This window comes from Dendrobates tinctorius, unplaced genomic scaffold (assembly GCF_039654945.1).
Source record: "Dendrobates tinctorius isolate UK_male_01 unplaced genomic scaffold, ASM3965494v1 ptg000128l, whole genome shotgun sequence".
In the NCBI taxonomy this organism is placed as follows: Eukaryota; Metazoa; Chordata; class Amphibia; order Anura; family Dendrobatidae; genus Dendrobates; species Dendrobates tinctorius.
In genome coordinates, this window is record NW_027361796.1 from 9916700 (window position 1) to 9988788 (window position 72089).

General features: G+C 43.1%; 1 protein-coding gene across 3 annotated transcripts; it reads left to right on the forward strand.

Moving 5' to 3' along the window:
- The first annotated feature begins 14168 nt into the window (after nucleotides 1-14168).
- Nucleotides 14169-22013, forward strand: KLF4 (KLF transcription factor 4). Of its 3 annotated transcripts, XM_073542653.1 has the most exons (5): nucleotides 14176-14409; nucleotides 14497-14614; nucleotides 15838-16726; nucleotides 16817-16981; nucleotides 20840-22013. In XM_073542653.1, exons 2-5 carry the CDS (start codon nucleotides 14519-14521, stop codon nucleotides 21013-21015), a joined length of 1326 nt encoding a protein of 441 aa, XP_073398754.1. In that variant the 5' UTR covers nucleotides 14176-14409; nucleotides 14497-14518; the 3' UTR covers nucleotides 21016-22013. The 3 variants fall into 3 exon arrangements, with proteins under 3 accessions (XP_073398755.1, XP_073398753.1, XP_073398754.1); XM_073542654.1 differs by having other exon boundaries at nucleotides 14169-14409; nucleotides 14501-14614; nucleotides 15838-16981; XM_073542652.1 differs by having other exon boundaries at nucleotides 14175-14409; nucleotides 15838-16981.
- Nucleotides 22014-72089: the final 50076 nt, after the last annotated feature.

Below are 72089 nucleotides of genomic sequence, written 5' to 3' on the forward strand. Positions count from 1 at the left end.
TGGGTGGCAACTTGTATGTGATATGTGTGCTGGAAAACCACACTTTTACTTATCTGGACTGTAGGTAAAAATGTGTTTTGCCTTAGGCCTGTTTCACACTTCAGTTATTTGACGTCAGTCCAAATCCGCCATTTTTAGAAAAAAACGGATTACCATTTTTTTGGCGGATCCGTTTTTTTTCCACATAGACTTGCATTAGCAGCGAATTTTGACTGATGGTCGTCCGTTGCATCCGTTTTTTGACGGATTCGTTAGAATTTTAGTGTCCGCCGGTAGAGTAGACGGCCAATGTAACGTTTTTTCCCAGCGGCGGACCGCTATTTTAAACTGCGAATGCCCGGAATCATGCAATTTAGGACGGACAATGTAACATTTTTTTCCAGCGGCGGACCGCTATTTTGCAATCATGCAATTTAACCCTAAACGCCGTTCTGGAAGCGGCAAAAAAAGTCTCTCTCTCTCTCTCTCTCTCTCTCTACATCAGATCCTTTAAATTTCAGGCACTTAGCGGTTGCATCCGTTTGTTGGAAAACGGATCCGTTTTTTCACACGTTGGCATTTAGCAACTGACGGCAAACAACTGAAGTGTGAAACAGGCCTTATCAGATTTGTGTCAATAAGTACATTAACAGACTGCAAACAAAATATAATATGTAGGCTTAAAATGGCCACATTTTTGGCACTGATAAATGAGGTCTGTTAGAGAGATACCACACTGACAAATCTGTGGCCTGTATTTTTTGGCTAAATAGTGCTTGTATATAAGAACAGTGACAGACAGCAGAAAAAAATTGAATTTAGGGCTAAAAAGACCAAAATTTTTAGCAGATGGATGGATGAGGTGTGCCACAGATATACCGCACTGTAAAATATGTGGCCTTTTTTTTGGGGGGGGGGTCAGCAAAATAGTGTCAAGAAATTATGTAAGACACTCAAAAAAAATGTACTCAACCGTACCACATAAAAAATAAACATTTCTCTGTGCACTCAAAATGGATTTTTTGGACCCCTTTAACCCCTTCACTACCAAGGGTGGTTTGCACGTTAACTCCCGGGCCAATTTTTACAATTCTGACCACTGTACCTTTATGAGGTCATAACTCTGGAACGCTTCCATGGATCCCAGTGATTCTGACATTGTTTTCTCGTGACATATTGTACTTCATGTTAGTGGTAAAATTGCATTCAAATAACTTGCGTTTATTTGTGAAAAAAATGGAAATTTGGCGAAAATTTTGAAAATTTCGCAATTTTCCAACTTTGAATTTTTATGCCCTTAAATCACAGCGATACGGCACACAAAAAACTTAATACATAACATTTCCCACATGTTTCCTTTACATCAGCACAATTTTGGAACCAAAATTTTTTTTTGTTAGGAAGTTATAAGGGTTAAAAATTGACCAGCGATTTCTCATTTTTGCAACACCATTTTATTTTTAGGGACCACTTCACATTTGAAGCCACTTTGAGGGGTCTATATGATAGAAAATACCCAAAAGTGACACCATTCTAAAAACTGCACCCCTTAAGATGCTTAAAACCACATTCAAGAAGTTTATTAACCCTTTAGGTGCGTCACAGGAATTTTTTGAATATTAAAAAAAAAAATGAACATTTAACTTTTTTTCACAAAAAAAATAATTCAGGTTCAATTTTCTTTATTTTACCAAGGGTAACAGGAGAAATTGGACTGCAAAAGTTATTGTGCAATTTGTCCTGAGTATGCTGATACCTGATATGTGGGGGGGAACCACTGTTTCGGCGCATGGCAGACCTTAGTAGGGAAGGAGCGCCGTTTGACTTTTTCAATGCAAAATTGGCTGGAATTCAGATCGGACGCCATGTCGCGTTTGGAGAGCCCCTGATGTACCTAAACAGTGGAAACCCCCCCAAGTGACCCCATTTTGGAAACTAGACCCCCCAAGGAACTTATCTAGATATGTGGTGAGAACTTTGAACCCCCACGGGTTTCACAGAAGTTTATAACGTACAGCAGTACAATTAAAAAAATCATATTTTTTCCACAAAAATGATCTTTTCACCCTCAATTCTTATTTTTCCAAAAGTAACAGGACCCTAAAAGATATTGTGCAATTTATCCTGAGTACGCTGATACCCCACATGTGGGTGTAAACCACTATTTGGGCGCATGGCAGAGCTCGGAAGGTAAGCAGCGCCATTTGACGTTTTTGGCTGGAATTGAGATCGGACACCATATCGCGTTAGGAAAGCCCCTGATGTACCAAAACAGTAGAAACCCCCCACAAATGACACCATTTTGGAACTAGACCCCCCAAGGAACTTATCTAGATGTGTGGTGAGCACTTTGAACCCCCCAGTGCTTCACTGAAGTTTATAACGTCCGGGCGTGGAAATAAATAAATCGTATTTTTTCCACAAACATCATCTTTTAGTCCCCATTTTTTTATTTTCCCAAGGGTAACAGGAGAAATTGGACCCCAAAAGTTGTTGTCCAATTTGTCCTGAGTACGCTGACACCCCATATGTGGGAGAAAACTACTGTATGGTGACACGTCGGGGCTCGGAAGGGAAGTAGTGACGTTTTGGAATGCAGACTTTGATGGAATGGTCTGTGGGTGTCATGTTGCCTTTGGAGAGCCCCTAATGTACCTAAACAGTGGAAACCCCCCACAAATGATCCCATTTTGGAAACTAGACCCCCTGAGGAACTTATCTAGATGTGTTGTGAGCACTTTGAACCCCCAAGGGCTTCACAGAAGTTTATAATGCCCAGGCATGAAAATAAAAAAATCGTATTTTTTCCACAAACATGATCAATTAGTCCCCAATTTTTTTATTTTCCCAAGGGTAACAGGAGAAATTGGACCCCAAAAGTTGTTGTCCAATTTGTCCTGAGTACGCTGATACCTCATATGTGGGAGAAAACTACTGTATGGGCACACGTCGGGGCTCGGAAGGGAAGTAGTGACGTTTTGGAATGCAGACTTTGATGAATTGGTCTGCGGGTGTCATGTGTGTTTGGAGAGCCCCTGATGTACCTAAACAGTGTAAACCCCCCACAAGTGACCCCATTTTGGAAACTAGACCCCCTAATGAACTTATCTAGATGTGTGGTGAGCACTTTGAACCCCCCAGTGCTTCACAGAAGTTTATAACGACCGGGCGTGAAAATAAAAATATCGTATTTTTTCAACAAACATCATCTTTTAGTCCCCATTTTTTTTATTTTCCCAAGGGTAACAGGAGAAATTGGACCCCAAAGGTTGTTGTCCAATTTGTCCTGAGTACGCTGATACCTCATATGTGGGAGAAAACTACTGTATGGGCACACGTCGGGGCTCGGAAGGGAAGTAGTGACGTTTTGGAATGCAGACTTTGATGGATTGGTCTGCGGGTGTCATGTGCGTTTGGAGAGCCCCTGATGTACCTAAACTATTGAAACTCCCCACAAGTGTCCCCATTTTGGAAACTAGACCCCCCACGGAGCTTATCTAGATGTGTGGAGAGCACTTTGAACCCCCAAGTGCTTCACAGAAGTTTATAACGCCTGGGCGTGAAAATAAAAAAAACATTTTTTTCCGCAAAATTATATTTTTGCCCCCAATTTTTTATTTTCCTAAGGGTAACAGGAGAAATTGGACCCCAAAAGTTGTTTTGTAATTTGTCCTGAGTAGGCTGATACCCTACATGTGGGGGTAAAACACTGTTTGGGCGCATGGCAGAGCTTGGAAGGGAAGGAGCACCATTTGACTTTTTCAACGCAGAATTGGCTAGAATTGAGATCAGACGCCATGTTGCCTTTGGAGAGCACCTGATGTGCCCAAACAGTGGAAACCCCCCAATTATAACTCCAACACTAACCTCAACACACCCCTAACCCTAATCTGAGCCCTAACCCTAGCCCTAACCCTAACCCTAGCCCTAACCCTAGCCCTAACCCTAACCCTAGCCCTAGCCCTAACCCTAGCCCTAACCCTAACCCTAACCCTAACCCTAGCGGGAAAATGGAAATAAATACATTTTCTTTTAGTTTTATTATTTTTCCCTAACTAAGGGGGTGATAATGGGGGGTTTGATTTACGATTTATGGCGGTTTTTATGCTTGGCGGCTGTCGCACGCTAAAAGACGCTTTTTATTGTAAAAATAGTTTTTGCATCACCACATATTGTGAGCTATAATTTTTCCGTATTTTGACCCACCGAGTCATGTGAGGTCTTATTTTTTGCGGGACGAGTTGACGTTTTTATTGGTACCATTTTTGGGAACGTGATATTTTTTGATCGCTTTTTATTCCGATTTTTGGGACGCAGAATGAACAAAAACCAGCGTTTCATGAATTTCTTTTGGGGGGTGCGTTTACACCGTTCCGCGTGCGGTAAAATTGATAAAGCGTTTTTATTCTTCGGGTCAGTACGGTTACAGCGATACCTCATTTAGGTCGTTTTTTTATGTTTTCTCGGTTTTTTGCAATGAAAACAATTTTATATAAAAAATAATTATTTTTGCATCGCTTCATTCTGCGAGCTATAACTTTTTTATTTTTTTGCGGATGATGCTGTATGGTGGCTCGTTTTTTGCGGGATAAGATGATGTTTTCAGAGGTACCATGGATATTTATATGTGTCTTTTTGATCGCGCTTTATTGCACTTTTTGTTCGGTGGTATGATAATAAATCATTATTTTTTGCTTCGTTTTTTATTTTTATTTTTTAAGGGGTTCGCTAAAGGGGTTAACTAATGGGACAGTTTTATAGGGCAGGTCATTACGGACGCGGCGATACCAAATATGTGTACTTTTATTGTTTGTTTTTTTTTATTTTGAAAAAATGGATTTATTGGGGAATATTTTTTTTTTTTTACTAATTTATTTAGCGATTTTTTTAAAATTATTTTTAACACTTTTTTTTTTTTTTTTTTTACTTTATTACCTTGTCCCAGGTGGGACATTACTGTCCTGTGACAGATCACTGATCTGTCACATCACAGATCACTGTGACAGATCAGCGATCTGTCACAGGCACTGCTGCAGACTTCCTCATGCCTGCGCTTTGCAGGCAGTGAGGAAGTCAGCTCCCTGCAGGCCCCCGTCGCCATCTTGGATCCGGGGGCCTGTAGGGAAAGAGCCCCCCGCAGCAGCGCTGCACATTGCGCTGCCGTGGGGGGCTCAGGGAAGCACGGAGGGAGCCCCTCCGCGATCGCGTTTGATCGCGGTGTGCAAGGGGTTAACGTGTCGGGGGCGGTCCGTGACCGCCCCTGACACATTGTGCCGGGTGTCAGCTATGATAATTAGCTGACACCCGGCCGCGATCAGCGGCGCTCACCACGTGGGCGCCGCTGATCGCTGGGACGTAATATTCCGTCCATGGTAGTTAGGTCCAGGGTCACATTGACGGAATATTACGTCCTTTGTAGGTAAGGGGTTAACCCCTTTACCCCCAAGGGTGGTTTGCACGTTCATGACCGGGCTAATTTTTTCAATTCTGACCACTGTCCCTTTATGAGGTAATAACTCTGAAAAGCTTCCGTGGATCCTGGTGATTCTGACATTGTTTTCTCGTGACATATTGTACTTCATGTTAGTGGTAAAATTTAATTCAAATAACTTGCGTTTATTTGTGAAAAAAAACGGAAATTTGGTGAAAATTTTGAAAATTTCGCAATTTTCCAACTTTGAATTTTTATGCCCTTAAATCACAGAAATATAGCACACAAAAAACGTAACAAGTAACATTTCCCACATGTTTACTTTACAGCAGCACAATTTTGGAACCAAATTTGTTTTTTGTTAGGACGTTATAAGGGTTAAAAGTTAACCAGCGATTTCTCATTTTTGCAACACCATATTATTTTTACGGACCACATCACATTTGAAGTCACTTTGAGGGGTCTATATGATAAAAAATCCCCAAAAGTAACACCATTCTAAAAACTGCACCCCTCAAGGTGCTCAAAACCACATTCATGAAGTTTATTAACCCTTCAGGTGCGTCACAGGAATTTTTTGAATGTTTTAAAAAAAATGAACATTTAACTTTTTTTCACAAAAAAAATTATTACAGGTCCTATTTTTTTATTTTACCAAGGGTAACAGGAGAAATTAGACTGCAAAAGTTATTGTGCAATTTGTCCTGAGTACGCTGATCCCTGATATGTGGGGGGAACCACTGTTTCGGCGCATGGCAGAGCTAAGAAGGGAAGGAGCGCCGTTTGACTTTTTCAATGCAAAATTGGCTGGAATTCAGATCGGACGCCATGTCACGTTTGGAGAGCCCCTGATGATCCCATTTTGGAAACTAGACCCCCCCAAGGAACTTATCTAGATATGTGGTGAGAACTTTGAACTCACAAGGGCTTCACAGAAATTTATAATGTACAGCCGAACAATTAAAAAATCATATTTTTTCCACAAAAATGATCTTTTCACCCTCAATTTTTATTTTTCCAAGGGTAACAGGACCCCAAAAGTTATTGTGCAATTTGCCCTGAGTACGCTGATACCCCACATGTGGGTGTAAATGACTATTTGGGTGCATGGCAGAGTTCGGAAGGGAAGCAGCGCCATTTGACTTTTTTGGCTGGAATTGGGATTGGACGCCATGCCGCGTTTGGAAAGCCCCTGATGTGCCTAAACCGTGGAAACCCCCCACAAATGACATCATTTTGGAAACTAGACCCCCTATGGAACTTATCTAGATGTGTGGTGAGCACTTTGAAGCCCCCAGTGCTTCATAGAAGCTTATAACGTCCAGGCATGAAAATAAAAAAAATCATATTTTTTCCACAAACATGATCTTTTAGTTCCCAATTTTTTTATTTTCCCAAGGGTAGCAGGAGAAATTGGACCCCAAAAGTTGTTGTCCAATTTGTCCTGAGTACCCTGATACCCCATATGTGGGAGAAAACTACTGTATGGGCACACGTCGGGGCTCGGAAGGGAAGTAGTGACATTTTGGAATGCAGACTTTGATGGAATGGTTTGCGGGTGTCATGTCACGTTTGGAAAGCCTCTGATGTGCCTAAACTGTTGAAACTCCCCACAAGTGACCCCATTTTGAAAACTAGACCCCCCCACGGAACTTATCTAGATGTGTGGTGAGCACTTTGAACCCCCCAGTGCTTCACAGAAGTTTATAACATCCGTGCGTGAAAATAAAAAAATTATTTTTTTCCACAAAAATGATATTTTTGCCCCAAATTTTTTATTTTGCTAAGGGTAACAGGAGAAATTGGACCCCAAAAGTTGTTTTGCAATTTGTCCTGAGTAGGCTGATACCCCATATGTGGGGGTAAACCACTGTTTGGGCGCATGGCAGAGGTTGGAAGGGAAAGAGCACCATTTGACTTTTTCAACGCAAAATTGGCTGGAATTGAGATCACACGCCATGTTGCGTTTGGAGAGCACCTGATGTGCCCAAACAGTGGAAACCCCCTAATTCTAACTCCAGCCCTAACCCCAACACAGCCCTAGCCCTAACGGGAAAATAGAAATAAATATTTTTTTTTTATTTTATTTTTTTCCCTAAGGGGGTGATAACGGGGGGTTTGATTTACTATTTATGGCGGGTTTTTATTTTTGGCAGCTGTCGCACGCTAAAAGACGCTTTTTATTGTAAAAATAGTTTTTGCATCACCACATTTTGAGATCTATATTTTTTCCGTATTTTGACCCACAGAGTCATGTGAGGTCTTATTTTTTGCGGGACGAGTTGACGTTTTTATTGGTACCATTTTCGGGCGCGTGACATTTTTTGATCGCTTTTTATTCCAATTTTTGGGACTCAGAATGAACAAAAACCAGCATTTCAAGAATTTCTTTTGGGGGGTGCGTTTACACCGTTCTGCGTGTGGTAAAATTGATAAGGCGGTTTTATTCTTTGGGTCAGTACGGTTACAGCGATACCTCATTTATGTTGTTTTTTATGTTTTGGCGCTTTTATGCAATAAAATCAGTTTTATATAAAAAATAATTATTTTTGCATCGCTTTATTCTGCGAGCTATAACTTTATTTTTTCGCTGATGATGCTGTATTGCAGCTCGTTTTTTGCGGGACAAGATGACGTTTTCAGTGGTACCATGGATATTTATTTGCGTCTTTTTGATCGCGTGTTATTGCACTTTTTGTTCGGCGGTATGATAATAAATCCATTATTTTTTGCTTCATTTTTATTTCTTAAGGGGTTCGCTAAAGGGGTTGACTAATGGGACAGTTTTATAGAATTGGTCGTTACGGACGCGGCGATACCAAATATGTGCACTTTTATTGTTTTGGGTTTTTTTTATTTCCAAAAAATGAATTTATTAGGGAATATTTTTTTTTTTTTAATTTATTTAGCGACTTTTTTTTTTTTTTTTTTTTTACTTTATTACATTGTCCCAGGGGGGTACATAGCTGTTATGTGACAGATCGCTGATCTGTCACATCACAGATCACTGTGACAGATCAGCGATTTGTCACAGGCATAGAATCAGACTTCCTCATGCCTGCACTTTGCAGGCACTGAGGAGGCCAGCTCCCTGCAGGCCATCGAAGGTCCCCGTCACCATCTTGGATCCGGGGACCTGCAGGGAAGGAGCCCCCCGCAGCAGCGCTGCACATTGCGCTACTGTGGGGGCTCAGGGAAACACGGATCCCCCTCCCTGCCGATGCTTCCCTTTAACCCCCGGTACACCGCGATCGTGTTTGATCGCGGTGTGCAAGGGGTTAACGTGTCGGGAGCGGTCCGTGACTGCCCCTGACACATTGTGCCGGGTGTCAGCTGTGATAATCAGCTGACACCTGGCCACGATCAGCTGCGCTCTCCCCGTGAGCGCAGCTGATCGCGCTAGACGTACTATCCCGTCCATGGGCATAGGGGCCCAGGTACCATGGACGGGATAGTACGTCTGATGTCAGAAAGGGGTTAAAATTGCAGGATTTTCACGCCAAAAGTATTGACACCCCTGCAATTTTGTCAGATACTCAGTTTCTTCCTGAAAATTATTGCAAACACAAATTCTTTGTTATTATTATCTTCATTTAATTTGTCTTAAATGAAAAAACACAAAAAGAATTGTCCTAAAGCCAAATTGGAAATAATTCCACACCAAACATAAAAAATAGGGTGGACAAAAGTATTGGCACTGTTCGAATAATCATGTGATGCTTCTCTAATTTGTGTAAGTAACCACACCTGTAACTTACCTGTGGCACCTAACAGGTGTTGGCAATAACTATATCACACTTGAAGCCAGTTGACATGGATTAAAGCTGACACAACCTCTGTCCTGTGTCCTTGTGTGTACCACATTGAGCATGGAGAAAAGATAGAAGGCCAAAGAACTGTCTGAGGACTTGAGAAACCAAATTGTGAGGAAGCATGAGCAATCTCAAAGCTACGAGTCCATCTCCAAAGACCAGAATGTTCCTGTGTCTACCGTGTGCAGTGTCATCAGGAAGGTTAAAACCCATGGCACTGTGGCTAACCTCCCTAGATGTGGACGGAAAAGAAAAATTGACAAGAGCTTTCAACGCAAGATTGTGCGGATGTTGGATAAAGAACCTCGACTAACATCCAAACAAGGTCAAGCTGCCCTGCAGTCATAGGGTACAACAGTGTCAACCCGTACTATCCGTCGGCGTCTGAATGAAAAGGGACTGTATGGTAGGAGACCCAGGAAGACCCCACTTGTTACCCCGAGACATAAAACAGCCAGGCTGGAGTTTGCCAAAACTTACCTGAAAAAGCCTAAAACATTTTGGAAGAATGTTCTCTGGTCAGATGAGACAAAAGTAGAGCTTTTTGGGCAAAGGCATCAACATAGAGTTTACAGGAGAAAAAAGAGGCATTCAAAGAAAAGATCATGGTCCCTACAGTCAAACATGGTGGAGGTTCCCTGATGTTTTGGGGTTGCTTTGCTGCCTCTGGCACTGGACTGCTTGACCGTGTGCATGGCATTATGAAGTCTGAAGACTACCAACAAATTTTGCAGCATAATGAAGGGCCCAGTGTGAGAATGCTGGGTCTCCCTCAGAGGTCATGGGTCTTCCAGCAGGACAATGACCCAAAACACACTTCAAAAAGCACTAGAAAATGGTTTGAGAGAAAGCACTGGAGACTTCTAAGGTGGCCAGCAGTGAGTCCAGACCTGAATCCCATAAAACACCTGTGGAGAGATCTAAAAATGGCAGTTTGGAGAAGGCACCCTTTAAATATCAGGGACCTGGAGCAGTTTGCCAAAGAAGAATGGTCTAAAATTCCAGCAGAGCATTGTAAGAAACTCATTGATGGTTACCGGAAACGGTTGGTCGCAGTTATTTTGGCTAAAGGTTGTGCAACCAAGTATTAGGCTGAGGGTGCCAATACTTTTGTCTGGCCCATTTTTGATGTTTTGTGCGAAATGATCAATGTTTTGCTTTTTGCTTAATTCTCTTTTGTGTTTTTTCATTTAAGACAAATTAAATGAAGATAATAATACCAAAGATTTTGTGTTTGCAATCATTTTCAGGAAGAAACAGAGTATTATCTGACAGAATTGCAGGGGTGTCAATACTTTTGGCCACAACTGTACAGTGCCTGCAGGCCTTGCACTGATGTGTATAGAGTCACGTACACTACCCTGCCTGCCTAACACTGGAACCGATATACTTCGGAATTAGACCTTAGAAGGACTATTGGTTTAGCTGGATATGAGTAGTTTACGATGGTAGACCCCACACTGACTAATAAATCCCGAATTCTGGCCCTATCTCGGCAGCAACTCTCCCTACACAATCTAAATCCGGAACTGAATGCGCTGAGCATGGCGGTGTCCGGTCTCTTATACCGCTGATGATGCTGTGCTGCCAGCCAATCACTGCACGACCACAACAAAGACGGCTGCGGCGTTTCATTGCCTGGCAGACAATCCATGCAGCGTGATTGTGTCTCTAAAATCCGCCAAAAAAGCTGGGTGGAGACTCGAGTTCCCGCCGAGTAATCCCGGCAATGCTTGGTGCTCGCCGAGTACCGTGATACTCAGGCGAGTAACGAGTAGTGGCGAGCACGTTTACTCATCACTAATAACAACCCATTCTTGTGTAATCAGTGCTTAGACTTTATCACAAATTCTGGATCTTTGTCCTCCTGTTTTTTTGAGGACAGACCAAAAGTTCTAAATGGACTTGAGATCTGAAGCGTTTCCTCGCCATGGACCCAAATTTTCAATGTTTTGTTGACCGAGCCACTTAGTAAGTAAACCCACATGTGAATGGTCTCAGGATGCTTTACTGTTTTCATGTCATGGGACTCGCCATTTCTTCTCTGGGCAACCATTCTTTCAGCTATCCCATCAAGTCTGAAAGGGGCTTTATCAACGAAAATATCTTTACCACAGTCCTCTGCAATCCAATCTTTGAACATCTTGCAAAGTTATTTTCTCTGATGAAGCCCGAAAAAGCAGAAGAGTCAAAGTAAAGAGAGGGTAAAATTTCATTATAAATGCCAGTCCAGGGATATGGTAGACAATGCAGTTGCTACAAATAGCCCCTAAGTACATCCCCATTACTAGCTGTCTTTTTCAAAGGGTAGCTTCCGTAACAAAGAAAAATCATAAAAAAAAGATGACGCTATGACGACTAGTGCTGAATGCGAGTGCTCGCTCTTCAGATTTGTATTGAGGCGCTCGGGTATGCATCGAGTATCGTGGGTGCTGGAGTGATGTGGCTCGAGTTTCCACCCTGCATGTGACATGGAAAAAAGCAGCAGTTTTCCAATTCAGTCAGCGAAAAAAAGCATCTGCATGAGATTTCTTAAATGTTATAGCTTTTGCTGTACTGTAAAAAGCAGCTTTGAATGGGCATAAAAAGGGCTGCAGAAACGCAATGTGTGAACATAGCCTTATACTCGTCTCTGGTGTCGGCACTCTCTCCGGGACCGTGCGCTATTATGTCACACGTTGTTAGGAATGGCGGAATGCACTAAATAAAATAATAATAAAGTGCGTTTGCCGCTCGGGGTCCACCATGCAGTAGGTGGTATAACTGCTAAGTGGTGGCAGACAAGCAATATGGCAGTTATGATGCACACGGGTTAAACTTCACCCGAAGTGCGCAGAGCGGCCTCTGTTCACACACAGAGGTGACGCAACAAAAAACATACAAAACGCTGAACCTGTTAGTGACACAGGCCTCAGGTAGATGCACACACGGTATCTGGTCACAGGAGCAGGACCCAAGCTAGAGGTGCTGCGTCCCTCTAGACCTACCGTGTGTGCGGTGTCGCTTCTGCGGACGCCAAGGAGGGCTGCAACTGCAGCGCGGCATAGGACACTGCCGCTCAATGACAAAGCAGAAAGCAAGCACGATGTCGGACACTAGCGTAGAGGTGAGCACAGTGGCTTAAGGCTTGCCACTGACTGGCGCTGACTACTAAACCAATTCCCTATCACCATGCGTATTATCAGAGGGAAGGGGTTTCAAATGAGTCAGTCACCAGAGTCATACATCCGTCACCATTCACACATAGCAGTATAGTCTATACTAGCACATGGTGGAACGGCCATGCGCGCTTTTTATAGCCGTGCGGGACCTTCCAGATCTCTGCGATGGACCAATGAGATCTGGAACAGGACCTGGACACGTGACTCTCCAATGGGAGATCGTCTCGTGAGCATGCCCAGTAGGAGCACAGAGGGACTTAGTCTCTGGAGCGGTCTGCTGCAAAGTAATCTCCTCTGTAGTAGATAGACAGCAGGAGACCGCAGAATGTGAGGCTCTGGATTCCTGCAGAGCAGACGCAGAAACCTGACGCCTAACACACGTTCCCTGTAGCCAATCAGTAACTGCTTCATTCACCCCATGAATCGTAGACACCTGGAGGAAGTGAGACAACAGCAGCTGTATGTGATTTGCTTGAATGCACAGACAGTGCCACAGATCGTTATGTCACACAATCCCTGCGGCCACAGATTGTCACACGATCCCTGCAGCCACAGATTACGTCACGTGATTCCTTCAGCTAATATCATGTGATCCCTGTGGCCAAAGATGGTTATGTCACACGATCCCTGCGGCCACAGATTGTCACACGATCCCTGCTGCCACAGATTACGTCACGTGATTCCTTCAGCTAATATCATGTGATCCCTGTGGCCACAGATTGTCACGCGATCCGTGCAGCCAGATTGTTATGTCACGCGATCCCTGCTGCCAATGTCATGTAATCCCCGGAGCCACAGTTTGCTGTCACTTGATCCCTGCAGCCGATGTCATGTGACCCCTGAAGCCAATGTCATGCGATCCCCTGGAGAGCCAGTGCCGACACCGCTGGCTTGGCGTAAGAACCGCAGGGGAGTATAGGTGTAATTATTTCATGGGCGAGATGAGGACTGAAGGTGCTGTCCAAGTAGTGGACATCCCCTTTAAGAATAAATGGAGCAGTTTGCACAACAATTACCTACTGCTCCATTTACACTGGGCTTTTCTGTGCCTCGGATGGATATGGGTCCCAGCAGTTGGACCCCCAGTAATAGGGAACTTTGCCCCCATTTTAAGGATAGGTATAGGCTAGCTTCCACAACGTGAAAGCCCCCATTAATGAGAAGGCACAAGCCCCGAGCTGACTCCTGTGTAACTCCAGGACACAGTGAGTGCAGGCAGAGCAGCGCTCGCCCCCGCCAGCACTGACACGCGCTGTGCGCGCCCCCGGCTCAGGGACTCCCACGTCCGGATGCGCGCCGTCTCCCAGCAACCCGCTCTGTTTGGCTCTCCAAACACTGACGTGACGTCACCAGCCGCGCCCACCTTCTCATGCTCCTGCGACTGACGCCGGGGCCGCTACTACTGTCACAGCAGCGCTTGCCAGCCAGCTGCTGCTCAGACGTCACGGCCGCAGGCCGCGCCCTCGTATTGCTCTCCGAGGAGCCTCCCACCTGCGGCCGCGCCGTCTCACTGGTGGAGTCCTGTATCGCCATTAAACTGTCGCCTTCCTTAGCAATTACCCTCAGTCGTTTGCCATCAAACCTGCGGCAGTAACTGGCGCCTCTAGTGGACACACTTGTAAACAGCAGCAGCAGCAGCTCTAGTGACAGTTGCGGAAAAGAGGTGGGAACGCGGGATTGTTATGAGGCGACAGTGGGCGGGGCTTTGGGTGTGGCGTAAAGCGTGGGCACTTGTCACGTGATTCCAGTCCCCGCCCCGCATTTATAAGGCTTGTCAGCCGCGGTCGCCGCTCACAGTCACATAGAACACGAGGGCAGGGAGAGAGCAGTAGCAGCTGCAGGCGGCGCTCATGGCAGTACCTGGAGGGGATCCCCGGACTCGGCTGTGTGTGACAGGCGCCGGACACAGGGACGCCCTGCAGCCTCGGCTCGTCACCCGTGCCTAGTACTGTGCCTATGGACGGCCTGTGCTAGACGCGTGGCGCTAGTGTGTGGCTTCTGTGGACGGAGCCGCTGTCAGCACGAGGTACGTGTGAGCAGGGCGGAGAGGCAGCTGCTTGTGCTGGGGCTTCGCTGGCTGCAGTGTGATGTGACTGTGTATATCTGTGCCCAGGCAGCCGCCCAGTGAGTGTGACATGGCTCTCAGCGGGACCTTGCTGCCATCCATCGCCACCTTCACAGCGGGGACCCCGGGCAAGGACAGAGTGTTGAGACTGGCAAGTGTTGGCGACGTGAGTATCCCTGCGAGGGGAGTAGCCCTCTCCTTCCTCTCCCATGCCCACCATTAGGTTGGCACTCTGCATGTTCTCCTCCATAACTGTGCTTCATGTGGCCCCCTGTGGGCTGCCTTCTGCAGGATCTGTGGATTATGTGGCCCTCTGTGGGCTGTAGCATCTGTGGATTGTGTGGCCCCTTGTGGGCTGAGGTCTGCAGGATCTGTGGATTGTGGCCCCCTGTGAGATGCGTTCTACAGGATCTATGGATTGTGTGGCCCTCTGTGGGCTGTAGCATCTGTGGATTGTGTGGCCCCTTGTGGGATGCGTTCTGCAGGATCTGTGGATTGTGGCCCCCTGTGGGATGCGTTCTACAGGATCTATGGATTGTGTGGCCCCTTGTGGGCTGAGGTCTGCAGGATCTGTGGATTATGTGGCCCCCTGTGGGGTGAGGTCTGCAGGATCTGTGGATTATGTGGCCCCCTGTGGGGTGAGGTCTGCAGGATCTGTGGATTATGTGGCCCCCTGTGGGCTGAGGTCTGCAGGATCTGTGGATTGTGGCCCCCTGTGGGATGCGATATACAGGATCTATGGATTTTGTGGCCCTCTGTGGGCTGAGGTCTGCAGGATCTGTGGATTATGTGGCCCCTTGTGGGATGCGTTCTGCAGGATCTGTGGATTGTGGCCCCTTGTGGGATGCGTTCTGCAGGATCTATGGATCTGTAGCCCTTCGTCCAAGCTTATATCATGCTGGCTAATTCTCCTATTAGCTAAGCAGGGATCCAGTTGCCACTTAGTAGCCAGCTTCTTCATGTTGCGCAGCTTCACCCATCCCGCTGCCTTACTTTAGCCCTAAAGTTGTGCCCCCTTAATTATGGCACAGCCATGGCTTCTTGCATTAGAGCTTTGCTATTCAGTTCCTGTGTCTTACGCTTACTCATCTCCTTGTGATAGTGTTCAGAAGGAAAATAGAAGGGTCTCTGTTTGCTGTTATCTTAGAAACCAGTGTACACAATAATATTCCTAAAGGGGAAATGCCAAATGCAGATATTTAACTGTAGATAAGTTGTTGCGTCTAGATTGGCCCAAATCTGCTCTGGTTGGGGAGTAACAATGTTCTTACCAAAATTCTGCATAAGGGATAATTATTTTTTTATTTTTTTTTTTTTTTTTAACTTGAATGTGCTTTGTACTTTGGCAGCTGTGCTAAGAAAGTTGTCTTGTCTTACTTTTTCCTACAGAGGTGGAGAGAAGAGCTGTCCCACATGAAAAGGCATCCTGCACTTAACCTGTCTCGGCCCTATGACGGTGTAGAGGGACACTCTTTGGGGTCTCGCAGAGATCAAGAGGAATTTCATGAGCTGCTGGACTTTGATTTTATACTATCTAATTCTCTTATTCATCAGGAGTCTATGGTGGCTTCCTCCTCATCATCTTCCTCTGCTGCTGCCTCATCACCTCCACCGGCTGTTTCACTACCAGACAGCATGTCTGCTCTCTCGCCACCTGCCAACTGTAACTTTACCTACCAGCTATCTTGCCCTCAGGAAGCAACTGGAGGCACCCCTCTAATATATAGTTCAAGGGAGTCCACTGTGCCAAACTCCTCTTTTAACCTGGCGGATATAAATGATGTGTCTCCTTCTGGTGGATTTGTGGCTGAGCTTTTGAGACCTGACTTGGACCCTGTTTATATGCAGCAGGCACAGACTAGTCTACAAGGCAAATTTGTATTGAAGGCTGCTGTGGATATGAGTGACTATGGCCAGCCCATCAGTGTTAGAAAGGGTGGTTCTGGTATGGACAGTCACATGGTGTATCAACTGCCAAGGATGCGTCAAGAGATCAAGCAGGAAGCACCTGGTTCTTGCTCGGGCTCTTGCCAAATGGATGGACAAGGTCAACAATCACAAGGGCAGCATGAGTATCAAGTAGTAAGGGTGCTGTCAAGCAGGACTAACCAACCTTTGTCTCCAGATGAGCTCATGGTAAGAGATTGCCATGCTTCGTCTCAGGCATTAAGCCACCCCTCTCTGTCAATACCTCCTGGCTACCACTCTTCTGCAGGTTTCCCTCACTTCCCACCAGACCAGCAGCCCCAACTGCCTCCATCTCAGCTTCAGTATCAAGGTCAGTCTTATCTAAGTATTTTTGAAGAACCTTTAAACTTTCAACTATTGAAACAAGAAGTGATGCTGACCCCACCCTCTTCACCTCTAGAGCTCCTAACTCCGGGCAGCTGCATGTCAGAAGAAGTTAAGCCCAAGAGGGGTCGCAAGTCCTGGCCCAGGAAAAGAACCGCTACTCACACCTGTGAGTACGCTGGCTGTGGAAAGACCTACACCAAAAGCTCACATCTAAAGGCCCATCTGCGCACTCATACAGGTAACAGATTTTCTCAGACTGATGGGGGGAATATTTGGCTATTGTTTTAATAAAGGCTGTAGTATATAGGGCTGCTGTGACAAAATTACCAGTGTACTTTGCATAAACATCTGTGCCCACACTGCTCTGCTTCCTTCTGGAGACTATTTAGAATGTCGGTTTTTGTGGCTTTACTCTTGGCAAAACTTTAGGCATATTACAGAGTGAAGCATACAAAGAGCCTATAAACTGAAAGAATACGTTCTCTACAAATAGGTTACATCAAAGGTAGTTGCCGATCTGAAGCTACCCCTTCCTCCAGGAGTTCATTTTTAGTATTAGATAAATATATATAGGACAAGAACACATATTTTAGTATATGTGCACATCCATCTTCTCTGCGATTTGTTTCACTAGCATAGGTACCGGTATTTATGGGATTTTCACGTATGCCGCATAGACTAACCCTACAGTCTCATACAACATGGAGAACTTTTCGAAGTATTTCTTCAAAGAACTGATCAATTCTTTTACTAGAATATTTCCTCTATACAGATAAGGAATTATTTCAAGAATTTGCAAAAAAATGCTTAGTCATACTATAGATCCATCTAAACAATCCCCCCCACATTTAGTTTCCGATTTAGCGTTTTTGGTGTCATTAACACATTTCCAAATAGTTACTCTAATGTTATATTTTAAAAGTTACCAAGCAGGTGTATGAGCTAGCCAAAGACGTCTGCTTTATAAGGAGAAAGTCCTATTTGTGTCTGTTATACCGCATGAAACTGTGATTTGTGTATTTTCATACTAGTTTCGTGAGCTTTAGTTACAAATAGTTTTAAGAAAATAGAACTAATATAAAAAATTGGCATTTTTACCCTATACAATTCACTGAATTAGATGGTTTGCCAAGTCTTGCTCACATTTGATTAAGGAACGACTCCTCCAATTTGGTGTGTCCCTTTTCCATACTTTGTACCCAGAACGAATTCTAGAGGAAAACTTGAGCACTATGTAAGAATTTTTTTTTTTTTTTTTTCCCCGATGTAAAAAAGCTGAGGGGAAGAAGTTCTCATTTATCAAACTTTAGTGACCTGTTTTTCCAGCCTTGATAGCATAGCAAATGTAACAAGTGTTGGGATTCAGAGTTGTTTTTCACCCAAGAGCTGCTTGTTCTCTTTAGTCTTGATTTTTACCTTGCGCCAAGACTTGTCAATAAGGGCAGTTGACTATTTGTCGCTGACTTTCAAGTGGAAAAATTCATTTCACAAGGTTTTGAGGTGTGGTTAATGTCTATGGACCTCGGCCAAGTTTGAAACGAGTTTACCACAGATCACATTCATTTTTAGAATAGTAGAACATATTTGCAGCTAACAATGAAGACAAAATGACTTTGATCTTTTGAGACGCTGCTGCACAAGCCCTGAGGGTCTAGGGCATGATAATTGCAGAAATCCCCACTTGGTAGCAGCCAACATGTAGACCTTAAGAACATACCTTGGAGGACTAATACCTAATGACATTTTTCTGCAATCCGAAATCTGCTGTCTAGCCACTTCTTAGCATGTTCTTGTCACTTTAAAAGTATGTTTTCAAAATTTTAATTCATTTTTTGTAAGTTGTTGGAATTTAGACAACTGGTAATTTATGATGCGTGAAAGCGTAAACTAGCTGGAACTCTTTTTTTTTTTTTTTTTTTTTTTTTACCTGTGTACCAACGCTGGTTTACCGATTTGTTTGCATAGACGAAACTTTTCTCTCTACATTCCAACACTCCTACATTCTCTCTCATTTCTAATGGAAAAGTAGAGAATCTTAGAATGGATTTCTTCAAGCATGGTGAAGGATGCCATTTTTCTGGACCATAGAGTATCCCTGAATGTGCAGCCATCTAATTGACTATGAATCATTGGAAGTGGTTGTCTACAGGAACTAATTCCAAAATGGACTTTGGCATCACTGTAACTTTTAAGTTTTGCTAGTCTAAAAATCTGTGCAAATGTAAAAGCTGTCGTTTCTGATGCAGAATGGATCAGTAAGGGTTGGGAGCTAGGGATAATAAGATTTTCATTGCTTTTATCCAATTAAACTTTCATTTTACAAGCTCACTTTCATAAATCCTTGTTGGTGTCCTGTCACAGTAACTTCAAGGCAAGGAGGTCAATGCTTGTAAGGTCATAAAACTCTTGGGGCATTGTATATACAAACTTAATGCAAGCTTATATACAGGAGAACCTAACGTGGGTTCACATATTCAGTTTTTGTGGTTTGGGTCCAAAAATTGGACAGATTTCTGTTTTTACTAGCCGTGTAGGAGGCAGAGCTCTCGCCAACCTTTAATAAAACTATTGCCTCGTCTTCTGAGCACCAGGTACTAACATCTGTGTGCTGTCAGTTGTGGGTTTTTTATTTTTGTCTCCCACCTTTCCAAATTTGTTTTAATAGCTTCTTGTTTCTTTTCCATTCTGTGTTTTTTGTTTTTTTTGACAACCATTGGTCAGCAAAAATATTAATAAATGATGTGAATATCTATTGAATATGATTGCTACGAAATGCTCATGTTTGAGACCTTAGATTAGATCTGCAGTGTGGGTGTATATATAATTTATATTCTCTGTATTAAATATAATAGGGTTGTTCCTAGTGTCAGGGATCCTGATGCCCACCAGAGTTGTCGTTCATCCTCCTTCTATGCAGAGCATGTGTCACCAAAGCTTTAATGTACATTGTAAACTTGCACAAACTGGACAGTCGGTATGATAGGGTTTGGGAGTTTTCCTCTTCTTAACCTGCCTATAATGGCCACTTGGTGGCAAGTAATTCACTATAAAGGTTGTCCCTTTGAAGCCCGTTACATTGTCAGAATCTGGGCACAGTGGAGGAACCTCTGGTACTAGGATGGGTCAGTCTAAACCATAGTTTTGTAACTTTGTCTATATTGAGTCTCAAAGATAGTTTACAGCCTTCTAAGGCCATATTCAGATGTTTGTTCTTCACGTCCATGTTCTACCCATGGTTTTCACTGCTAGAACATGTACCCATTAGAATGTATGGAGCAGTTCGCATGTCCATGTTTTTATTGTTTGTGGATTGTCTGCAAAAAAGCTCACAGAAGTTTTTCATCTGAGTCGTGGATCAGGTTTGCTCCTACCAGTCTGGGTCTGTGTGCTGTCTGTGATTGACATTGCAGTGGATAAAAGAAGCTGTGCAATTTTTTTTTCCTGAGTGAAAATCCCTGACTGTAAAAACTGACACACTGATGAAAATGGGATGAAAAATCAGACCGCAGATGGAGGCATATTTTCTTTTATCCTGGTGTTCACATATTTCACAGTCTCTGCTTGTCATGCCAAGATCCATTTAGTTTCTCCTGTCCTGAGTTGTGCAGAAGATCTCTGATGGACCTACCCAGCTCTGCTCCTGTCAATTTTATCCATGATGTAGACTTTTCCACTGGGGGAAAAAAAATTAGCCAACAGTAGCAAGCAGTGATCTTGAAACTTGAAAATTGGAATCTAAAGTATACAAAGAATTTGCTAAACGTTTGATTAATATGTGGCACGGATAATGTGTTGGTCGCTGATCATGTGTGAATATAAGACGTTCCTGTGGAGGTGGACTGTAAATACATCAGCTTGTAGACCAAAGTGGCTTGTGTTGTAAATGTCAAGGTGCAGATAAACTGGTTAGACATGTGTCTACTTTGTGATGTGAAGTGAGCCATACTACTCTTTATTACAGACTGTGTGTTCTGTGACAAAACAATGGATCTTGCGGTAGACCGTCCACATAGTATACATGGTTTTTAGAAATTGATGAAGTATTTGATTCCTGTTTGCTTTTTTTTAAATAATTCCTTGTCTGCTTTTCCCATAGGAGAGAAGCCATACCACTGCGACTGGGAAGGCTGTGGATGGAAATTTGCTCGCTCTGATGAACTAACACGCCACTACCGGAAACACACTGGTCATCGGCCTTTCCAGTGCCAAAGGTGTGACCGAGCTTTCTCTAGGTCAGACCACCTAGCCTTGCACATGAAAAGGCACTTCTGAGTATATGAAGTAGCCCGAGACCCAATACTGCCATAGGCTTTTCAGTATTTATAGCACACACAAACCATGGGGACGGGAGGAAAACAAATGTAAGCACTACAAGCTGCCATGTTTTGTGGGAAGGCAAGAATTGGGAACCTCATGTAACTGCATAACCATTCTCTACTACACGTCGGAGAACATACTGCGGTAATTTAATGAACCATGTCTGAGGAAATGGGTCTTTGACTGGATCTTCAATCATTCCATTGTTGGATAAAACTGGACTTTTTTGTTTCTTTTGTGGACTTGATCTTAAAGGTTAATGACTGGAAAATGGTGGTTGCACTATTTACAGGTGTTCAACATTGGCCCACCTGCTGCTGTCTTCTATTCTCATCCAGCTCCACCAGCCAGGTCAAGGGCTTATGTATTATGAATAAATTCCTCTCGTTATATAATGAAATATGTAACATTTGAGGAAGGCTGAATATATCTGATTATTCCATGCAAAACTCTAACAAGTGTGCGTTTACACACATCTAGTAGAATAAAGCTAACGAAAATCTGGTTGAAGGAATAGTCATATTAGCTAATGGTGCTTACCGGCTCATACTTCTAAAGGTACCAAAGATTGAAGCCAAAGTTCTCAAACTGCTGCATATTTGACAAGGAAACCTATTTTGTCTTCCGATTTTTTATTTTTTTCTTTAAATGACCAAAGTCAGGTGTGTAAACCTGATTTATCGATGTTTGTATATGCAGACAGTACGTGATGCACTGTGGTTTCTGTGTGCAATAATGTGTACAATGGTCTACTTCCACATATGCCTTATCCAGAACAAATGTCTTGTGTTTTCTATATAGGACTTTACATATAAAATATGTAATATAAATTTTATGCTAACTTCTATTTTGTATATTTGTAAACTATGAAGTAAATTGAACCTTTTTGGAGTTTGTATTTTCCTTAAGTTTTAAATAAACCTATATTTTATTTGGCGAATTATTCGCAATAATTGAAATCTTAAGGTCGTTTTTTTTTTTTTCTCCTCTTTGGTCACAGATTTTATAAAAAAAAAAAAACCTTTTCAAAACCAGAAAAAAATGACCTGCTTATCCATTAGGAGGTCAGCTTTCATCTCTTAAACTGCAGTGTCAAATGAAAACTGCACTGTGATTGTGTGTTTTTTTTTTTTTTTTTTTTTTTTTGGTTTCTCCTTGCAGTAGATTTATGGTAAATCTGCAGCATGTCAAATTTTCAGCCTCTTTCTGCAGATTTCACCCATATTAAGTGCAGGAAAAATCCACAACAAAAAGTGAAAGATAAAAAAAATGCATATTTTACAAAGCGTTTTTCCTGCCGAGATATACAGAAATGGTGCCAAAATTTCAGCTGCCAATACTTAACATGTGCACGTAGCATTAATGAATACAAATTAGGAACCTATCAAAGTTAGATTAATGATCTGAGAGGTGGCAGGGACATCATTTACGTGGTAAATCTTCCCCATTGTGTCACCTTCTTTCTTCAGTTTCGTTTTCTTTTGTGGTAATTAATTTACATGTAGTAGTAATAATAATAATAATCTTTATAGCACCAACATATTCCGCAGCGCTTTACAGTTTAACAGTTTCAAAACACAAGTCATAAGTAACAACGTTAATACAATTAAAGCAAAATAAGAGGACCCTGCTCGTAAGAGCTTACAATCTACAATGAGGTGGGGGAGATACAAGGTACAAGTGTGTATTTACAATGATGGTCCAGCCATCTTGAGGGAGTGAGGGATGTATGGAGATAGTGAATGGGCTGCACATGCACATTTACACAGAATGACTGTGGTTAGTGAACGTGATAGGCCGCTCTGAACAAATGTGTTTTGAGGGAGCGCCTGAAGCTATGCTAATTATGGATAGCCCTAATTTCTTGGGGTAGAGCATTCCAGAGGATTGGCGCAGCACGGGAGAAGTCTTGGAGTTGGGAGTGGGAGGTACGGATTAGTGCAGAGGTTAGTCGAAAGTCGTTTGCAGAGCGCAGCGGTCGGTTAGGCCAATAGACAGAAATGAGGGAGGAGATGTAGGGGGGGGTGCAGCACTGTGGAGAGCTTTGTGGGTGAGAACAAGTACTTTGAATTGGATCCTATAATGAATGGGCAGCCAATGTAAGGACTGGAGAAGAGCGGATGTGTCAGAGTACTGATTAGCCAGATGACCCTGGCTGCTGCATTAAGTAAAGGTCCGTTGCACTAAGGCTATGTGCACACGTTGCGGATTCTGCTGCGTTTCCATAGCGTTTTTGGCCCTGTGGAAACGCAGCAGTTCTGCAGACATGGTACAGTACCATGTTAGCCTATGGTACTTCAAATCTGCTGTGCTCACGCTGCGGTTTTTTCCCGCACGATTTTGCTACGGTTTACAAACCGCAGCATATCAGGTGTGCAGATCCCGCAGCTGTTTTGCACCTTTAACATAGAGGTGTGAAACCGCAGGCTAATCCGCAAATCACTTTACCTGCGGATCCGCACGGAAAAACCCACAGGTGAATCCGCAGCGTGTGCACATAGCCTCAGCGATGCACCAGCGATCCTGACAACGATATGACCCGGTCAGGATCGCTGGTGCATCGCTAAGGCTATGTGCACACGCTGCAGATTCACCTGTGGGTTTTTCCGTGCGGATCCGCAGGTAGTGGCCTGCGGTTTCACACCACTACTATGTTAAAGGTGTGAAACTGCTGTGGAATCTGCCCAAACAATTGACATGCTGCGGTTTGTAAACCGCAGCAAAACCCGTGCGGGGAAAAAACCGCAGCATGAGCACAGCAATCTTGAAATGCCATAGGATAACATGGACTGTACCATGTCTGCGAAACTGCTGCGTTTCTGCAGGGCCAAAACCGCTGCAGAAATGCAGCAGAATCTGCAACGTGTGCACATAGCCTAAGTGGTTGCTAGTGAGCTGCCAAACAGGCAGCAGGAAGCGGCCGAGGAGAAACGGCCCAGGACGTTCACATTGGTAGGGCCATTGAGTTGGTCAGACCATGTTCAATTTCAGTTGTTAGCGATTTATATTTACACATTGCTAGGGCATTGGGTATTGTTTACTTCTTTCTCAGGCTTTGAGTCGGTAGGGCTTTGTTTACTTTCACAAATATAACAAATTTAATTAAACTGTACTAATACTATCTTCCATTCTCAGGTGAGAAGACAGACATTTAGGTTTTAAACGTGGGAAAAATCACAAAAATGCTTCACATCCTGCTGTACCTGCTCTCCCCCCTTCTCCCCTCTTCACGAAAAAAAAGTTGCAAAAACTAATGGCAATGTTTTTCACTTAGGCTGGGATCACATATGTGAGAAACACGGCCGAGTCTCGCATATTAATACCCGGCACTCTGATCGGCGTGTGCAGCCGTATAGCAATACATGCAGCTGAACGCTCTGCTACCGAGTACCGGTGGCAGTGCCGGGTATTAACATGGGACACTCGGCCATGTTTCTCACATGTGGGATCCTGGCCTTACGCATTGCTTTCTGTAGGGGAAAAACCACTGCAAAAGTTTACATGCTGCAGTTTTCCAGTTCAGTCAGGTAAAAACAAACATGTGCATGAGATTTTAGAAGTCTTATAGCCTGTACTGCGCTAAAAGAAATCAACGTGTGAACATAGCGGAAGAGGTGAACTTTCTTTGGAGGGTGTCAAGTTGGCGTAAGGAGACTTGTAAGCCATTCAATGTACCTCTAAGGCTGGAGTCCCACACAGCGAATAAAAAATTGGTCCCATTTTAACGGTACGAAATCGCACAAAGATTTCTTGGCCAGATATCCGTCTGTCATCCCATTTTCCGGCGTGGAACCGATTTTATTCGCATCTAAGCATCAAATTGACATCCAATGTCAATGCCTGATGCTCTTTGCTGTTGACCTAGAGAAGTCTTGCGATTTAATCGCAAGTCACACGTGTGGTGCGTTTTCAATGCGATTTTTAATCGCATCCATAGACTTGCATTGTCGAATCCGATCCGAAAATCGGTGACAATCGCAGCATGCTGCAATTCTCGGTCCGACGATCGGATGCGATAAAAAATCGCATGATGGGAGCAGCCCCATAGAATAACATGGGTTCGAATGCAAGGGGTTTTTTTTTTTTTTTTTTATCGCATTGCATTCATCCGTTTTAATCGCCAGTGTGACTCCGGCCTAAGAGTATAAATGGCTGTATGCACTAAAAAAAACCCCCACCAGATTAGTGCATGTGTATACCAGGCGGCTCCTGCGCTTATCTGCCATGTGGACAAGTACATGGAGCCTATCAGTCTACTTACAAACAGAAGCTGTGGCTATTGCTTGATTCTGCCCAATTTATACACTCTTGTGGGATGACTTACAATGTGAATTCATACAGGCCATCAGCACTTGTATCCATGAGAAAGATGGTTGCTCTTCATTTCCTTTGGAACAGGTTCTACAACCTGGAGGTCAATGTGAGGTTTGTGACAACTCTATAGACTGGAAAATCTTTTTTTTTTTTAAATCATCTGTCAAGTCAAACATGGGATGAACCTAACATGAGGTCATTGGTGGGGGGGGGGGGATGTGAACCTGGCTTAATGGTTTTAAATGAATCTTAAATGTAGTAAAGTAGTTATACAGTTGCTTATTGCAAGTCCTGTATAATCTGAGGTCACATGTATAGACCATATTGCCTGGTCTCCTGTCCTGAACTAACAGCCTCAAGTCATGTATGCGTGAGTTCAGCCTTAGGCCGATGTCACACTTGCAACTGCAGTGTGAGAAACTTGCACATAACACCCGGCACTGCTGCTAGTGTCTCTGACCGGAGCGTTCAGTTGCATAGAAATACATGTCCCGAGTGCTTGCGGGATTGTCGGGTATTGAGGCGAGTTTCTCGCATTGCTGTTGCAAGTGTGTATTCAATAGAAAAGTCCAGCTCACCAGAGAAATCATCCTGGTCATTGGAGCACGAGACCGCCGTGTCAAGGCACTTGAATAGCACAGTTGCAAGTGTGACCCTGGCCTTAGGCTGGGCTTGTGCAGAATTTTCTTCTACTGTTGGGGTGTATGTCTAAACCCCCCACAAAACTGTTCCAATCAGGCCATTAACTACACAGATGCAGGTTGAGTTTGTCATGGATCTTTTTTGGCCATATACGCCTATTAATGGAAGACAGCAAGACGTAGCTTCCATATTAGCGATAAGTTATGTTGATACTGGTTTTACCTTCAGCTTTCAATTGCATTCTATTCATAATTTATCTGATTATGTTGCCAATATACTTATTGTAATCTGCATGTAAGAGCTCATCCACATGACTTGTGGGAACTCTGGATGACTCCTACAGTAACCAGCTACACACACATCTTTTCAGTAAAAGCGGTTGTACCCAACTGCATAACGTCTTCTCAAATTGCCACCTTTTGGTCTCGAGTGTAAACAATGTCACGTGAATGCTGCAGCCATTTAGTAGTCACCGATCTGTTGCCTCATTTATTTTTTTGTCTAACCGGCAGAAAAAACTCTTCGGGTCCAACAAAACTGGGAACTCTGCAGCCAATCAGGGACTTATGAGTCACTGCAGTGGTGACATAACATTCTTCATGTCAGCAGACTGGAGGGGGTCACAGGGCTAAGAGGTGGAGGAAAAGTACTGAATCAGGAGGGCTTTTATATTTTTTTTTAGAATTCTTTTTCATTTTTTTAATTTTATCAAACACCCTTGGGCGATTTATAAAGGGGTTGTCCACTACTGCTCGCCCCCTTCAATGAAAACTGGAAACATAATTTCATATTTAAGTTGATAGATGTTTCCCTATGTTAGGACTGCTTATAAAGAAATGGTATTGGCAGTCGTTCATGGCTGTTGAAGATAGAAGGGGTTTATGTTTCCTACATAATTACTTTTGCAATTCTACTGATAACACTGACCCGGTTGGGGCAGGATGATAAATGTAGCTGTCCTGGAAACCCTTATGTAAGAGAGGTTAACACTCCACAATCAATTGAAATATAATAACCCCGGGGCAAATAGGTCTCAGACTCAAGATTTGTATGGACAAATAGTGAATGTAAAAAATATTCTTTATCAACAATCCTTTAAATACACAATAGAAAATATAAAAATTAAGGTGCCACATGCCAAGAGACACAGACCAACCTTTTTTGGCCCCTGAAGAAGCAAGGCAAAATGCGCGTTGGGGTGTAGGTATGCAGCACTACCTTTCTGGAAAACTTCAACAATTTTTATTTTAGGTAACAATCACATTTATACCATTTAGGACCTTACCTGATCCACCTTGGGCACTCTTATTGGGAATTTGTGCAGGACTGTCTTTATTTTCCCGAGTATATTTACCAGAGCTAATAATTTAGCCAGTAACTGTTTATTGCCATGTATATTGCCTAAAAGGTTTGTCTGCATCTCCTCTTGGCATGAGTCACCTTATTTTTTTATCTTTTCTATTGTGTATTTATATGGTTGTTAATAAAGAATAATTTTTATATTCAATATTTTTCCAATTCGAAGAGACCTATTGTCTCAGGGGTCATTCTGTTTTAATGGTTGGGAAGGGGTACATAGACATGAATTTAGGCTGCATCTATACATACAGTGCAATACAGTAACACTTTAAACATAGCAAAACGACACCAATTTGGATCCTTTGAATTGTCAGCACTTTCTTGACTATTGATATTTGCTGAATCTCTGTCCTCATTATGAACAGGAAGTAGGTAGGTGACAATATAAATAAGGAAGCAAGGCGGGGAGGGTGGAGGCTGGCTATAAAAGCCGTGTAAAAGCCTTATCACAACTTTTCTTCTAATGGTTATTCCCGCTTGAGAGATGACTATATGTTGTGCTAAATAAAGCATTACTGAATTATTGCATTTTAAAGTGCCTCTTCTGACACTGAATGCGTTGTTAAGTTTCAGCACAAAACAAGCCTTCACAATTGTCCTGGCTTGTTGAAGGCTGCTTTTTTTCCCCTTCCCTTTTAGAAGGTTTACATTTTAGAAATGGGATGTGTACACACAGGTGAATACAGCTGTATATTTGCCAACCTGCTTGCAGTCATGGAGATATGCTGCCTAACAATAGGGAGCCCACATGTGTGACAGCAGCTCGGGAAACTAATCCATATTCTAAAACGTAATCCACTCAACTTCAAGAGTTAAATTTCAAATGTATAAATATGGATTAATTTACACCCTTACTCAAACATTGAATACATAACCAGACTCTTTCCAGCAAGGATAGAAGGATGTTTAAAACATATACTGTTAACCACTCCAGCTCTGTTGCCTTTGTATATGGCCGACATAGGGTTATCTATATTTTACACATTAACATGGCATTAGAAAAATGTTGTTATGTACCTTTTGATGGTAAGAAGTACATGTCATAACTAGTGTTGAGCATTCCGATACCGCAAGTATCGGGTATCGGCCGATACTTGCTGTATCGGAATTCCGATACCGACATCCGATATTTTTTCAATATCGGGCATCGGAATTGGAAGTTCAAAGTTGATTGACATCCGAAATGATATCATCATCATGGGCCTTCCAGGGGTCTCTGCCGGCCTGCCGGGGGGCTATGTGGACTGCCCGGGGTCTGTACCGGCCTGCCGGGGGGCTGTGCCGGCCTGCCGGTGGTCTGTGCACCCTGTGGGGGTCTGTACCGGCCTGCCGGGGGGCTGTGCTGATGTCCGGGGGTCTGTGCAGGCATCGTCCGATGGGACTACAAGTCCCATCTGGCGATGCCTGCTACCATGACAGTGATTGACACATTAGCCAATGATGGGACGGTAGTAGTCCCATCATCCGGCCTATGTGTTGAATGTAAAAAAAAAAAAAAAAAAATACTACATACATACTACATACATACATACTACATGCATGCTACATACATACTACATGCTACATACATACCTCATATATACTACATGCATGCTACATACATACTACATGCATGCTACATACATACTACATACATACTACATGCATGCTACATACATACTACATGCTACATACATGCTACATACATACTACATACATACTACATGCTACATACATACTACATACATGCTACATACATACTACATGCATGCTACATACATACTACATGATACATACATACCACATATATACTACATACATACTACATGCATGCTACATACTACATGCTACATACATACCACATATATACTACATACATACTACATGCATGCTACATACATACTACATGCTACATACATACTACATACATACTACATGCATGCTACATACATACTACATGCTACATACATACTACATACATACTACATACATACTACATGCATGCTACATACATACTACATGCTACATACATACCACATATATACTACATACATACTACATTCATGCTACATACTACATGCTACATACATACCACATATATACTACATACATACTACATGCATGCTACATGCTACATACATACTACATACCGGGTGAGTCATAAAGGACGGATGTATTTGAAGTGGCTATAACTCACCACCAGGTGGAGGTAGAGATGTGCGGGAGGCGGGGTTATGTTTGTGAGGTGAAAGCATTGTTTTTATTTTAGTTTCAGTTTAAGCTATGGTGCCGTGGACGATAGAACATCGCGTTTTTGCGTACGACAGTTTTGTCAAGAATAATGAGTGTATCACAGCCGTTCAGCGTGAGTTTCGGCGTCATTTCAATATTCACAGAAATCAAGCTGTTCCCGCTCGTAACACTATCCTACGTTGGGTTGAAGCACTCCGTACACGAGGTACACTAATGAACAAACGACCACCGGGGGCTCCACGAACGGCACGTACCGCTGCACAGCCCTAAGGTAACGGTGTGGTGCGCTATGGGCAAATATGGCGTGATCGGTCCGTACTTTTTCGAAGGCGATAATGGCAATACTGTTACCGTGAACTCACAACGTTATATCGCCATGATAAATAACTTCTTTGTTCCTGAGTTACGACGGCAACATATCCCCATCTCTAGTGTGTGGTTTCAACAAGATGGGGCAACGGCCCACACAGCCGGAGCAACAATGAACGTTCTTCGCCCTCTCTTCCCTGGTCGCATCATTTCCAGGTTTGGCGATATTAATTGGCCTCCTAGGTCCCCAGACCTGTCCATGTGCGATTATTACTTATGGGGTCACCTCAAATCACGTGTATACAAGCTTAAGCCTCGATCATTACAAGAACTGAAGGAAGCTATTCGAGTGGAAGTTGCCCAAATCGACAGAGTTGTGTTGGAACGTGTTGATGCCAACTTCCAAGAACGCCTTTGGAAATGCATCACTGATAATGGCCACCACATGGCAGATGTTGTTTTCCACACTTGAATTTGTCAAATGCTATTAGTATACGTAACCAAATCTGTGAATACATTTATATTTAATAAATATTTAACGATTTTATGATTAGTTTAAAAACGTCCGTCCTTTATGACTCACCCGGTATATACTACATGCATGCTACATACAAACTACATGCTACATACATACCACATATATACTACATACATACCACATGCATGCTACATACTACATGCTACACACATACCACATATATACTACATACATACTACATGCATGCTACATACTACATGCTACATACATACCACATATATACTACATACATACTACATGCATGCTACATGCTACATACATACTACATATATACTACATGCATGCTACATACATACTACATGCTACATACATACCACATATATACTACATGCTACATACATACTACATGCATGCTACATGCTACATACATACATACTACATACATACTACATACATACTACATACATACTACATGCATGCTACATGCTACATACATACCACATATATACTACATACATACTACATACATACTACATGCATGCTACATACATACTACATGCTACATACATACCACATATATACTACATACATACTACATACATACCACATATATACTACATGCATGCTACATACATGCTACATGCTACATACATACTACATACATACTACATGCATGCTACATACATACTACATGCTACATACATACCACATATATACTACATACATACTACATGCATGCTACATACAATACATTCATACAATACATACATAGACATTCAGTACATATAACATAGAGTAACATACTTACCAATACTTGTCACATTGTTCCCCGAAGCCATTGTCATCTACGGAATAAATATTAACATAACAAACCACAAAAATACTCACCCATGATCCGAAGCAGTCCACGAGTGTGTCCCACGACGATCTTGGGTAGAGAACTGCAGCATCAGCTGATGCTGCCGCTCTCTACGGGCTGCAGGAATCCAATGACGGAAGGTAGGTATCCTTCCGCACTGTATTCCTCCGCCACTTAAATTAAAAAAAAAAGTCCCTAGTCTCACTTTATGGTAAAAGCTGTGTGGGAAATTCCCACACAGTTTTTACCATAAAGTGAGACTAGGGACTTTTTTTTTTAAGTGGCGGAGGAATACAGTGCGGAAGGATACCTACCTTCCGTCATTGGATTCCTGCAGCCCGTAGAGAGCGGCAGCATCAGCTGATGCTGCAGTTCTCTACACAAGATCGTCGTGGGACACACTCGTGGACTGCTTTGGATCATGGGTGAGTATTTTTGTGGTTTGTTATGTTAATATTTATTCCGTAGACGACAATGGCTTCGGGGAACAATGTGACAAGTATTGGTAAGTATGTTACTCTATGTTATATGTACTGTATGTCTATGTATGTATTGTACGAATGTATTGTATGTAGCATGCATGTAGTATGTATGTAGTATGTATGTAGCATGTAGTATGTATGTAGCATGCATATAGTATGTATGTAGCATGCATGTAGCATGTAGTATGTATGTAGCATGCATGTAGTATATATGTAGTATGTATGTAGCATGCATGTAGTATGTATGTAGTATGTATGTAGCATGTAGTATGTATGTAGCATGCATGTAGTATATATGTAGTATGTATGTAGTATATATGTAGCATGCATGTAGTATGTATGTAGCATGCAGTATGTATGTAGCATGCATGTAGTATATGTAGTATGTATGTAGTATGTATGTAGCATGCATGCAGTATGTATGTAGCATGCATGTAGTATATATGTAGAATGTATGTAGTATGTATGTAGCATGTAGTATGTATGATGCATATATGTAGTATGTAGTATGTATGTAGCATGTAGTATGTATGATGCATATATGTAGTATGTATGTAGTATGTATGTAGCATGTAGTATGTATGTAGTATGTATGTAGCATGTATGTAGCATGCATGTAGTATATATGCAGTATGTATGTAGCATGTATGTAGCATGTAGCATGTATGTAGCATGCATGTAGTATATATGTAGTATGTAGTGTGTATGTAGCATGTAGTATGTATGTAGCATGCATGTAGTATATATGTACTATGTATGTAGCATGTAGTATGTATGTAGCATGCATGTAGTATGTATGTATGTAGTATTTTTTTTTTTTTTTTACATTTAACACATTAGCCGGATGATGGGACTACTACTGTGCCATCATTGGCTAATGTGTCAATCACTGTCATGGTAGCAGGCATCGCCCGATGGGACTTGTAGTCCCATCGGACGATGCCTGCACAGACCCCCGGACATCAGCACAGCCCCCCGGCAGGCCGGTACAGACCCCCACAGGGTGCACAGACCCCGGGCAGTCCGCACAGCCCACCGGCAGGCCGGCACAGACCCCCGGATGGCCCGTACAGACCCCCGAGAGGCTGTACAAGGGCAGGAAAGGGTTTTTCCAATTCCGATACCGGAAGTCTCATAGACTTGAATGGGACTTCCGGTATCGGCATCGGCGATACCGATACTTTTTTTAAAGATCGGCCGATCCATTCCGATCCGATATTTTGAAGTATCGGACGGTATCGCTCAACTCTAGTCATAACCAATACATTAAAAAAATAAGTTGCACATCATTTGGCCAATTCATGCATGCCCATCAACCAACGACAAGGTGGTCTCAAAACTGCTGGGTCCTAATGTGTCTAATGTGAATACACCTCTAAGACTGAAGTCTGAATTCCTGGGTAGATGTGAACACCTCTCTTCCCTCTTCCAAGTCTGAGACCACCTTGTACATATGTACATAACCAATACATGTCATAACTAGTGATGAGCTCGCTCGCTGAATTATTATCTGAGTATCTCAGGCATGCTCAAGCAATATGTTCGAGTCCCTGCAGCTGTTAGATAGCCGCAACACATGCAGGATTGCCTGAATGTTAGACAATCCCCGCCCATGTTGTGGCTGCCTAATAGCCGCGAATCATGCAGCCATGTGGACTTGAACATATTTCTCGAGCACGCCCGAGATACTCTGTGGAGACACGGGGATCAGTGGTGCTCTAGTCCACTAGCCCGAAACTGCAAGGACCAGAGCTCATTCCACTGAACACCTACTTTCCTTTTACCATGGGCATAATACCAGTTAGACAACACAGGGTGAGGGTAAAACAGTGTGGCAATACTTTATTGACCCCAAAACAGGCAAATAGCCCATAGAACAGTCCCAGCAAAACACTCAAGATGGTGCAAAATTACAGTCTCACCCTTCCGCTGACTCACTGGGATTAGAGCAGCTGTGATTTCAGCGCTTACAGGCCTGACTACCCCCACCTGTGGAATGCACAAAGAGGAGGAACCATGGTCCCCTAAGCTAGCATCTTGTAGAATGTAAAATTTGTGTCCCTCGTGATGGAGTCATGATGTTCTGGCAGCTGTTTTGTAGTGTTCCTGGTGTGGTTTTGCAAAGAGTCTCTGGTTCTTTGGATCGCTGGAAGTCTTGGATCTGTTGTTACAGAGATTTTATAGTTCACAACTGTTCAAGCCATCATTCATAGGTCAAAGGGAAAGTGTGACGAGGTTGAGCAGCATTGTTTGATTATATATAGTTTGTCTTTCATTGTTTGCAAGTCAACAAACTGCATGGCCTGGTATAATGTGTAATCAACATATCAGCAAACATCATTGTTCTGTGACCCTGCATCCCTGTTTTGCAAAGATAACAGTACAATAATCTGTAGGAGCTAATATAAGCGGTAAATAAAAACCATTCATCAATTTACAAATTTCAATTCAACCTACAAGAAGAGTCAGCATTAAGAAAATGTCTGTAAAGCGCTGTGGAATTAATGGCACCATATACATGAGTAAAATAAATAAATAACAGTGGATAATTAAGATTAAATGCTGTGTCGTCACAAGCACACAAAACTCTTTATTTCTAGCAGCAATCTTCTTACACATTAGACTAAAGCCATTTGAAGCCACTGATATCAGTGGGATCAACTGGCTCTTCCCCAACAGATAATGTTACAGGAGACAATAGCTGGGCAGTTTGAATTTTAACGCCTGTCCCATTTGTTCTTCAGTATATAAGCTGCTGTCAGAGCCATTTGGCAGTGACTTTCTATACTCTCCCCTTGCAACCACATAAATGCTTGGCCAAGCTGAACAATAATGTGTGTTGGTCAGTTGGTAGAGATAGCTGATGGCTGAATGTCAGCTATTGTATGTTTATGGCTTAGTTTAGTATTTATCATTGTTTCCTTGCTGCACTGGGGTCATAAATTTCAAATCAACGAAAGGTAACAACCAACTGTATATAGTTTCCGATTTGCTTGTTATTCCTTCAAAATTGAAAAACATGCTGACCAATTATCTAGCTACGATCCTAAACATTGAAGTTTCAACACCACAAATGAAAACTCATGGAAGTATGGAAATTGCAGTATCGATAGATATGTTAACATCTTCAGGACCGCCTATTGACTTTAAACGGCCTAGAGGTCTTGCTCCTTCTCTATAGTCATGTTCTAAAATGTCTCTGCATAGAAGCGCAGCTACGCAAAATCATGCAGGAGCTGGGATCCAGCTGTCAGAGACAGCCAGAGTCTCCTTAGAGAAGGCTAGACTGTTTATTATCGCCTGTGCCTTCTCTTTGGCTGATGGCGCTTCCTTCCCCATACACAGCGATAACTAAGTATAGGTAGGGAGCAGGAGTTACTGGGTCATAGGGCACCCAGTTCTGTTATGCAGCCAGGAGACTGTATTGTCCTTGTAATTTGGGCTAATATAATAGCTCCAATCACAAGGGAAATTAGATGAAAATAAAAAAGTCCATATTTAAGTGCCCCTTAAAAGTTTTTTATGACCTTATTGGGGGCACAATGTGTAGATTAAATGAAAAATAATAAAAAAAAATAGATGGTAAACCAAAATAGTGACAATGTCTATTCAAATTACTGATAGTAGCCTTATCCCTGTAAAAAATTGTATCTTATATATAAGAATATTTGTCACATAATGGAGAAGACATTCTTAAATATACAGTATTTTAGTATTTCTTTATTGTCATTAAAAAAGTTAAACAGAAACTTATTTCCTTTAGTTTTTCACCGATATGGTCCAATATAGAAAAAAAAATGTCAGTGGCATTAAAATGAAGCCATAAATATTACTTGAATATCCAAGCTCTTTAAACCACATGTAGGAATAAAGCTGAAAATGTGCTTAGGAATGTGGGTAAATGGCTTTGTCTTGAACTGGTTAGTAATATGCAAATGTTGAAAAATTGGTAACAAAAGTTTCCAAACATTTTTATTTTTTCAGCATCGAGAATGAGCACAATGTTCAGAAATACACTTACTTACACACCAAGGCATGCTATCAGTGAAGTTATTAATGGTCATCTGGGGAATTTTCTGCCCTGCTGAGTGTACTTGGGCATGTAAGTCATCAAGATTATCTGCTGGCAGCTTCTTTTGCAGAAGCCAACCAATGGCATCCCAAATGTGCTACATGAGAGAAAAGTCCAAAGATGCTGCAGGCCATGCTAGCACGTTTAGACCACGAAAGCTGTTCATAGCACAGGGAACATGCACACTGGTGTTTTCTTGTTGAAAAATGGCTCCTGGAACATTTTGGAGACACTTTGACCTTACCACTGGTTCTGTTACTAAATCATTGTAATTCATAGCTGTTAGCATACCTGAAATGAAGGCAAGAGCGGTCCAGCTATTGTACATTATGCCTCTCACATCATAATCTTAGGAGGAGGACTGATGTGATGTTCGCTCTTGAGTGTCTCTTCATTGTATTGCCCATGTAATCTTGTCACTTCAAAGAATTGCATGCACTTATCCATTCTGTACCGCAAGTGAAATTAGACCTCACATTCCACACAAACCATTAGAAGGCTTTCGCACCATATTTGGCTACCAGCTTGAAATCCAGCTACAAGGTGTTCCATTGACCTTATCAACTGCTTTCAAAGGATATCACGGTGCAAAGCAAGGGTTCAATGAAGGCTGGAATGAAAGTCTACCCTCTTCATTGACATACAGTATATCTTGTATGCGGTGATAACTGGAGGTTGGTCTGTAGACCACATGAACAACTCCATGAACAGCCTTGACAAGGGAACTAATAGAGCCTGAACGGTAGTGCTTGGAAGCTGTACAGCTCTGTGTACTACCAATTTTTGTTCATGCACAGGTCTCTGCCATGCGATAAGAGGTTTGTCTGATATAGTTTTGATATTCTGTTTATCAATTGCCTTTGCCTATTTGCTGCAATGAGTCAGACCAAAAAATTGTGCCCTTATCCTTATGATTGAACCTGTCTATTCTACTTTTCATGATACAAAACATAACATTGCATTTTATGCCTTTCGTGTTTATTTCTTTCCATAAATGTATTTCTAAATTGCCTTGATAATATATTGTTCACCACAAAAAGACAACTTTAAGTTCAGTCTCTTTTATCAAGTGTGTTCTGAGTTTTGAGGGCAATAAACCAAAATTCTCCGAATACAGAAATTACTATGTCTCTGAGCTTATGCTGCAGCCATAATCAAAGCCTTTTAGTGGCAAACACAAGCTGAGTCTGTAGCTCTTTTTTCATTTCCATCAAATGGTGTCCATAATTGCAGGTTAGAGGATATAGACTGTACATAGAATCATAGAATCGTAGAGTTGGAAGGGACCTCCTGGGCCATCTGGTCCAACCCCCTGCTCAAAGCAGGATTTGCTAAATCATCCCAGTCAGATGTCTGTCCAGCCCCTGTTTGAAGACTTCTGTTGAAGGAGAACTCACCACTTCTCATTGCAGCCTGTTCCACTCATTGATCACTCTAACTGTCAAAAAGTTTTTTCTAATATCTAATCTGTGTCTCCCCCCATTCAGTTTCATCCCATTGCTTCTAGCCTTTCCTTGTGCAAATGAGAATAAAGATGATCCTTCTACAATGTGACAGCCCTTTAGATATTTGTAGACAGCTATTAAGTCTCCTCTCAGTCTTCTCTTTTGCAAACTAAACATTCCCAAATCCTGCAACCTTTCCTCATAACTCTACTGTCTCATTGAATAACATTGAGCACAGCGCTATCTCTTTTTTTATCGGATTGCACTCATCCAATTTATATAAAAGTGTGAGCGCACCCATAAGATTATCTCAGCACAGGAACATTTATTTTTATATTGAATTGTGGAACTTATTTTTATTCCAAGATCTATTAGCTAAAATGTACTTTGTGGTAAAATTCAATTAATTAATCACCTCACTGTATGTGGCTGCAGGCTGTGGAATCACGACAGTGTGAACAGTGTCATGTTGTGGTAGGAGTGACTCCAGACTTTTCTTCTGTATCTAGACAACCCCTTAAAGCAACTAAATGACAGATGACACAGTCAGTATACTGCATTCAAAACGAGGAGGTGAGAAGTGTATGTTCCCTTTCTAAAGACAATAAAGGGTTAAATAAAATATTGGTTGCAGGCAGAAATAACAATCATATAAAATGAAGAAAAAAAAAAGAGCAAGACTAAACTAGTTGACAAAACAAAGTAAAATGAGGTAAACTCAACTGTCTCTCCCAAGGAGCTCTCTGACAACATAGGATAAAAGCTTAAATACGGCTTTTGAGCCAGTGACAGACAGTTTTCAGTAATTCCTTTAAGAAAAACATTTTTTGATGTAACACGTATCTTTTTATTAGGATTGTAAAACCGTCATCGTAGCTCCAAGTACACCAGATTCATAGAACTGCAAGCGAGACAATGGCTAGAATTTCAAACAGTCGGGATAATAAATGTGACTTACTGACTCATCCCTAACTACACTTCATGTTTCAGGTCCATTGTCTTCAATTTCAAGCAAGAAGGAATTATATGTGTCACATTTACCTGGACTATTTTATGGGAGTTCTTTTTTTTTTGCAGTTTGCTTCTTAAAAAAGCACCCCAAGGAAATATTTTACTAAATCTCTATGGGAGTGTGTTAATATCTTCATATTGTCATGGTTAGGACATGGTTAATGTCCTGTTCTATTAGGGTTAATTTTGCTGGCCTCCCTTTGGATCTAGGAGGGGTATTTATACTCACTCCGGACTAGGATTCCCTGTCAGCTACACTTCCATCTAGTCTGACCCCTGGAGTGTGTGCTCGGTTTGCAATTGCTTTGCGTCCTCTCCGTGCAGTACTCTGTTCTTTTCGATTTCTGACCTCTGGCTTCCCTGACAATAGTGGAAACCCCCCAATAAATAGTGGAAACCCCCACAAGTGACCCCATTTTGGAAACTAGACCCCCTAAGGAATTTATTTAGATGTGTGGTGAGAACTTTGAACCCCCAAATTTTTTGCTAAAATTTATTATACCCGGGCGTGAAAAAAAAACATTTTTTTCCACAAAAATGATTTTTTTAGCCCCGAATTTTCTATTTTCCCAAGGGTAACAGGAGAAATTGGACCCCAAAAGTTGTTTTCCAATTTGTCCTGTGTGCGCTGATACCACAGATGTGGGAGAAAAATACTGTTTGGGCACACGTCGGGGCTCGAAAGGGAAGTAGTGACATTTTGCAATGCAGACTTTGATGGAATCGTCTGTGGGTGTCATGTCATGTTTGAAGAGCCCCTGATGTGCCTAAACAGTGGAATTGCCCCACAAGTGACCCAATTTTGGAAGCTAGACCCCTCAAGGAACTTATCTAGATGTGTGGTGAGAACTTTGAACTCCCAAGTCTTTCACTAAAGTTTATAATGCCCGGCCATGAAAATTAAAAGTCCTATTTTTTTCCCACAATAATGATGTTTTAGTCCCCAATTTTTAATTTTCCCAAGGCTAACAGGAGAAATTGGATCCCAAAAGTTGTTGTCCAATTTGTCCTGAGTATACTGATACCCCATATGTGGGGAAAAAATTCTGTTTAGTCACAAGTCGGGGCTCGGAACGGAAGTAGTGACTTTTTGGAATGCAGACTTTGTTGCGTTTGCAGAGCCCCTGATGTGCCTAAACAGTAAAAAAAAAACACAAGTGCCCCCTTTTTGGAAACTAGACCCCCAAGGAACTTATCTAGATGTGCCTAAGCAGTGGAAATGCCTAACAAGTGCCCCTTTTTGGAAACTAGACCCCCAAGGAACTTATCTAGATGTGCCCCCTTTTTGGAACTAATCTACTGTTTCCTGTTTTGCAAATTTAGGTAAATTAGTAGTGCATGGAGCTGTGGTACAGTTTGAAGCAATCTTTCATACACAGGCCAGGTTTTTGGGGCAGGTGTCGCATTATAAATGGTGTCCTTGCGTATTCTCCTTTTGTAACACACTTGGCACCTTTTTTGCGGCTTACCTTTTTTTCCAGTTGGCGAGACCACCCCCAGGAAATGCTGATAGTTGAAGACAATATAGGACCCCATATATAAAGAAAAAACACAAGATAACTAACCATATGGTTAGGTCTCAGGCATACATATAGGAAGGACACTCCTGAATATAATCTCAAAATACCAAAAAACTTAGAGTACAAAGTCCAAAAATCAATAAAAAGATATATATTTTTTGAACTTTCAGTGTATAACAAATCACAACATATACTAAATTAGATACATAACATGGATATCAAAGACAAGTGTCACAAAGACAGGATCAGGTAAGAAAATTGGTGCGCATGTCCTGAGAGCCACAATAATAAATATGATAAAGTGCTTAGTGCAAAATCATCCTATGGAAAGTAGTGGGGTAATGATCAATGTATTCAGAGATTATTAAATAAGTGCGCACATCAGTCAAATAAACTAAAGATCAATCCAACACTAGAAGTGCTTACCCATAGTATATTCAGATAGGACACGCCCCACGCCGCCATCGACGCACGTTTCGCCTCACTTTCTCAAGGTGCAGTGGTGTAGTGTATGTTGTGCTAGCATTAAATAGCTGGTGTCACAGGTGCTCGTAATAACGGCACATGTATTCAGAAGTACGCGCCGGATCTTGCATCACTTCCGGCAAGGTAAAATGACGATGCGTGTCAAAGTGAACGTCGCACTGATGTCACTGACACGCATACATCATCACCCAGCGCCATTGGCAATGCTCCGGACTGCAGTAAGCCGGGGATATGCACACACGGAGCCTGTGATTATATGGAAGTAAAAGATGAACAACCCCAAATAAAACTAATCATATCATGGATAAAAGAATGTATATGGGCGGTCAACAACACCAATATATAAATATATATAAATAAAACGTGAGTGATATAGAAATGACAATAATTAACAAAGACAACATGTATACAAAAAATAATCCTATTATCATAAAGGTGTAAACGCAACCTATGCCCATGTTGTGAAGCATTTATACCAGATTTTATACCCGACTATATTATATTGACATAACCCTAAATTAATATGTAACCTATAATACAATATCTACATACCCCCGTATAAATGTGAATATGTAGACTAAAACCTATTATGTGCCTCAAAATACAATATTGAAAAATATATGATGATAGAACATATACATCAATGAGTGATGTTATCCACTTGATCATCCATACCAAGATCCATCATTAAGGGAATTGTAAATATCACTTCCAATGGAGATTTTTGCACACAACAGATCTTTGTCAATTCATACATCACGATGTAATACTTGATCACTAAGACAAACTAGAAAAATACACATATTAATACATATTAATAAAAACGACAAAGACACATAACACTAAAAAATAAAAATAGAATATAAGTCCGGACTAGACAATATCATAAAAATGAACTAAAACTCAGTTCCTCATTGAGTCCAGCTGGTGCCATGGTATTAACTATTGCAATCCACCGGCATTCTCTCTGAGCTAGCACACATTTAGTGTCACCCCCTCCTTATTCCTGCACAAATTTTATAAATTCCTCAAGCATGTAGGCTGTCTGGATTGCATTTATGTTTTAGGAGAAAATGTTTAGGAATAGGTTTCAATGTATTCCTCATGTGTCCCTCACGTGTTCACGTATGCGAACTCGAAATTCCTGTGATGTTAGACCGATATATATTAACCTGCAGGAACATATTGCATAATATACTACAAACGTAGTGTTGCAAGTGATGTACTCTCTAATTTTATATTCTTTAAGGCCATCCGATGAAATGAAACATGTGGCTCGCTACAAATTTTTGCATGCCAGACAGTCACCACATGGGTAAAAGCCAGTTCTTGGTGTCCCAGCAATAAAATAATCTGAACTTTTGGTGGCATAGTGGCTTTTAACCAACCTGTCCTTCAGGTTATTACTCCTTCGTGCTGTCATAAAGTGGTGTTGTAGAAGGCATCTTTGCAGGATAGGATCGGTCCTAAGAATGACCAATGTCGATTCAAAATTGTCCTCATTATCTCCCATCTATGATTATAGGTGGAGCTGTATCTCATATCTCCATTTTTTTTAATTTTGTTTCTTTCGACTCTTTCCCTCTGTTCACCAACAGATCATCCCTATAAGCTTTTTTTTGCTCTTATATAACCATTTCTGATATATCTTTTACTATAACCCCTCTGTAAAAATCTCTCCCCAAGGTCCACAGCCTGCTCTTCAAAAGAAGTCTCAGTAGTACATATTCTCCTGGCACAAAGAAATTGTCCAATGGGTATAGACCTAATCGTGGAGCGCGGATGTGAGGAGGATGCATGTAGGAGGGCATTTGCAGAGGTCTCCTTCCTATATAAATCGGTATGTAAGAGACCATTATCCTGAACTTTCAATAGAACATCCATAAATGAAAATTGCCTATTACGATAGATATACGTGAGATGGATGTTGGAGTCATTGCGATTCAATCCCGCCCTGAAGTCATGTAAATCAGCAATCGGGCCCTGACAAATAAAAAGGACATCATCGATGTACTGTACCTATACCATCCTATAATCTGGGGGGCGGCATGTGCGCCATCCGAAAAAATCCCTTGTTCCCAGAACCCGAAAAATAAATTGGCATAGGATGGTGCACATGCCGCTCCAATTAAGTCCCTTGTTTCCGTAAGAAAAATCTATTCTTAACCCCTTCATGACCCAGCCTATTTGGACCTTAAAGGGAATCTGCCACCCCATTTTTGCTCTATCAGCTGCTGGAACTGCCATCAGGGGCTTATCTACAGCATTCTGTAATGCTGTAGATAAGCCCCCGATGTAACCTGAAAGATAAGAAAAAAGCCCCCGATGTAACCTGAGAGATTATACTCACCCTGGCATCTGGTCCGATAGGTGTCACGGTCCGGTCCGGTGCCTCCTATCTTCATACGATGCCATCCTCCTTCTTACTTCTGCCGTGGCTCCGGCTCAGGTGTACTTTATCTGCCCTGTTGAGGGCAGAACAGAGTACTGCAGTGCGCAGGCACCTAGCCTCTCTGACCTTTCCTGACGTTTGTGCACTGCAGTACTCTGTTCTGCCCTGAACAGGGCAGATAAAGTATGCCTGCGCCGGAGCCGAGGGAGAAGTAAGGAGGAGGACGGCATCGTATGAGGATGGGAGGCGCCGGATCGGACCGCGACACCCACCGCCCGACCCCGACTCCCGGTAAGTACTGTATATTCTAACTTTTTTTCTTATCTTTCAAGTTACATCAGGGGCTTACCTACAGCATTACAGAATGCTATAGATAAGCCCCTGATGGCAGTGCCGGCAGCTGATAGGGCTAAAATGATTTCCTTTAATGACCTGGTCATTTTTTGCAATTCTGACCAGTGTCCCTTTATAATAACTCAGCAATGCTTCAAAGGATCCTAGACTGTTTTTTCATGACCTATTGGGCATCATGTTAGTGGTAAATTTAGATCAATAATTTTTGCATTTATTTGTGAAAAAAATGGAAATTTGGGGAAAATTTTGAAAATTTTGCAATTTTCAAATTTTGAATTTTTATTCTGTTAAACCAGAGGGTTATGTGACACAAAATAGTTAATAAATAACAATTTCCACATGTCTACTTTACATCAGTACAATTTTGTAAACACATTTTTTTTGTTAGGAAGTTATAAGGGTTAAAAGTTGGCCTGCAATTTCTCATTTTTACAACAAAATTTACAAAACCATTTAGTTTAGGGACCACTTCACATTTGAAGTCAGTTTGAGGGGGCTATATGGCTGAAAATACCCAAAAGTGACACTATTCTAAAAACTGCACCCCTCAAGCTGATCAAAACCACATTCAAGAAATTTATTAACCCTTAAGCAGCAGAAGCAACATGGAATTAAAAAAATGAAAATTTAACTTTTTAGTCACAAAAATGATCTTTTAACAACAATTTTTTTATTTTCCCAAGGGTAAAAGGAAGAAAGTGGACCCCAAAAGTTGTTGTCCAATTTGTCCTGAGCACGCTGAAACCCCATATGGGAGGGAACCACTGTTTGGGTGCACGGCAGGGCTCGGAAGGGAAGGAGCGCCATTTAACTTTTTGAATGGAAAATTAGCTAAAATTGTTAGCGGACACCATGTCGTGTTTGGAGAGCCCCTGTGTGCCTAAACTTTGGAGCTCCCCCACAAATGACCCCATTTTGGACACTAGACCCCCTAAGGAACTTATCTAGATAATAGTGAGCACTTTGAACCCCCAGATGCTTCACAAATTGATCCATAAAAATGAAAACATACTTTTTTTTCACAAAAAAATTATTTTAGCCTCATTTTTTTCATTTTCACATGGGCAACAGGATAAAATGGATCCTAAAATTTGTTGGGAAATTTATCCTGAGTACACCGATACCTCATATGTAGTCATAAACCACTGTTCGGGCGCACGGCAGGGCTCGGAAGGGAAGGAGCGCCATTTGACTTTTTGAATGGAAAATTAGCGCCAATCCTTAGCGGACACCATGCAGCGTATGGATAGCCCCTGTGTGCCTAAACATTGGCGCTCCCCCACAAGTGACCCAATTTTGGAAACTAGACCCCCATGGAACTTATCTAGATGTGTGGTGAGCACTCTGAACCCCCAAGTGCTTCACAGAAGTTTATAACGCAGAGCCGTGAAAATAAAAAAAAAAAAATCCTCAAAAAATGATTTTTTTAGCCTGCAATTTTTTAATTTCACAAGGGTAGCAGGAGAAATTGGACCCCAAAAGTTGTTGTCCAGTTTGACCTGAGTACGCTGGTACCCCATATGGGGGGGAAACACTGTTTAGGCACACGTCGGGGCTTGGAAGGGGAGTAGTCATGTTTTGAAATGCCGACTTGATGGAATGGTCTGCGGGCGTCATGTTATGTTTGCATAGCCCCTGATGTGCATAAACAGTAGAAACCCCCCACAAGTGACCCCATTTTGGAAACTAGACCCCCACAAGCAACTTATCTAGATGTGTGATGAGCATTTTGAACCCCCAAGTGCTTCACGGAAGTTTATAACGCAGAGCGGTAAAATTTAAAAATCATTTTTTTTCCACAAAAATAATTTTTTAGCCCCCAATTTTTTATTTTCCCAAGGGTAACAAGAGAAATTAGACCCCAAAAATTGCACAATTTTTCCTGAGTAAGCTGATACCCCATATGTTGGGGTAAACCACTGCTTGAGCACACATCGGGGCTCAGGAGGGAGCACTGTTTGACTGCAAAATTGGCTAGAATCAATGGTGATGCCATGTGGCATTTGGAGACCCCCTGATGTGCCTAAATAGTGGAAACCCCTCAATTCTAACTCAACCCTAACTCCAACACACCCCTAATAACCCTAACCACAATCCTAACCCCAACACACCCTTAACCCTAATCCCAACCCTAACCACAAGCCTAACCCTAATCCCAACCCCAACATACCCCTAACCCTAATCTTAACCCTAATTCTAACCCTAACCCTAATTCCAACCCTTACCCTAATTCCAACCCTAACTCTAATTCCAACCTCAACCCTAATTCCAACCCCAACCCTAATTCCAACCTTAACCCTAATTCCAACCCCAACCCTAATCCCAACCCTAATTCCAACCCCAACCCTAATTCCAACCCTAACCCTAATTCCAACCCTAACCCTAATGGAAAAATAAAAATAAATATATTTTCTTTATTTCATTATTTTTTCCTATCTATGGGGGTGATAAAGGGGAAGCATTTACTTGTTTTATTTTTATCACTGTGATAAGGTTTATCACAGTGATCAAAATGTACCTGGAATGAATGAATGATTCTGCCGGCCGGAAGATGGAAGATAGCGGCGCCCATGGAGGATTCAGGAGGGACACTGGGACTCAGGAGGTACCGGGGGGAGGGGGGGTCGGAAGGCGGGGAAGCGGAGGGCAGGGGAGGGGGAGCAAATCCTGACAGTGGTGGCAGATCGCCGCCGTCAGTCGTGGTGGGGTCAGATCGCGGTCTCCAGCCATGGCCAATGATATTGATATACAAAAAGACAAAGTGTGCTTCCAAAAATAGATATGATAAAAAATTCAGTATTTTATTGAGAAAATCATCACATAAGTATACAAATACATGGACAAGGAGTACAAAAAGAGAGAGGGATAAAGACAAGCAATTGAATATGTAAAAACGGGCCTTACATGGCATATATATAGAGGTGGGGAGTGACAGCACTAATCCATCTAGACGAAATAAATCAAGACTGCAACAAGTAAGTGCAAAAGAGGCAATCAGTAAACAAGTCAATTAGACCACTGAAGGTCCTTAATAAAGTGCATATGCAGCCTAAGTTTATCACACCACATTAATTGTGACCGCACAATGTGATCACATGAAGTCCTGGCAGCCGAAATAAGCCACCAAAAGCAGCCAAGAATGATAAAAATTACAAAGTAACAAAAGCGCCACTTATATCCATAGTGCCTCTCCAGAAGAACCCTGTATACGCAGCCCCAATGCTGCCAATATGGCCAATGATATTGCAGCATCGGTCATGGCTGGATTGTAATATTTCACCAAACTTCATTGGTGAAATATTACAATTGACAGACCTCAAAAAGAATTTCAGATGGGATTGTAGAATCAATTGAAACACCAGAAGCAACACAGAAAAACCCCTAAAATATAGCTTTTAATTCAGTCACTAAAAACATTAGTAGAAATGACTAAAAGAGGAAGGGGTAGAGGACAATAAATGAAGGGTAGCAGAAATACTGTTTTAAATCTACATAGTCATAACAAAATATGGGCCAAAGGCTAAATTGCCCTAGTCCGCCCAATTTCAGCCCTTCCTAGCCGCGGAGGTTGGCACCCTAGTTGTTGACGATATGGCGCCCCCGCTCAACATCGGTATCCCTAATAGCCCCTAAGCCTCCCTACGTATACAAAAAAGGACACAAAAAATGTCATTCTGAGAATTACTACGAGATAAGTTCATAGCACAATAGTATTATCTATGAGACCATTTATGTCTCTTCATTTTTTTCAGTATCATAAGTGTGTGTGTGTACATTTTTTGTGTCCTCTTTTGCATACGTAGGGAGGCTTAGGGGAAATTAGACAGTGGACTATGGGGTAATTGAGCTTAAGTCTCCTTGTTCCGCAGCTGTCTTATAGCATCCTTTTCATATTTCTCCACTGGCCAAATAACCACATTTCCCCCTTATCTGCTGGTTTTATGACAACATCATCCCATGACTTAATTTCATTTAACGCTTGTCTTTCGGATGGAATTAAGTTGTCTTTTTTCTTATAAATACCAATGTTCTTAAAGTCCTCCATTACGTATGGTTAGATTAATTAAAAATAAAATTCAATAACTGAGAAATAATAAATTGCTGTGAGCATTATTTTCTTTATATTTAGAGTCTCATTCAGACCAGCTTCACACATTGGTTAATCAAAATAGGTAATAAACAGAGGATGGATCAAAATTCAGCTAATGTATATTTCCCCTAAAACTTTACTTTTATTAGATCAATTAAAAAAGAAGGACCCCACCAGAACAATTTACTATGTGCAAAGTGTAAAACGGCACACTCCAAAGCTCTTGGTGTGTAAACTAATTTAGAAGATAAGTATCAACAGTTAGGGTACCGTTACACTTAGCGATGCACCAGCGATCCTGACAACTATATGAATCGCTGGTGCATCGCTAAGTGGTCGCTAGTGAGCAGCCACACAGGCAGATCTCACCAGAGACATAGCAGGGGGTCGCTACTTACCTGTCAGACGAGGCGATGAAGACGTCCTCCCGCCCGCGTCCACGCATCGCTCGTCGGCGCCACAGGAAGCCCAGCAGGAAGCGCCCGACGAGAAATGGTCCAGGACGTTCTCGTGCGACCAGCAATGAGCAGCGGGGGAGCCGGTCAGAGGTAAGTATCAGACATAGCGATATCACTACCAATATTGCTGCTACGTCACAAAATCGGTTGCTAGCGATATCGCTATGTGTAACGGGGGCTTTAGCTATATGTCCTACATGTCCTTTATCTCAGATTCTGCCTTGGCACCCTAAATAACAAACTCAAATGGAGCTGCCACTCAAGGCCCCGTCACACACAGCGATCTCGCTAGCGAGATCGCTGATTTTGTGACGCATCAGCGATCTCTCCAGCGAGATCGCTGTGTGTGACGGGGATCAGTGACCGGCCCCCCTGCCGGTTATTGCTGATCGTGCAGCATCGACCTGGGCCATTTTTCGATCGCTGATCTCCCGCTGGCCAGCGCACATCGCTGCATGTGGCAGTGAGAGACCAGCGATCAGCGACGCTGGATGCTGGTTTCTAATGTAAACATCGGGTATCCAGCAGCCGTGGCTCCTGGATACCCACTGTTTACCTTGGAAACCGGCGTACACACTGGTTTCCGAGGTAAACAGCGGGTATCCAGGAGTCGCGAGGCTCTTAGATACTCGATGTTTACATTAGAAACCAGTGTCCAGCATCGCTGGTCCTGATCGCTGGAGGGGCTGTCTTGTGACAGCTCACCAGCGATCAGCCTAAAGATGTCCCAGCGATCCCATCATGTCGGATCATTGGTGGGATCACTGGGACATCGTTATGTGTAACGGGGCCTTCAGTGTGGTCTGTCCCTGAAAAGCCCTGACCTAGTTCAGCAGTTGTGCAAATTGATATAAGGAAAGGGCTCTAAAACGCAAGGACTACCAGACCTACAGGATAACACAGTCAAATCACAGACCAAGAAAACAGGGGATGGGGTTGGGAGACTATAATGTTGCTAATAAACCCTATAAAAAAGCTGCCTGACTGCAGGTGTTGGCGTCCTAATAAAACAAGCAATTGGTGCCCCCACTCACACATCGTCTGTCCCTAGAACACCCATAAAGCCCTGCATCTCCCTCAAGATGATTTATTGTGCACAAGGGTTCAGAACAACTGTATATCACCACCAGATGTAGGGACAACAATTGGTCCTAAACCGCAACAAGAGCAATTCATAGTTAGTAGTAGATCCAGCACTTCCATAAAATATAAACTTTTTTTTGTATCTAGCTAAAATCACCTGACAAAAAATGGCATAGTCAACTAGAAGAAAAAAGTTCCAAAAACAAGAATCAAGATTAACGCATTTCGAAGTGATAATTCTTCCTCAGGTTATGAGTACGAGGTATCACTGCGAAATGCGTCAACCTTGATTATTATTTTTGGGACTTTATTCCTCTGATTGCCTATGCCTATTTTTTGTCACATGATTTTAACTGGATACAAATAAAAGCTTTATATTTTATGGACGTGCTGGATCTACTACTAACTTTGGCTAGCCCTTGTCGTGGTCTTGAAATCCTTTGTATCTGCTGGATAGGTGAGCTGATCATTTCTCTTCTAATAGACTGCAATAAGGCATTAATAAAACTGACTGAGTGCTACGCATGTAATCAGCAAACTTGTGAAGAGACATATAGAGAACTAGATGGTGGCCCGATTCTAACGCATCGGGTATTCTAGAATATATATGCAGTTTATTTTTGAAGATTTAATAATAATGCAATAATGTACCCCCCAGTCCTGATATGTATGGTTCTCTCACCCCCAATCCTGATATGCATGCTGCCCCTCAACCCCCTATCCTGGTATGCATGGTCCCCTGACCCCCCAATCCTGGAATGCATGGTCCTCTCACCCCCAATCCTGGTATGCATGGTCCTCTAACCCCTCTTTCCTGGTATGCATGGTCCTCTTACCCCCCTTTCGGGGTATGCATGGTCCCCTCACCCCCCAATCCTGGTATGCATGCTCCCCTCACCCCCCAATCCTGGTATGTATGGTCCCCTCACCCCCAATCCTGGTATGCATGGCCCTCTCACCCCCCAATCCTGGTATGCATGGTCTCCTCACCACCCTATCCTGGTATGCATGGTCCCCTCACCCCCCTATCCTGGTATGCATGGTCCTCTCACCCCCCTATCCTGGTATGCATGGTCCCCTCACCCCCCTTTCTTGGTATGCATGGTCCCCTCACCCCCCTTTCTTGGTATGCATGGTCCCCTCACCCCCCTTTGCTGGTGTGCATGGTCCTCTCACACCCCAATCCTGGTATGTATGCTCACCGTAAGTAAGTAATTCTCACCTTCCGACGGCCTCCTGTCTTCTTTCCACGTGCCCGGCCTCGCGTTCCCAGTAATGCTTTGCGGCTTTTACCGCTGATGACGGTCTCGCGAGAGTGACGTCATCAGCGGTCAAAGCCGCAAAGCATTACTGGGAACGCGAGGCAGGGCGCGTGGAAAGAAGACAGGAGGGCATCAGAAGGTGAGAATAACTTTTTTTATTTTAATTCTCTTTTTTACAGATTAAGGCCTGCGCCTGCCGCTGAGTAGTTGCGGCCAGGCGGGGGCCTGGCGGCCACGATCAATCAGCGGCCAGCGATTTCGGTTACAGACAGACACGATAAGGCGTTTATATATATAGATTAGATAGCATTAAAAATCATTCTAACCAACAAACAACCATTTAGGCTTGGCAGGACAGCTTAGCAAACCATGTGTTCTATTGATGAATGATCCACGTGCTATGCTGCAAAAGAAAAAGCTTCTCCTTCAATATGAATTAAACATGTATCAGGATACTTAGTAGTCTACATGATATATCTCTTTATTTGGTTATTGCAACTTCTCTATATGTCTCTTCATAAGTTTGCGGATTACATGCATGGGAATTTTCTAAATTATTCTAATTTACTGAGATAATGACTTTTGGGTTGTCATTGGCTGTAAGCCATAATCATCAACATTAACAGAAATAAACACTTGAAATACATCACTCTGTCTGTAATGACTTTATATAATATATGAGTTTCACTTTTTGCATTGAAGAACTGAAATAAATAAACTTTTTGATGATATTATAATTTTGTGAGATGCGCCTGTATCTTTTGCAACTCACAGACATGTGATATTGGATCATTTTCCTCATTTAAAAAAATTATAGCGCCTAATACTCATTCTTTTTGTCTGCTTTCAGGACTTGTGTGAAAATCTGATGCAGATTTAGAGCAAATTTATGCAGAAATAATGAAAATTCTGCAGAATCTAGAAACTTTCAAGCACCACTGATATGCTCTTAAAGAAATGGCTAAACAACTTGACTAATACAAGGAAAACAACATGTAGTGTATGAGTTTGGCTTATTGCATTTCGTTTATTTGGTGATGCATCAGCGAAAATGGCAAATAGGAATCTAGGATGTATTAACAGAAGCATACAGTCTAGATCACGTGAAGTCATTATTTCCCTCTACTCCTCTTTGGTCAGACCTCATCTGGAATATTGTGTCCAGTTTTGGGCACCACATTTTAAAAAAGACATCAACAAACTGGAGCAAGTTCAGAAAAGAGCGACCAGAATGGTGACCGGTCTGCAAACCCTGTCTAAGGCTAGTTTCACACTTGCTTTTTTTTGCAGCGCGTTTTTCCCGCAAAAAAACGCATTGAAAAAACGCATACAAAAGCATACAACTGCTGCGTTTTTTTCAAGCATTTTTATGAGCATGCATGAAAAAAACGCAGCGTTTTTATGCGTTTGTATGCGTTTTTAGTGCGTTTTTACCGCGTTTGCGTTTTTTTCCAACATTAGGTGGCCCCTCACACTAACCCAAACCATGACTTTACTAACCCTAACCCTGACCCTAACCCTAACCCTAACCCTGACCCTAACCCTAACCCTAACCCTGACCCTAACCCTTAACCAAATCATACTTAACCCTAACCCAAACCCTAAACCCTAACTAACCCTAACCCTAACCCTAACCCTGACCCTAACCCTAAACCTAACCCTAACCCTGACCCTAACCCTAACCCTAACCCTAACCCTAACCCTGACCCTAACCCTAACCCTGACCCTAACCCTTAACAAAACCATACTTAACCCTAACCCTGACCCTAACCCTAACCCTGACCATAACCCTAACCCTAACCCTAACCCTAACAATGACCCTAACCCTTAACCAAACCATACTTAACCATAATCCTGACCCTAACCCTGACCCTAACCCTTAACAAAACCATACTTAACCCTAACCCTGACCCTAACCCTAACCCTGACCCTAACCCTAACCCTGACCATAACCCTAACCCTAACCCTGACCCTAACCCTAACCCTAACCCTAACCCTGACCCTAACCCTTAACCAAACCATACTTAACCCTAATCCTGACCCTAACCCTGACCCTAACCCTTAACAAAACCATACTTAACCCTAACCCTGACCCTAACCCTAACCCTGACCCTAACCCTAACCCTGACCCTAACCCTAACCCTAACCCTAACCCTGACCCTAACCCTTAACCAAACCATACTTAACCCTAATCCTGACCCTAACCCTGACCCTAACTCTTAACCAAACCATACTTAACCCTAACCCTGACCCAAACCCCAACCCTAACCCTGACCCTGACCCTAACCCTAACCCTAAACCCCCTTAACTAACCCTAACTCTAACCCAAACCCCTAAATTCCATGGTTAAAAAAAAAAAAACGCATATGCAAAAAAACGCATACATGAGCATGCCAGTGCGCACATATGCGCATCCATAGGCTATAATGGCCATTTTTAGCGCAAAACGTGTGCATATGTGCGCATGCGCTTTTTTGCAGGGCCAAAAAATGCAACATGCTGCGTCTGGAAAATACAAACGCACACCCCAAAAAAACGCAGCGCATGAAAATCGCATACATGCGCTTACAAGCGCGCAGGTATGCGCACCCATGTTAAATATAGGGGAAAAAACGCATGCGCACATATGCGTTTTTTTCCAGCGCTAAAAAACGCAAATGTGAAACCAGGCTAAGAAATGGAAGTCATTGATCATCTGAAGCTAGAGCCCGGCCAGCGGGATAGGGCATAGCTATGTCTTAACCATCATCTATCAGTTCACCAAATTTGTAGTGGCAGTCCCAGTGAAGGATTTGACAGCCCAGACTACACAGCGGAGGAGCAGGGAGAGGTAAACATTGCAAATGCTGGGGCCCTGCCCAAGCAAGGGGGGCACACTGGTGGGCGTCGGTACTGGCACTGGGCCCCTCATAGTACAGTGGTGTGTCTGACGGCGGGTGTGCACCCCCACCGTCAGAGACACTTGATTGCACTATGAGGGACCTTGTGCCAGTGCCCGCGCCCAAGAGTTGGCCTACCCACCTGTCCAGGGCTACGGCACTCGCACGGTTGCGTGCGCTAGGTGGTGACCCCGGCCATGGGGGGGGAGGCAGCCCAGTTAGGGAGGTTTACAAAATGGCATATGTTGATGTGGGACATTCAGCTGCTGCTAAAGGCGAAATTGGTCAAGTCCGAGGAAGAGGAGGACAAAAGCAAGCCATTTTTCTGGCAACCTATGTGTCACCAGGGTAAGGTGGGACAAAATCCTTGGAAACCCATGCATGGTTCATTTTAATGAAGGTTAGATCATCCAGATTTTCGGTCGACAGACGGGTCCTTTTTTCTGTCAGGATTGATCCAGCTGCACTGAAGACTCTTTCCGATAGCACACTTGCAGCTGGGCAAACGAGCTCCTGTAAGGCATATTGTGCCAATTCTGGCCAGGTGTCCAGTTTAGCGGCCCAATAGTCAAATGGGAATGACCTGTGACGGAGAACATCGATATGGGACGAGAAGTAGTTTGTAACCATAGTTGACAACTGCTGTCTCCTGTCACTTTCAATCGATGCAATATTACCAGTCGTGTGAGCGGGACTTGAAAGATCAGTCCATAACATGGTCATGAAACCCCTGTCGCCAACGCCACTTCTGCTGTGTGCACCACGAACACCTCTTCCAAGCTGCCCCCGGCCCCTATGGCTCGTGTGAGAACCATCACCGCTGCTGTGTGCTGGGAATGCCTCAAACAACCGGTTTACCAGAGTTGCTTGTTTGTTAGCCAATATTAGGTCAATATCCTCCCACAAATAAATTACAGCCTGCCTCTGTTCGCACAGCCTCTGAACCATGTGCAGGGTGGAGTTCCACCTTGTTGCAATGTCGATTATTAGGCGGTGCTTGGGAAAGTGGAGCAATCGCTGCAGCTTCTGCATACGACTGGAGTGTACGGGCGACTGGCGGATGTGCGAGCACAGTCTTCGCACCTTATGAAGCAGGGCTGTTAACTCTGGATAATTATTGAGGAAGCACTGCATCACCAGGTTCAAGGTGTGAGCCAGGAAGGTATGTGTCTGAGTTTTGAAAGGGCTATGGCTGCCAAAAAATTCCGGCCGTTATCACTAACTACCTTGCCTGCCTCAAGATGTAGACTGCCCAGCCATGACTCAATTAGTCGCTGCAAGTTGTCGGCCAGTACCTCCGCGGTGTGTCTGTTGTCGCCCAAACACATCATCTTCAACACAGCCTGCTGAAGCTTACCACTAGCTGTTCGATAGTGGGACACCTCGTGTGCAACACTGGCAGTTGCAGATGGAGTGCTCGTGCGACTGCGCTCTGTTGACGAGTTTTCGCTTCTGGAGGAAGAGGAGGAGGGCCGAACGCCTACAGCCAACTGTTTCCTATACCGTGGGCTAGGCAGCACTGTCCCACTGCCGCTGTCCCTTGTGGACCCTGCATCCACCACATTAACCCTGTGCACAGTGATGGACACGTAACGGCCCTGGCCATGCCTACTGGACCATGCATCTGTTGAGAGGTGCACCTTTCCACTCACTGATTGCTTGAGTGCATGGACAATGTGGTCTTTCACATTCAGGTGGAGGGCTGCGATGGCTTTTCACGAAAAGAAGTGGCGACTGGGTAGGTCATAGCGTGGTACTGCGCAGGCCATGAGCTCGTGGAAAGCTTTGCTTTCAACCAACCGGTAGGGCATCATCTCTAACGAGATTAGTTTGGCAATGTGGGCGTTCAAAGCTAGTGTACATGGATGAGAGGATGAGTACTTTCTTGTACTACTCAGAGTCTCTGGTAGGGTGAGCTGGACTTGAGAGCTCCATATGGTGGAACTAGCGGTGGACATGGCGGACTGAGAGAGGGTTGGTGACGGTGATGGTGTTGGTGGTCTTGCTGATGGCCTAGATTCAGTCTTTCGTAGCAATAACATTGTGATTCCATGACTGCTTTGCCCTTGCGACGACACCTCAACATTTGCTGCTTGTGGTGTGCTAACCAGTGGGCTTACAGTGGGGGAAGAGATGTAGCGTTGCTGACTACCTTCATTCGGAGCAGGTGCACGTGTGGTACGTGAGGTTTGGTAGTCCGTCCACGCTTGCAAGTGCATGGTGGTTAAATGTCTAAGCATGCAACTGGTATTCAAATTTCTCCGATTTTTCCCTCGGCTAAAGGTCTTTGTGCACTTCTTACAGATAACTTTTGCCTGATCATTAGGATTTTGTTCAAAAAATTGCCACACTGCACTCTTCCTACTATGGAAGACATTTTGAGACCTTGCACGCTGTGCTAATTTGACCGTCTGGCCAAGCTGTCCTGCAACTCTTTTGGTTTTTGTAACATGTTTTTGGACTGCTATGGTCATGCCAGTTAACAGCTGTTGCGATGTCATTGCCTGCTGCGGATCCTCCTCCTCCTCTTCTGAGCTATTGGCAGCGGCACCCTCTTCCCCCAATGGATGCCAATCTGGGTCAACAACTGGTTCATCCATCACCTCCTCTTCAATTTCATGTGCACCTTCCTCTGTGTCACCGTGTAAGGTGGTATAGTATGCGGGAAGGGGCACCTGAGTTTCATCAGGGTCACATTCTGGCTCAGTACACTGTGAGGACAATGTAGTGCTCTGAGTGAATGTACTAGCAGAAAAATCTAGCAGTGGCTGTGCATCAGTGCACTCCATGTCAGATTCATCTTGGACTGGGGAATTCCCGATTTTACTTGCTAACCCAGGCATGGTATGTGAAAAGAGCTCCATGGAGTAATCGGTAGTGTGGCCTGCCACATCCTTCACTTTTAGTAGGGGTGAAGGACACAAGGAAAGGTGTTGTTCTTGACCAGGAGCCTCCAATGACGACTTAGTGCTTTTATTTTTTGAAACTTCAGAAGAGGAGGCGAGAGAGTTGGAGGCTGTGTCAGTAATGTAAGCCAAAACTTGTTCCTGAAGCTTCGGCTTTAAAAGTGGTTTACTGTTATGAATGAGACACCATAGGAGGCAAAAGCAGAAATACAAGCTAAGTCCAGAAAACCAGAGAAGTTGGCAACTATCAGATTGCAGACCCCTGAACCTATCAACACAACTAGCAGTAGCCGTGGGGGGTTCCTACGATGCCCTAGACCCCTCGATCACAGCCGGAGAAATACATAGGCCTAAAGAAAGGGGAAATTTAAACTGCCCCAGAGCAGACCCCAAAGCAATAGGCAGCCCCCAACATATAATGACGGTGAAGCAAGATGAAAATACTAACACAGACAGAAAGGTAGACTGAGCAAAGACGTGGCCCCAAAACTACCTAGATAGGAAAGGACAGGAAGGCTGCTGTCTGCAATCTGCAAAAAGCCTATCAAAGACATAAGCCAACCAGCTGATATGAAAAAGGCCCTGAAGCAGCTAGGCTTCAAAAACTGAATCAGCACTCAGGTATTTTCAGAAGACAGAGCTAAATGAATTCAGCACACCCCAGCAGGGAATGGCAGAAATCCAGAAAAACAAAGCAAAAACAAAGTCAAAGCACAAAAGCAAAAGGCCGAGCAGCAAACTTAGCTTTGGAGGAGCAGGAATTCAGACTGGTCTCCAAGAAATCACCCGCAGGGCAGAAGGGCATCAGCAGCATTATATCCAGTCCGTAACTTCACTCAGCCAGTCACAATCATCAGCCTCCGGTGTTTGACAATCAGGCTCACTACCTTTCTTTACCAAGAGGGAGTTCCTCGGGCCTCAGTAATGAAGGGGAAAATGAACTCACAACAGTACCTCCCCCTTGAGGAGGGGTCACCGAACCCTCAACTATGCCACCAGGGCGATCAGGGTGAGCCCGATGAAAGGCACGCACCAATCGTTTGGCATGAATATCAGAGGCGGAGACCCAGGAATTATCCTCCTGACCATAGCCCTTCTAGCCAGACGGGAATCCAGTACTTTCTCTACCTCATACTCCATGTTACCTTCAACCAATACAGGGTCTGGAGGTGCCACCCCCGGAACAACAGGTTCAACAAACCTCTTCAACAAAGATTTATGGAACACATTATGGATTTTAAATGTGACAGGAAGAGCCAAACGAAAAGAGACCGGATTAATAATCTCCACAATCTTGTAAGGTCCAATAAATCTAGGCTTAAACTTAGCAGAAGCCACCTTCATAGCAATATTTTTTGATGATAACCACACCATATCACCAACCTTAAACTGGGGACCAATGGTCCTATGTCAGTTGGAAAACCGCTGGGCCTTCTCCTGGGAGAGAGATAACTTATCCACCACTTGGTCCCAGATCTGGTGCATTCTCTCCACCACAGTGTCAACACCTGGGCAGGCAGAGGGCTCCACCTGCCCTGAAGAAAATCGAGGATGAAACCCAAAGTTACAAAAAAAAGGTGACATCAAAGTGGCAGAACTAGCTCTATTATTCAAAGCAAATTCGGCCAAGGGCAAAAATGAAACCCAATCATCCTCATCAGCAGAAATAAAACATCTCAAATATGACTCCAAGGTCTGGTTTGTTCTCTCTGTCTGCCCATTGGTCTGAGAGTGAAAAGCAGAGGAGAAGGACAACTGAATTCCCAGCCTGGAACAGAAAGTTCTCCAAAATCTAGACACAAACTGCACTCCTCTGTCAGATACAATGTTCTCAGGAATCCCGTGCAAATGAACCACCTGTTGTAAAAACAGGGGCACCAACTCAGAGGAAGACGGCAACTTAGGGAGTGGTACAAGATGAACCATCTTAGAGAACTTATCACAAATCACCCAAATAACAGTCATCCTCTGAGAGACAGGCATATCAGAGATGAAATCCATTGAAATATGGGTCCATGGCCTCTTGGGGACAGGCAAAGGCATCAACAACCCACTAGAGCGAGAACACGATTTAGACCGGGAGCACGTCCCACAGGACTGCACAAAATTCCTGACATCACGAGACAAGGAGGGCCACCAAAAAAACCGACTCACCAGATCTCTAGTACCAAAAATACCTGGATGACCAGCCAAAGCAGAGCAATGAACTTCAGACATCACTCTCTTCTTCCACTGGTCAGGAACATACAACTTTCCACTGGGACAATGCTCAGGTTTGTCCTCCTGGAACTCTTCCAGAGCACGTCTCAAATCGGGCAAGATGGCAGAAAGAACTACCCCTTCGCCTAAGATGGTAGCAGGCTTGGTCACCACAGGAGAATCAGCAAGGAAGCTCCTAGAGAGGGCGTCTGCCTTGACATTCTTTGTTCCAGGAAGAAAAGAAACCACAAAATCAAAACGTGTAAAAAACAAGGCCCACCTAGCCTGTCTAGGGTTCAAGCGCTTAGCTGACTCTAGGTAAATCAAATTCTTGTGGTCAGTGAGGACCACGACTTGATGCTTAGCTCCCTCCAACCAATTTCTCCACTCCTCAAATGCCCATTTCATGGCCAACAGTTCCCTATTCCCCACATCATAGTTACGTTCAGATGGAGAGAACTTTCGGGAAAAGAAAGCACAGGGATTCATTTTAGATGTTACAGGATCCTTTTGGGACAAAACAGCTCCTGCACCAATCTCAGAAGCATCCACCTCTACCTGGAATGGAAGTGAGACATCAGGTTGCCACAAAACCGGGGCGGAGGTGAATCTTCGCTTCAACTCCTGAAAGGAAGAAACAGCCTCCGGAGACCAATTTAACACATCAGCACCCTTTTTAGTCAAATCAGTCAATGGCTTGGCAATACTAGAAAATTTTGCTATAAATTTCTGATAAAAATTAGCAAAACCCAAAAACTTCTGGAGGGCCTTCAAAGAAGTGGGCTGAACCCAATCGTGAATGGCCTGTACCTTGGCCGGGTCCATTGCAATAGTTGACGGGGACAAAATAAATCCCAAAAAAGAAATCCTCTGTACTCCAAAAAGGCATTTAGATCCCTTGACATACAGGGAATTCTCCCTCAAGATCCGGAACACAGTCCGAATATGTTCCACATGAGAATCCCAATCCTTGGAGAAGATCAAAATATCATCCAGATAGATAATCAAAAATTTATCGACAAAATCTCGGAAAATATCGTTCATGAAGCACTGGAAGACAGAAGGGGCATTAGTGAGCCCAAAAGGCATCACCAGGTACTCAAAATGTCCCTCCGGAGTATTAAACACCGTCTTCCATTCATCCCCATGCTTAATGCGAATAAGATTATACGCCCCCCTGAGGTCAAGCTTGGTAAACCAGCAAGCACTTTTAACTCTGGAGAATAGATCAGAAATCAGGGGTAACGGATACTGATATTTAACAGTAATTTTGTTGAGGGCATGATAATCAATACAAGGTCTTAATGATCCATCCTTTTTGGCTACAAAAAAAACCCGGCACCCAAGGGTGACGAGGATGGTCTAATATGACCCTTCTCCAACGCCTCCTTAATATAGGATCGCATAGCCTCGTGCTCGGGTACAGATAAATTGAAGTGCCGACCCTTGGGAAATTTACACCCCGGGCTCAGTTCAATTGCACAGTCATAACTCCTATGAGGAGGCAGCGACGCAGACTCATTCTCACTAAATACATCATAAAAGTCTGCCAAATAATCAGGAACATCATGCGACTGAGGAGAGGTGGAAAACACCGGAGCCTCACTAAAGGCACACCGACAACCCCAACTCACCACAGACACAGATTTCCAATCCAAAACTGGATTATGAATCTGTAACCAGGGAAACCCCAGAACAACAGTATCATGCAGATTATGCAACACCAGAAATCGTCAATTTTCTTGATGGTCTGGGGCGACCCGCATTACCACCTGGGTCCAAAACTGGGGTTTATTTTTAGCCAAAGGAGTAGCATCAATTCCCCTCAAAGGGATAGGTGTCTGCAGAGGTGTCATCGGAAATCCACAACGTTTAGCAAAATCCAAGTCCATTAGGTTTAGGGCTGCTCCCGAATCCACAAACGCCTTGGCGGAAAATGTGGACAGGGAGCAGATCAGAGTAATAGCCAGAAGAAACTTAGGTTGAACACCCCCAACAGAAAATGTGTGTGCAAAGCGTTTCTCTCGTTTGGGACAGACAGAAATAATATGCGAGGCATCTCCACAGAAAAAACACAACTTATTACACCTTCTGAACTCCTGACGCTGCTCTCTGGAAAAAACTCTATCACATTGCATAGGTTCAGACATTTGTTCAACAGGTGGCAACACCTCTCGTGCAGTTTTGCGTTCGCGCAAACGCCGATCAACCTGAATGGCTAATGACATAGAATCGTCAAGACCAGAGGGAACAGGAAATCCCACCATAGTATCTTTTACGGCTTCTGACAACCCCTTCCGAAAGAGAGGAGCCAAGGCATTATCATTCCAGGTAGTAAGTACTGCCCACTTTCGGAATTTTTGACAGTACAATTCTGCAGAATCACGACCCTGGCTCAATGCCAGCAGGGTCTTTTCAGCCTGATCAATGGCATTAGGTTCGTCATACAACAACCCCAAAGCTTGAAAGAATGCGTTCACATTAGTCAGAATAGGATCATCTGGTTTCAAAGAAAACGCCCAATCCTGGGGATCGCCACGCAGCAAAGAGATGACAATTTTAACCTGCTGCGCGGAGCTCCCTGACGAGTTAGGCTTCAAGGCAAAAAATAATTTACAATTATTTTTGAAATTCAAAAATTTAGCCCGATCCCCAAAAAATACATCAGGTGTAGGAATCTTTGGTTCAGCAGCATGTGAATGAGCAAGGTAGGCGGAAATTCCCCACACTTCCGCAGCGAGCTGCTCCACACGATCAGACAATTGCTTTATCTCCATTGAGAGAAAAAAAAAAATTCCCCCTACGGCCTCAGAGATTTAGAGGAAAAAATATACACACTTTTTTTTTTTTTTACAATTCTTTCCTGCTATTGAGTACCCTAGAATCTGCGGTATGGCGGGTGATTTTGTTATGAATGAGTCACCGTAGGAGGCAAAAGCAGAAATACAAGCTAAGTCCAGAAAACCAGAGAAGTTGGCAACTATCAGATTGCAGACCCCTGAACCTATCAACACAACTAGCAGTAGCCGTGGGGGGTTCCTACGATGCCCTAGACCCCTCGATCACAGCCGGAGAAATACATAGGCCTAAAGAAAGAAAGGGGAAATCTAAACTGCCCCAGAGCAGACCCCAAAGCAATAGGCAGCCCCCAACATATAATGACGGTGAAGCAAGATGAAAATACTAACACAGACAGAAAGGTAGACTGAGCAAAGATGGGGCCCCAAAACTACCTAGATAGGAAAGGACAGGAAGGCTGCTGTCTGCAATCTGCAAAAAGCCTATCAAAGACATAAGCCAACCAGCTGATATGAAAAAGGCCCTGAAACAGCTAGGCTTCAAAAACTGAATCCGCACTCAGGTATTTTCAGAAGACAGAGCTAAATGAATTCAGCACACCCCAGCAGGGAATGGCAGAAATCCAGAAAAACAAAGCAAAAACAAAGTCAAAGCACAAAAGCAAAAGGCCGAGCAGCAAACTTAGCTTTGGAGGAGCAGGAATTCAGACTGGTCTCCAAGGATCCCACAGAGAAATCACCCGCAGGGCAGAAGGGCGTCGGCAGCATTATATCCAGTCCGTAACTCCACTCAGCCAGTCACAATCATCAGCCTCAGGTGTTTGACAATCAGGCTCACTACCTTTCTTTACCAGAAGAGGGAGTTCCTCGGGCCTCAGTAATGAAGGGGAAAATGAACTCACAACAGTTTACCTACTCCCAGAAAAGAGAGCCTTCGAGGCCTTGTGGAGCCAGACGATGACGCAGGCTCAACACCTCCTGCCTTAGGTGCTATTGTGCTTTTGCCACTACCAACAGATGCAACACCACCACCACCACCATCGGGACCAGCTGGCAACCCCCGCCCACTTCCATGGCGTCTTCCACCATACTTGCTCATTTTTGTGAAAATGTACCCAAAATACCACCAGCTATATGGTACTGTAAAACAAGGTAGAAGGTGTATCTACTATTGGTGAGAATTTGAATCTCACTATAGATTTGAGGACGCAGAACTATTGTCTCAGGCCCAGTAGAAGTTACACCTCAATGTAACAGACTGAAATTGGATGGTGTATGACAAGGTATAGGGTGTCTATAGGATTGGTGAGAATTTGAATCTCACTATAGATTGGAGGACGCAGAACTATTGACTCAGGCCCAGTAGAGATTACACCTCAATGTAACAGACTGAAATTGGATGGTGTATGACAAGGTGTAGGGTGTCTATAGGATTGGTGAGAATTTGAATCTCACTATAGATTTGAGGACGCTGAACTATTGTCTCAGGCCCAGTAGAGATTACACCTCAATGTAACAGGCTGAAATTGGATGGTGAATGACAAGGTGTAGGGTGTCTATAGGATTGGTGAGAATTTGAATCTCACTATAGATTGGAGGACGCAGAGCTATTGTCTCAGGCCCAGTAGAGATTACACCTCAATGTAACAGACTGAAATTGGATGGTGTATGACAAGGTGTAGGGTGTCTAAAGGATTGGTGAGAATTTGAATCTCACTATAGATTTGAGGACGCTGAACTTGTCTCAGGCCCAGTAGAGATTACACCTCAACGTAACAGGCTGAAATTGGATGGTGAATGACAAGGTGTAGGGTGTCTATAGGATTGGTGAGAATTTGAATCTCACTATAGATTTGAGGATGCTGAACTATTGTCTCAAGCCCAGTACAGATTACACCTCACCGTAACAGGCTGAAATTGGATGGTGAATGACAAGGTGTAGGGTGTCTATAGGATTGGTGAGAATTTGAATCTCACTATAGATTTGAGGATGCAGAACTATTGTCTCTGGCCCAGTAGAGATTCAGGCTGAAACTGGATGGTGTCTGACAAGGTGGAGGGTGTCTATAGGATTGGTGAGATTTTGGATCTCACTAGAGATTTGAGGATGCTGTCAATGATGCTCTCAGTCCAAGTATGAATGCAGGCAGCCTAATAAGCAGGACTGCTGCACAGTGCATACACAAAAGGGTGGAAAAATGAACCCTTGGTAACTGTGCAGAAAATAGGAAGACAAGTATTTTTGCTTTTAAAAAAGCAGTTTGCACAGCAGTGTGCAAACAGCAATGCAGCTATCAGGGAGCCTTATAAGGCAGCCTAATAACCAACAGAGCTGATGCGCAAAAATAGAACCTCCCCTGTCACTGCACACAAAGTGTTGTGTTGTAAGTGGAAATTGCTAACAGCAGAAGCAGTTTTTTGGTTCTTCTTCCCTGCCTAATGCTCTCCCTACAGAATCAGCAGCAGCAGCTCTTCCTATGCTAAGATCGCCATAAGTAAGATGGTGGTCGGCGTTCACGCCCTTTTATAGCCCCTGTGACGCCACACAAAGCCAGCCAATCACTTGCATGCCCTTCTCAAAGATGGTGGTAACCAATGCATATGTCATCGCGTTGCCCACAGTGTGCGTCCTCCAGCATTGGCTGAAAAGGGCGCTGGAAGCATCTTTTGAAACGCGACTTTGGCGCTCTGGTCGCCAACCTCATGGCCGACCTCACGCTATGGTCGGGTTTCGTTTTATGAAACCCGACTTCAGCGAAAGTCGGCGACTTTTGAATATGACCAACCCGTTTCGCTCAACTCTACTGAAAATATAATCTTGTCAATCAAAAAACAAGCTGCAATACAGCTCCATCAGCGGAAAAATAAAAAAAGTTGTAGCTCTCAGAATAAAGCAATGCAAAATAATGCTTTTGTCTATAAAAGTTTTTATAGTGTAAATCTGGTATCTCTGTAATCACACCGACCCAAAGAATAAAGTCTCCTAATCACTTATTCCGCGCATGGATCGGCATATAAAATAAATAAAACCAGTTCTTCATCTGCTGTTGATTTTTTAATTCTGCCTCCCAAAGATCGCAGTAAGGCTAGGCACACATTTACCCTGTGCTCTGCGCTGAGCACTTGCACTCGGGTTTCCATGTAAATCTCTGAAATATGTGATTCAGACAGAACCTATAATGCGACAGATGGAGGTACTGTGGACGCCGTCTGACCTGTGATCCGGCAATGTCCATCTTTTTAGGATTACGTAAAAGTGCCGTTGGCCACAGTTTTGTGCACTTGTGAAAAGAAGGACACAGCTGAACAGAGGCCAGTCAGAGCCCAGAGTAACTCTGCTGCCTCATTATAGTGAATGGATCCCTCGGGGGTTTCATCTGAATCACATAACCCAGAGATTTAGATGTAAATCCCAAAGTAAGTGGTTATTGTAGAGCACTGGATAACTGTGATCGAAAACATTATGTAAATTGTTCCCAATAAAAGCTTCAACTCAATTCTGTCACGAACACCGCACTGCACTTGCTCACTGAGCCAGTGCCCGTGTCCTTAGTAAGACAAACTGTGCTCTAAGATACCTGTGGAGCAGGCAGCAGCAGAGAAGACGTGTGCTTCAGACCAGCAGGACCTGAAGCACGTGACTGCTATGGGCGAGGCCTAACTCCAGAGAGCTAGGAGCTGCAGGAAAACTCCAAGAATGGTAACTATGGGACAAAGAACAGAACCATATAAGCAAGCTAGAAGACAATGAACAGGGACAGGCACACAGGGGTCACCACACTCAGCCTAAGGCAAAAGTATAACTGACGGGGATTGAAGTTTCCCAGGACTATAAGAAGCTCTCCCTGAACCAAAGAGAGGCCACAATAATTAACCCCAGGCGTGCAGGTCAAAGCCTGCACTGGGCTCAAGACATTAGCCCCTGACGTGCAGGTCAAAACCTGCACTGGGATCATGACAAATTCACAAAAAAGCAAGTCCCCCTCAAGTCTGTCATCTGTTAACAGAAATATAGAGGACTTCCACATTCGTGAAAGTACAAAGGCTTTGGAAAAAATGAAATGGCTCCTCACCTGCCAAAAGAAATTCAGTAAATTCTCCGCTCTCAAATCCAAATGCCCCCTCCCTTATGAGCCCCACAGTGTATCTAGACCACATATTGTGTCCACGTTTGGCATTTCTGAAGCAAAGAGAGCCCGCTTAACTTAGGAATGCATGCCTCCAGAAGCACAGGCTGGGCATAACGTACTGGTGATTACAACATACTGGTCACTACAACGGTAGTTTGCAATTTTCACTCGGGAACATTCATTGCTGCTTGTTTCTGGAAAATAACCATGGAGTCAAAATCGTCACTACACCAGTAGAAAAATTCCCCAAGGGGTATAGTTTCCAAAATGGGATCACTTGAGGGGTGATTCTGCTCTTCTAGCAATTAAGGGCTATATATATGGAGTCCGCAAACTGTTCTGGGAAAATCTGCGCTCTAGAAGGCAAATAGGGCTCAGTTCCTTCCAAGTCTCTCCGTATGGCTAAGTAGTACTGTAGAGGCACATATGGGGGATTGTCTTGTTCAGTTGAAATTGTGGGACAAATTCTGGTGCCATTTTTACCCACTTCTTGTGTGAAAATGTAAAATCTGTAGCTAAAACAAAATTTGGGTGGTAATAATGTAGTTATTCTGTCTTCACTGCCCAATAGTATAAAATTCTGTGACACACCTGTGGTGTCAATATAATCACTGTATCCCCTGTATCCCTAGATGAATTAATTGAGAGGTGTAGTTTGTAAAATGGGGTCACTTATGGGGAGTTCTGCTGTTCTAGCACCTCATGGGCTCTCCCAGTGGATCATGACACCTGCAAACCATAACAGTAAACTCTGGTGTTCCTGGCCTTCTGAGCTTTGCATTGTGCCTGAAAAATCTTCCCCGATTACATGTAGGGTATTGGCACACTCAGGACAATATGGACCTCAGTTTGGTGTAAAAAAATGCTATTAGCCCTTAGAAAAAATGAAAACTTATGGATAAAACAACATTTTAGTGGTAAAAATTTAATTTCTTCTTTCTTCACTGCTCAGTGGTAAAACATTTTGTGAGATACTTGTGATATTAACATGATCACTGCACCACTAAATGAATTCATTGGGGAGTGTAGTTTGTAAAATGAGTTCACATATAGGGGTTTCTGTTGTTCTGGCAACTCGTGGGCTCTGCCAATGTGACATGGCACCTTCAAACCATTCCAGCAAAATCTGAACTTTGATATGGCGCCTCTTCCCTTCTGAGCTTTGCACTGTGCCTCAAAAGTTGTATTCACCCACATATGGGGTATCAGTGTACTCAGGAGAAATTACACAACAAACCTTTTGGTGCAATTTCTCCTGTTACCCTTATGAAAATGCAAAATTTTGAGCCAAAATAACATTTTTGTGGGGAAAATGTGTTTTTTTTTTATCTTCACAGCTCAACGTTATAAACTTCTGTGAGGCACCTTGGGGTTTAAGGTTCTCACCACGTACATAAGTACATTCCTTGAGAGTCTAGTTTCCAAAATAGGGTCATTTGTGGGGGGTTTCCACTGTCTAGGCACATTAGGAGCTCTCCAAATGGGACGTGACATCTGCTAATGTTTCCAGGAAATTTTACATTCAAAAAGTCAAATGACGCTCCTTCCTTTCTGAGCCCTGCCGTGTGCCCAAACAGTAGTTTTCTCCCTCATATGGGGTATTGGCATCTGCATAGTCAGGAGAAATTGCACTACAAATTTTATAGTGCAATTTCTCCTGTTACTCTTATGAAAATGCAAAATTTGGGGTTAAAAAAACATTTTTGTGAGGAAAATGTGATTTTTTTTTTCACAACTCAATGTTATTATGAACTTCTGTGAAGCACCTGGGAGTTAAAGGTACTAACCACGCATCAAAATAGATTCCTTGAGGGGTCTAGTTTCTAAAATGGGGTTACTTGTGAGGGGTTTCCACTGTTTAGACACATCAGGGGCTCTCCAAATAGGACATGACATCCGCTAATGATTCCAGGAAATTTTACATTCAAAAAGTCAAATAATGCTCCTTCCTTTCTTAGCCCTGCTGTGTGCCCAAACAGTAGTTTTCTCCCTAATACTGGGTATCAGTGTACTCAGGAGAAATTGCACAACAAATTGTATGGTGCAATTTCCCATGATACCCTTATGAAAAGGCAATATTTTATGATAAAAACATATTTGCGGGAAAATTTGATTTTTTTCATTTTCATGGCTTAATGTTATAAACTTCTGTGAAGCATCTGTGGGTTCAATGTGCTCACCATACATCTGGATCAGTTCCCTGAGGGGTCTAGTTTCCAAAATGGTGTCACTTGTGGGGGATTTTCACTGTTTTGGCACATCAGAGGCTCTCCAAATGCAATATGGCATCCGCCAATTGTTCCAGTAAATTTTGCATTCAAAAAGTCAAAAGTCAAAAGCTCCTCCCTTCTGATGTCTGCTGTGAGCACAAACAGTGCTTTTCTCCCTCATATGGGGTATTTGCATGCTCAGGAGAAATTGCACAACAAATTGTATGGTGCGATTTCGCCTATAACCTTTATGAAAATGCAATAATTTGTGCTAAAAACATATTTGTGGGGAAAATTAGATTTTTTTTTATTTTTACGGCTCAATCTTATAAACGTCTAGGAAGAACCTGAGGTTTCAATGTGCTCACCACACATCTAGATAAGTTCCTTGAGGGGTTGAGTTTCCAAAATGGTGTCACTTGTTTTGGGATTTTCACTGTTTAGGCACATCAGAGGCTTTCCAAATGCGACATTGTTCCAGCAAATTTTGAATTCAAAAAGTCAAATGGCACCCCTTACCTTCCGAGCTCTATCATGCACCCAAACAATGGTTTTCTCCCTCACATGGGGTATCAGCATGCTCAGGAGAAATTACACGACAAATTTTTGGGGTCCATTATTTCTTGTTACCCTTGTCAAAATAAAAAAAATTAGATCTGGAGTAATTTTTTTGTGAAAAAAATTGAAATGTTCATTTTTTTCCACATTCCAAAAATTCATGTGAAGCACCTGAAGGGTAATAAACTTCCTGAATGTGGTTTTGAGCATCTTGAGGGGTGCAGTTTTTAGAATGGTGTCACTTTTGGGTATCTTCTATCACATAGACCCCTCAAAGGCATTTCCAATGTGATGTGGTTTCTAAAAAAAATGGTTTCGTAAATTTGTTGTAAAAATGAGAAATCGCTGGTCAACTTTTAACCCTTATAACTTCCTAATAAAAAAAAATTGGTTCCAAAATTTTGCTGATGTAAAGTAGACATGTGGGAAATGTTATTTCTTAAGTATTTTGTGTGACATATCTCTGTGATTTAAGGGCATAAAAATTCAAAGTTGAAAAATTGCGAAATTTCAAAATTTTGGCAAAATTTCCATTTTTTGAGGAATAAACACAAGTTATATCAAAGAAATTTTACCATTATCATGATGTACAATATGTCACGAAGAAATGATGTCAGAATCACTGGGATCCATTGAAGCGTTCCAGAGTTATTACCTAATAAATTGACAGTGGTCAGAATTGTAAAAATTTGCCTGGTCATTAACATGCAAACCACCTTCGGGGGTAAAGGGGTTAGCTGAAAATTTTTAACACTGAATACACAACAACCATAAGACGGATTTCTTCACCTCAAGTGTCATTTTAATCAGTGTAATACTGCCTGCCAACCTGACAATGCCTGTAGTTTACTGATTTTATGATAAAATGAGCAGTGGACATGCCTTTTCGGATTGTGTGGATGGGCAGCAGACAAATAGTAAAGGAATCAAAACACAAACTACTTGTACATTAGGACATTGTTTTGCGTTCCCTTACACAATTATTAGCATTTTATTACATAAGAGAGGACAATCCCTTTAATTGCTCTGACTTTTCTATATAAGCAAATTAAGTACAGGTTTCAGCATGGCTTACTCTGATAAATTTTGCATGATGAATTTCCACTAAACTTATGTGACTAATAAATTAATTAGTTGTCAGTCTACATACATATTACATTATGGCTCTCTATTAGGTCAGTTTCGCCAGTTCATAAAACACGGACCGTGCTCAGAATAGAATATCCAGCCTGGCCGCTGTGTCTCCTGTCCTGAGCTAGGTGCTTCATGGTGATTTGTCAGTCTGTTAGCTCAGGTCAGAAGAACTGAAAGTTGGGCCGGCAATTCCGATGTGCATTTCAAAGCCCCTCCCTATTGTCAATACAGGTAGCAGTATAGTTAGGATTACAATTAAAGCATTGTAGTCCAGAATTAATGGATATTGTGGTCTCGGTCACTCGTTCTTTCATTCAAGGGAATTGCTCCGATTATGCTACTGTCACTCGGATCAAACCCTGTCAGAATTTGTTCCGTGTGTCACCTAAGTGTGATCCGATTCTCTCGCATGATTTATTTTCTCTTTCTTCTCCATTCTCTGTGACTGATGATTCACACACACCTATAGACTTGTATGGCTGCGGGTGATCCGATTATCGGATGCACTCGAAACATGCTGCAATTGTTTTCTCTCGCCAAATCAGCATGAACCAAAAATTGCACATCTGCACTGTCCCTTAGGGTCTGTGCACACGTTGCGGATTCTGGTGCGGATCCACAGCAGATTCTCCATGCGGTGTACAGTACCAATATATTCAATGTAAAATCAAAAACAATGTGCGCAGTTTGAAATCCGCAGCATGTCAATTCTTTGTGCGGATTCCGCAGTGTTTAACATCTGCTTCATTATAGGAATCCGCAGGTGTAAGGCTATGTGCACACGGTGTGGATTCTGCTGCGGATGCGCAGTGTTTCAGGCTCTGCAGGTCCGCAGCAGATTTAGGTGCGTTGAACAGCACCATTGTTTTCAATAGTAAACTGAAAAATGCTGTGCACATGCTGTGGATTTGCAGCGGGTTCAGATCCGCAGCATGTCAATTCTTTGTGTGGATTCCGCTGCGGTTTCACACCTTCTCCATTGTAGAGGTGTGAAACCGCAGGGCTAAACCGCAGGCTAATCCGCAGGTAAACCGCAGGTCTTTTGACCTGAGAATTTACCTGTGGATTTTTCCAAATCCGAGCGGTAAAATCGGCAGGACCAAAACTACGTGTGCACATAGCCTCAAAACGCAGGTGAAATCCACACAAAATCTGCAGTAAATCTGCAGGTAAAACGGAGGTCACTTTACCTGCAGATTTAGCAAAATCCGCGCAGAAAAATCCGCAGCAGAATCCGCAATGTGTGCACACACCCTTAGTATAACATTGGGCATAGTGTTATTCGATAAGACATCTGATCCAAGTTATACAACAGTGTGAGCATATCCTGTAGATGAGACTAAAAGTTGAACTTGAGTGAATTAAATATTTTCTTTTACTTTTATTATTATTTTACTGTTTGATCATGTATAGATCATTTTCAATACACATTTTTTTCACCCCATCAGCTTTGAGCAAAAATAACAAAATTAGTATGTCACCATCCACTGCTCCTGTGCAGTTTCTCTGCCACAGATCCCAGTGATTGTTTACAAGTTACAATGGAGACACTACGCTTAGAGCGTGCGTGACCTCTGCTCCCAGTGACTGTGCTCAGCAGTGATGATGATTAGACATGACCGCTGAGCCCAGTGATAGGCTGCAGCATTCACATGTGCTGTAATCGTGATGTCACTGCTGCAGCCTGCACACAGTCATCTGGAGTAGCCATGGAGAGACGGCACAGCAATAATGCTGATTTTGTTATTTTTACATAGGACAAGCTGTTGGAGTTAAAAAATGTAGTTTGCTATGAGCTCAAACCATATATTTTTTACATGAAATCCATTTGAAAAAATATTGTGGAATTTTGTGTAGAAGAGGTATTCTTAGCAAAATAGAATAAGTTTGATTAATCAAGACAGGCATTGTTCATGTTGGTCTTGATGAGAAAGTCAAATGCTCCATACTTCTTCATTAATATGGAGCATTGGGCGAGTGGTTTACACCTCCGCGTGCTATGTCAAGAGTCTTACTCCAGTCAGATACTGGAGTGAGATTTCTGGCATAGGGTAATTCTGACATAAATGCTCTGATGAATTGGGTCCTACTTCTCATAGACCCTCTATATGGCTGAACCTAGTATGTACAGAAGCATGTAGCAGTTTGGGCACCCCTGGCCAAAATTACAGTCATTGTGAACACTTAGGAAAGTTGAAGATGAAATGGAAGCTAAGCCCATAAAAAAATTTGGGCACCCTGCATGGTTATTACCTAGTAGCACTCACTAGGGATGTGCGAACGTGCTCAGGTATACTCAGATATCACTCAAGTATCTGGGTACTCGGATGTGCTCGCCACTCAGCGAGTAATGAGCGGTGCTTGATTTAAAATTTGAATTCCTGTCCCGCATCTTTGGCGCCTGTTTCACAGCCAATAAGCATGCAGGGATTACCTGTGAGTCACTGTAAAGCCGCAGCCATCTTTGTAGTGGCATTACTGTGATTGGCTGGCCGTATGACATCAACAGGGGCTATAATCCAGAATGTAATATGATGTATACAGACTGTACCCTGCCATCTGCCACAATCGCACTCTAATCAACATGTCCATTTCTCTATTCTCCCTACCTCTGCTCCTTGCATTCATTCGGTACATAACCCAACTTTCCAAACAGACTTTCTTTACTTCTGCTCCTTTCATCCACTCTGTATGTTTTTCAACTAATCCCTGCTATACCCCAAATGTTATGTAGGCTAGCTTCAGACTAGCGTTTTTGCCTGCAGCGCACGGCGCCGCTAAGCCCTGCCCCCTGCCGCGCCCCCTCCGGTCATCTCCGCCTAGTGTCGCACATCGCTGCATGCTATCTGCACACACTATCTTTAGCATAGGGTGTGCAGACCATGCGCTGGCCGTGCGCTATTAGGATTTTGCGTGTGCTGCGCCCTTTTGACGGTGCTCCGAGCGCACCAAAATGCAACATGGTGCATTCAGCGCGCGCCGGCGGAGTTGGTTTTCTCCTGTCAGATAACTGCTCCTTCACCCACATTCCACTTCCACCCTCTGTTACCCTCCCTTCCTTTGAGGTGCACTCTGTGCGCATCTACTCCCCCATCAACCTCCAACTGGCTGTCGTTTACTGCCCACCAGGGCCTGCTACTACCTTCTTCAACCACTTCACCACCTGGCTACTTCATTTCCTCTCCACTGACATCCCCACTATCATCATGGGCAACATCAACATACCCCTTGACACATCTCACTCAGCTGTCACTAAACTTCTATCTCTCACGTCTTCCTTCAGTCTCTCTCAATGGTCTTCTGCATCCACTCACAAAGATGGCCACACTTTGGACCTCATGTTCACCCACCTCTGCTCCCTATCTAA

Bases quoted from the DNA above. Each gene is read 5' to 3' on its own strand.
- KLF4 (XM_073542654.1), top strand. From the start codon at position 14,519: ATGGCTCTCAGCGGGACCTTGCTGCCATCCATCGCCACCTTCACAGCG. The intron at 14,615-15,837 runs GTGAGTATCCCT...TTTTTCCTACAG, and splicing joins GACTGGCAAGTGTTGGCGAC to AGGTGGAGAGAAGAGCTGTC. The intron at 16,982-20,839 runs GTAACAGATTTT...CTTTTCCCATAG, and splicing joins CCATCTGCGCACTCATACAG to GAGAGAAGCCATACCACTGC.